Genomic DNA, 72,089 nt, shown 5'->3' on the forward strand with positions numbered 1-72,089 from the left:
CCTCAGACAAAAACTATAAAGAAGATTTCTGAGAAACTTCACTGCAATGTGGGAATTTATCTAGAGTGTTACACCTTTTCTTTTTATGGAGCAGTTTCCTAACACAGTTTTCGTGGAATCCACAAAGGTTTATTTGGGAGCGCATTGAGGCCTGTGATGAAAAAGGAAATATCCTCAGATAATAACTAGAAAGAAGCTTTCAGACAAACTACTTTGTGATGTGTGAATTCATCTCACAGAGTTACACTGTTCTTTTCTTTTAGCAGTCTACTAACACTGTTTTCTTGCAACCAGCAATGGGATATGTGGGAGTACATTGAAGTTTTTGGTGTCAATGGAAATATCTTCATATGAAAAATAGAAAGAAACTTTCTGAGAAACTGCTTTGTGATGTGTTAATTCATTTCACAGAGTTGCTTGATTCTTTTCATGGATCAGTTTGGGAACACTGATTTGGGGAAACCTACAAGGGATATTTTGTGTCGCATTGAAGCCCTTGGTGACTGAGGATATATCCTCAGATATAAATTACCAAGAATCTTTCTGAAAAGTTCTTTTTGATGTGAGAATTCATGTCACAGGTTTACACCATTCTTTTCATGGAGCTGTTTGCTAACACGGTTTTTGTGAAATCCACAAAGAGAAATTTGGGAGCACATTGTGGCCTAGAGTGAAAAAAGGAATATCCTCACATAAAAACCAAACAGAAGCTTTCTGAGAAACTGCTTTGTGATGTTTGGATTCATCTCACAGAGTTAAACTGTTCTTTTCATTGAGCAGAGAGCTAAGACTGTTTACTTTTAATTTCTAATGGGATATTGAGAAGTACAATGAAGATTATGGTGACAAAGGAAATATCCTCATATCAAAACTAGACTGAACTTTGCTGAGAAACCACTTTGTGTTGTGTTAATTCATTTCACAGAGATACATGATTCTTTTCATGGATCAGTTTGGTAGCACTGTTTTTGTGGGGTATGAGAAGAGATATTTGGGAGCACATGGAAGCTGATGGTGGAAAAGGAAATATTCTGAGATAAAAACTAGAAAGAAGCTTTATGTGAAATTTATTTTTGATGGGTGAGTTCATCACACAGAGTTACACCTTTATTTTCTTTGAGCAGTTTGGTAGCACTGTTTTTGAGGAATCTGCAAGGGGATACTCGGGATCTCCAAGGGCCTATGGTGAAAAAGGAAATAAGTTCAAATAAAAACTGGAGAGAACCTTTTAAAGAAACAATTTTGTGATATGTGTATTCATCTCACAGAGTTTAACCTTTTTGTTGATTGAGCAGTACGTCATCACTGTTTTTGTGGTACCTAAGAAGAGTTATTTGGGAGCACATTGAAGCCTATGGTGACAAAGGAAATATCCTCAGATAACAACTAGAAAGAAGCTTTCTGAGAAATTTATTTGTGACATGTGAATTCATTTCACAGAGTTACACCTTTCTTTTAATGGAGCAGTTTGCTAACACTGTTTTCATGGAATCTGCAAAGGGATACTTGGGAGTGAGTTGAGGCCAATCATAAAAAAGGAAATATCCTCAGAGAAAAATCAAAAAGAAGCTTACTGAGAAACTGCTTCGTGATGTGTATTCATCTCACAGATTTTCACTGCTATTTTCATTGAGCAGTTTGCTAACACTGTTTTCTTGGAATCTGTAATCTGATATTTTGGAGTGCATTGAAGCTTAGAGTGACAGAGGAAATATCCTCATATCAAAACTAGACAGAAAGTTTCTAAGAAACTGATTTGTGATGTGCTAATTCATCTCACAGAGTTACATGACTCTTTTCCTGGATCATGTGGTTAGCACGGTTTTGGGAAATCTGAGAAGGGATATTTTGGATCACATTGAAGAATAGGTTGACAAATGAAATAGTCTCAGATAAGAATTAGAAAGAAGCTTTCCAACAAAGTTCTTTGTGATGTGTGAATTCATCTCACAGAGTTGCACCTTTCGTTTCATGGAGCAATTTGTTAACATTGTTTTTGTGGAATCTTTAAAGGGATATTTGGGAGTGCATTGAGGTCTAGAGTGGAAAAAACAAATATACTCATATAAAAACTAGAAAGAACCTTTCTGAGAAACGGTTTTATGATGTGTGAATTCATCTCAAAGAGTTACACTGTTCTTTTCATTGAGGAGTTTGATAACACTGTTTTTGTGGAATCTACAATAGGATATTTGGGAGAGCATTGAATCCTACGGTGACAAAGGAGATATCTTCAGACAAAAAACAAAAAGAACTTTCTGAGAAACTGTTTCGTGATGTGTGAATTCATCTCACAGAGTTAAACTTCTTTTCATTGAGCAGTTTGCTAACACTGTTTTCTTGGAATCTCCAATGCAATATTTTGGAGTGCATTGAAGGTTATGGTGACAAAGGAAATATCCTCAGAGAAAAACCAGAAGGAAGCTTTCTGAGAAACTGCTTTGTGATGTGTGAATTCATCTGAGTTACATGATTAGCTTCATGGAGCAGTTCTGTAACAGTGTTTTTGGGGAATCTGAGAAGGGATATCTTGGATCTAATTGAAGCCTATGGTGACAAAGAAAATATCCTCAGATAAAAATTAGAAAGAAAGTTATTGAGAAAGTTCTTTATGATGGGTCAATTCAACTCACAGAGTTACACGATTCTGTTCATGGATCAGTTTGTCAGCAGTGTTTTTGGGGAATCTGAGAAGGGATATTTTGGGTCACATTGAAGCCCATGGTGACAAAGGAAATATTCTCATATAACAACCTCAAAGAAGCTTTCTGAGAAACTGCTTCATGATGCGTTAATTCATCTCACTGAGTTAAAACTTTCTTTTCATGCAGCAGTTTGCCAACACTGTTTTCATGGAATCTGTACAGGAATATTTGGGAGTGCAATGTTGCCTATAGTGAGAAAGGAAATATCTTCAGAGAAAAACTAGAAAGAAGCTTTCTGAGAACCTGCTTTGTGACGTGTGAATTTGTCTCACAGTGTACACCATTCTTTTCATTGCCCAGTTAGGTGATACTGTTATTGTGGAATCTGAAATAGGATATTTGGGAGTGCACTGAAGGCTATGGTGACAAAAGAAATATCCTCACAGAAAAAGCAAAAAGAAGCTTTCTGAGAAACTGTTTCATCATTTGTGAATTCATCTCACAGAGTTACATGATTCTTTTTATGGAGCTGTTCGGTGACACTGTTTTTGGGCAATCTGAGAAGGTATATTTTGAATCGCATTGAAGCCAGTGGTGACAAAGAAATATCCTCAGATAAATTTAAAAAAAATAAAAAGAAACTTTCTGAGAATCTGCTTTCTGATGTGTGAATTCATTTCACAGACATACACTGTTCTTTTCATTGAGGAGTTCGCTAACACTGTTTTCTTGGAATCTGCAATGCGATATTTCAGAGCGCATTGAAGCTTGTGATGACAGAGGAAATATCATCATATAAAAACCAGAAGGAAGCTTTCTGAGAAACTGCTTTGAGATGTGTTAATTCATCTCACCAGTTGCACAATTCTTTTCATGGATCAGTTTCGTAGCACTGTTTTTGGGGAATCTGAGAAGGGATATTTTGGATCGCATTGAAGTCTATGTTGACAAAGGAAATATCCTCACATGAATAAAAAAGAAGCTTTCTGAGAAATTGCTCTCTGATGTGTGAATTCATTTCACAGACATACACTGTTCTTTTCATTGAGAAGTTTGCTAACACTGTTTTCTTGGAATCTGCAATGCGATATTTCAGAGTGCATTGAAGCTTGTGGTGACAGAGAAAACACCATCATATAAAAATCAGAAGGAAGCTTTCTGAGAAACTGCTTTGAGATGTGTTAATTCATCTCACACAGTTGCACGATTCTTTTCATGGATCAGTTTGGTAGCACTGTTTTTGGGGAATCTGAGAAGGGATATTTTGGATTGCATTGAAGCCTATGTTGACAAAGGAAATATCCTCAGATAAATAAAAAAAGAAGCTTTCTGAGAAATTACTTTCTGATGTGTGAATTCATTTCACAGACTTACACTGTTCTTTTCATTGAGGAGTTCGCTAACACTGTTTTCTTGGAATCTGCAATGCGATATTTCAGAGTGCATTGAAGCTTGTGGTGACAAAGGAAATATCATCATATAAAAACCAGAAGGAAGTTTTCTGAGAAACTGTTTTGAGATGTGTTAATTTATCTCACACAGTTGCATGATTCTTTTCATGGATCAGTTTGGTAGCAGTGTTTTTGGGGAATCTGAGAAGGGATATTTTGGACCTAATTGAAGCCTATGGTGACAGTGGAAATATCTTCATACAAAAACTAGAAAGAAGGTTTCTGAGAAAGTTCTTTTTGATGTGTCAATTCATCTCACAGAGTTACACGTTTATTTTCATGGAGAAGTGTTCTAACAGTGTTCTCATGGAATCTGCAAAGGGATTTTTGGGAGTGCTTTGAGGACTATGGTGATAAAGGTAACATCCTGAGATAAAATCTAGAAAGAAGCTTGCTGAGAAACTGCTTTGTAATTTGTGAATTCACCTCACAGAGTTACACTGTTCTATTAATTGAGCTGTTTGCTAGCACTGTTTTCTTGGATTCTGCAATGGTACATTTCAGAGAGCATTGAAGCTTATGGTGACAAAGGAAATATTCTCATATAAAAACAAGAAAGAAGGTTTCTGAGAAATCGCTTTGTGATGTGTTAATTCATCTCACAGAGTTACATGATTCTTTTCATGGATCAGTTTGGTAGCAATGTTTTTGAGAAATCTGAGAAGGGATATTTAGGATTGCATTGATGCCTGTGGTGACAAAGGAAATATAATCATACAAAAACTGGAAAGAAGCTTTCTGAGAAAGCTCTTTGTGATGTGCGAATTTATCTGACAGTGTTACACCTTTCTTTTCATGGAACAGATTGCTAACGCTGTTTTTGTGTAATCTGCAAAGGGCTATTTGGGAAGGCATTGAGGCCTCTGATGAAAAAGGAAATATCCCCAGATAAAAACAACAAAGAAGCTTTCGGAGAAAGTTATTTGTGATGCGTGAATTCATTTCATGGAGTTACACCTTACTTTTCATGCAGCAGTATGCTAGCACTGTTTTCCTGGAATCTGCAAAAGGATATTTGGGAGGGCATTGAGGCTTATGTTGATAAAGGAAATATCCTCAGATAAAAACTAGAAAGAAGCTTTCTGAGAAACTGCTTTGTGATGTGAGAATTCAACTCACAGAATTACAGAGTTCTTTTCATTGTGCTGCTTGTTAACACTGCTTTCTTGGAATCTGCAATGGGATATTTCAGAGCACACAGAAGCTTGTGGTGACAAAGGAAATATTATCATATAAAAACTAGAAAGAAGCTTTCTGAGAAACAACTTTGTAATATGTTAATTCATTTCACAGTGTTACACGATTGTTTTAATGGATGAGTTTTGTAGCACTGCTATTGGGGAATCTGATAAGGGATATTTTGGATCACATTGAAGCCGTTGGTGACTAAGGACGTATTCTCAGAAAAAAACTAGAAAGAATCTATCTGAGAAAGCTCCTTGGGATGTGTGCATTCATTTCACAAGGTTACACCTTTATTTTTATGGGGAACTTTGCTAACACTGTTCTCTTGGAATCTGCAAAGGCTTATTTGGGAGTGCTTTGAGGCCTTTGGTGAAAAAGGAAATATACTCAGATACATACTAGAAGGAAGCTTCCTGAGAAACTGCTTAGTGATGTGTGAATTCATCTCACATTATTACACCATTCTTTTCAGTGAGCAGTTTGCTAACACTGTTTTTGTTGAATCTTCAAAGGGATATTTCGTAGTGCATTGAAGCTTAAGGTGACAAAGGAAACATCCTAATATAAAAACTAGAAAGAAGCTTTCTGAGGAACTGTTTTATGATATGCTAAATCATCTCACAGAGATAAACAATTCTTTTCAAGGATCAGTTTGTTAACAGTGTTTTCAGGAAATCTGTGAACGAATAATTTGGATCTCATTGAAGCCTATGGTGACAAAGGAATTATCCTCAGATAAAACTAGAAAGAAGCTTTCTGAGAAAACTCTTTGTGATGTGTGAATTCATCTCACAGAGTTACACTTTTCTTTTCATGAAACAGTTTGCTAACACTCTTTTTGTGGAATCTGCAAAGGGGTATTTGGGAGCACATTGAGGATTATAGTGAAAAATGTAATATCCTCAGATAAAATGAGAAAGAAGCTTTCTGAGAAACTGTTTTATGATGTGTTAATTCATCACGCAGAGATACATGATTCCTTTCATGGACTAGTTTGGTAGCATTGTTTTTGGGGAATCTGAGAACAAATATTTTGGATCACATTGAAGCCTATGGTGACAAAGGAAATACCCTCAGATAAAAACTAGAAAGAAGTTTTCTGAGAAAGTTCTTTGTGATGTATGAATTCATCTCTCAGAATTCCATCTTTCTTTTCATGGAGCAGTTTGATAACACTGTTTTCGTGGAATCTGCAGTAGGATATTTTAGAGTGCATTGAAGCTTCCAGTGAAAAATGATATATCCTCAGATAAAAACAAAAAGAAACTTTCTGAGAAACTGCTTTCTGATATGTGAATTCATCTCAAAAAGTGTTACACTGTTCTCTTCATTGAACAGTTTGCTAACACTGTTTTCTTGAAATCTGCAATGGAATATTTCAGAGCGCAATGAAGCTTATGGTGACAAAGGAAATATCCTCAGACAAAAACTAGAAAGAAGCTTTCTGAGAAACTGCTTTGCAATTTGGGAATTCATCTGATGGAGTTACACCTTTATTTTCTTGGAGCACTTTACTAACATTGATTTCGTGGAATCTGCATAGGGATATTTGTTAGCAACTTGAGGCCTATGGTGAAATACGAAATATCCTTAGATAAAAACTAGAAAGAAGCTTTCTGAGAAACTGCTTTGTGATATATGAATTCAACTCACAGTGTTACCCGATTCCTTTCATGGATCAGTTTGGTAGCACTCTTCTTGGGGAATCTGAGAATGGATACTTCGGATTACATTGAAATCTATGGTGACAAAGGAAATATAATCAGATAAAAACTAGAAAGAAACTTACTGAGAAACTGCTTTCTGATGTGTGAATTTGTCTCACAGAGTTACAATGCTCTTTTCATAGAGCAATTTGTTATCACTATTTTTGTGGAATCTGCAAAGGTATATTTGGGAGTGCTTTGAAGCTTATGGTGACAAAGGAAATACCCTCATGTATGAACTAGAAAGAAGTTTCCTGAGAAACTGCTTTGTGATGTGTGAATTCATCTCACAAGGTTGCACCTTTATTTTCATGAAGCAGTTTGCTAACACTGTTTTCATGGAATCTTTAAAGGGATATTTGGGAACACATTGAGGCTTAGAGTGGAAAAAAATACATACTCGGATGAAAACTAGAAGGAAGCTTTCTGAGAAACTACTTTGTGATGTGTTAATTCATCTCACAGAGTTACACTATTCTTTTCATGGAGCAGTTTGGTAACATTGTTTTTGGCGAATCTGAGAAGGGATACTTTGGATTGCATTGAAGACTATGGTGACAAGGAAAATATCCTCAGAAAAAAAGTAGAAAGAGGCTTTCTGAGAAAGGACATTGTGACGTGTGAATTCATCTCACAGCGATAGTCCTTTCTTTACATGGAGCAGTTTGCTAAAATTATTTCCATTGAATCTGCAATGGGATATTTGGGAATGCATTGAGGCCTATAGTGAAAAAGGAAATATCTTCAGATAAAAACTAGAGAGAAGTTTTCTGAGAAATTGATGTGATGTATGAATTCATCTCAGAGAATTACACAGTTCTTTTCATTGAGCAGTTTGATAACACTGTTGTCGTTTAATCTGCAATAGGATATTTGCTAGCACATTGAGGCCTATGGTGAAAAAGAAAATATCCTGAGAAAAAATGAGAAACAAGTTTTCTGAGAAATTCCTTTTTGATGTGTGAATTCATCTTACAGATTTACACTGTTATTTTCATTGAGCAGTTCGCTAACACTATTTTCCTGGAGACTTCAATGGGATATTTTGGAATGCATTGAAACTTATGGTGACAAAGGAATTATCCTCATATAAAAACAAGAAAGAAGCTTTCTGAGAAACCGCTTTCTGATGTGTTAATTGATCTCACAGAGTTACACAATTCTTATCATGTATCTGTTTGGTAGCACTGTTTTTGAGTAATCTGCAAGAGGATATTTGGTAGTGCATTGAAGCCTATGGTGACAAAGGAATATCCTCAGACGAAAACCAAAAAGAAACTTTCTGAGAAACTGCTTTTTGATGTATGATCTCGTTTCAGAGATTTAAACCTTTCAATTCATGGTGCAGTTTGTTAATACGTTTTCCTCGGAATCTACAAAGGGATATTTTGGCGTGCATTTAGGCCTGTAGTGAAAAAGAAAATATCCTCAAATAAAAACCGAAAAGAAGCTCTCTGAGAAACTACTTTTTGATGTGTGAATTCACCTCACAGAGCTACACTGTTCTTCTCATTGAGCAGTTTGCTAACACTGTTTTGTTGGAATCTGCACTGGGATATTTGGGAGCACATTGAAGCTTGTGATGACAAAGGAAATATCCTCCGACAAAAACTAGGAAGAAGCTTTCTGAGAAACTGCTTTGTGATGTGTGAATTCATCTCACAGAGTTACACGATTCTATTCATGGAGAAGTTTGGTAGTACTGCTTTTGGGGAATCTGAGAAGGGATATTTTGGATCTCATTGAAGCCTATGGTGACAAAGGAAAAACTCAGACAAAAACTAGACAGAAGCTTTCTGAGAAACTGCTTTGTGATGTGTGGTTTCATCTCGCAGATTTACACCTTTTTTTTTCATGGAGCAGTTTGCTAACACTGTTTTCATGGAATCTGCAAAGGGATATTTGGGAGTGCATGGAAGCTGATGGTGGAAAAGGAAATACCCTGAGATAAAAACTAGAAAGAAGCTTTCTGAGAAATTTCTTTCTAATGGGTGAATTCATCACACAGAGTTACACCTTTGTTTTCTTTGAGCAGCTTGGTAGCACTGTTTTTATGGAATCTGCAAAGTTATATTTGGGAGCTCCTAGAGGCTTAGGGTTAAAAAGTAAATACCTTCAGGTAAATTCTGGTGAGAGACTTTTCAAAAAATGGTTTTGTGATGTGCATATTCATCTCACAGAGTTTAAACTTTTTTTCTGATGGAGCAATTCAGCATCACTCTTTTTGTGGTACCTGAGAGGAGTTATTTGAGAGTGCATTGAAGCCTCTAATGACAAAGGAAATATCCTCAGATAACAACCAAGAAGCAGATTTATGTGAAACTGTTTTGTGATGTGTGAATTTATCTCACAGAGTTTTACCATTCTTTTCATTGAGAAGTTTGCTAACAATTTTTAAGTTTTATCTGCAATAGGATATTCGGAAACGTATTGAGGAATATGGTGAAAAAGGAAATATCCTCAGATAAAAATTAAAAAGATGTTTTCTGAGACACATCTTTGTGATTTGTATATTCATCTCTCAGAGTTACATGATTCTTTTCATGTAGAAGTTTGGTAACAGTGTTATTGGGAAATCTGTTAAGGGATAATTTGGATTGCATTGAAGCCTATGGTGGCAACGGAAGTATCCTGAGATAAAATCTTGAAAGAATCATTCTGAGAAACTTCTTTGTGATTTGTGAATTCACTTCACAGGGTTACACCGTTATTTTCATTGAGAACTTTGCTAACAATTTTTTCGTGAAATGTGTTATGGGATTTTCCAGAATGCGTTGAAAAATATGATGAAAAAGGAAATATCCTCAGATAAAAACTAGAAAGAAGCACTCTGAGAAACAGCTCTGTGATGTGTGAATCCACCTCACAGAGTTTCACCATTCTGTTAATGGAGCAAATTACTAACACTGTTTTCGTGGAATCTGCAAAGGGATATTTGGGAACGCAACGTGGTCCGTAGTGAAAAAAGAAATATCCTCAGCTAAAAGCTAGAATGAAGCTCTCTGAGAAACTGTTTTGTAATGTGTTAATTCATCTCACAGAGATACATGATACTCTTCATGGAGCAGTTTGGGAGCACTGTTTCTGGGGAATCTGAGAAGAAATATTTTGGATCGCATTGAAGTCTATGGTGACAAAGGTAGTATCCTCCTATAAAAACTAGAAAGAAGTTTTCTGAGAAACCGCTTTGAGATGTGTTAATTTTTCTCACAGTGTGACACTTTTCTTTTCATGGATCAGTCGGTTAGCACTGTTTATGGGGAATCCGAGAGAGGATATTTTGGATTGCAGAGAATCCTATGGTGACAAAGGAAATATCCTCAGATAAAAAAAAATAGATTAAAGATTTCTGAGAAACTTCTTTGTCATGTGTGAATTCATCTCACAGAGTTACAAATTTCTTTTCATGGAGGAGTTTGCTAACACTGTTATCATGGAATCTGCAAAGGGATATTTGGGAGCACATTGACGTCTATAGTGAAAAGAGAAATATCCTCAGATAAAATAGAAAGAAGTTTACTGAGAAACTTCTTCACGGTGTGTGAATTCTTCTCACAGAGTTACACATTTCTTTTAATGGAGCAGTTTGCTATCACTGCTTTTGTGGAATCTGTAAAGGGATATTTGGGATGCATTGGGTCCTATGGTGAAAAAGGAAATATATTCACATAAAAACTAGAAAGAAGCTTTCTCAGAAACTGCTTTGTGATGTGAGAATTCATCTCAGAGAGTTACAATATTGTTTTCATTGAGAAGTTTGCTAACACTGTTTTCTTGGAATCTGCAATTGGATATTTTGGAGTGCATTGAAGCTTAAGGTGACAAAGGGAATATCCTCAGATAAAAACTAGAAAGAAGTTTTCTGAGAAAGTCCTTTGTGATGTGTGAATTCATCTCACAGAGTTACGCCTTCCTTTTCACAGAGCAGTTTACTAACACTGTTGTTGTGGAATCTGCATGGGATCTTTCAGAGTCCATTGAAGCTTATTGTTTCAAAGGAAACATCCTCATATAAAAACTAGAAAGAAGCTTTCTGAGAAACTGCTTTGTGGTGTGTTAATTCACCTCACAGAGGTACAGGGTTCTTTTCATGGATCAGTTTGTTAGCACTGTTTTGGGGGATTATGAGAAGGAATATTTAGGATCACCTTGAAGCCAAAGGTGAAAAGGAAATATCCTCATATAAAAGTAGAAAGAAGCTTTCTGAGAAAGTCCTTTGTGATGTGTGAACTCATCTCACAGTGTTACAACGTTATTTTCATTGAGCAGTTTGATAACATTGTTTTCAAGGAATTTGCAACAGGATATTTGGGAGTGCATTGAAGCCTATGGTGACAAAGGAAATACCGTCAGAGAAAACCTAGAAAGAAGCTTTCTGTGAAACTTCTTCATGACGTGTGAATTCATTACAAGAAGTTACAACTTTTCTTTAATGGAGCAGTTTCCTAACACTGTTTTCGTACTATCTGCACATGGATATTTTTGCACATATTGGGGCCTATGGTTTAAAAGGAAATATCCTTAGATGAAAACCAGAAAGACACATTCTGAGAAACTGCTTTGTGACGTGGGAATTCATCTCACAGAGATACACCATTCCTTTCTTTGAACAGTTTGTTAACACTGTTTTCGTGGAATCTGCAAAGGGTTATTTTGGAGAACATTGAAGTTTAAGATGGCAAAGGAAATACCCTCATATGAAAACTAGAAGGAATTTCTCTGAGTAAATGCTTTCTGATGTGTTAATTCATCTCACAGAGTTACAAGATTCTTTTAATGGATCAGTTTGTTAGCACTGTGTTCGTGGAATCTGCAAGGGGATATTGGGAAGCACATGGAGGCCTATAGAGAAAAAGGGAATATACTCAGATGAAAACTTGAAAGAAGCTTTCTGAGAAGGTTCTTTGTGATGTGTGAATTCGTCACACAGTGTTGCAGCTTTCTTTTCATGGAGCAGTTTACTAACACTGTTTTCCTGTAATCTGCAAAGAGATTTTGGCTTTGTGATGTGTGAATTCTTCTCACAGAGTTACACTGTTGTTTTCATTGAGCAGTTTGCTAACATTGTTTCCTCAGAATCAGCTAAGGGATATTTCAGAGCGCAATGAAGCTTATGGTGGCAAACAAAATATCCTCATAGGAAAAGTAGAAAGAAGTTTTCTGGAAAACTGCTGTGTGATTTGTGAATTCTTCTCACAGAGTTACACTGTTCTTTTCATTGAGCAGTTTCGTAGCACTGTTTTTGTGGTATCTGAGAAGGGACATTTTAGATTGCATTGAAGCCTATGGTGACAAGAGAAATATCCTCAGATAAAAACTAGAGAGAAGCTTTCTGATAAAATTATTTGTGATGTGTGAATTCTTCTCACTGAAGTACAGCATTCTTATTATGGAGCAGTTCGCTAATACTGTTTTTGTGAAATCTGGAAAAGGATATTTTGGAGCACATTGAGCCCTACAGTTAAAAAGGAAACATCCTCAGATAAAAACTAGAAACAAACCTTCTGAGAAACTACTTTGAGATGTGTGGATTCATCTCAGAGTGTTACACTGTTCTCTTCATAGAGCAGTTTGCTAACACTGTTTTCGATGAATCTGCAAAGGGATATATGGGAGTGCACTGAGGCCTATGGTGAGAAAGGCAATATCCTCAGATAAAAACTAGAAAGAAGTTTTCTGAGAAACTTCCTTGTGATGGGTGAATTAAACTCACAGAATTACACTGATCATCTCATTGAGCAGTTTGCTAGCACTGTTTTCTTGGAATCTGCAATGGTGTATTTCAGAGCACTTTGAAGTTTATTTTTAAAAATTAAATATCCTCAGACAAAAACTAGAAAAAAGTTTCTGAGACACTCCTTTGTTATTTGTGAATTCACCTCACAGAGTTACACAATGTTTTCAGTGGATCAGTTTGATAGCAGTGTTTTGGGTTATTTGAGTAGGGATATTTTCAATCATATTGATGCCTATGGTGACAAAGGAAATATCATCAGAAAGAAAAACAGAAAGAAGCTTTCTGAGAAATGTCTTTTAATGTGTGAATACATCTCACAGAGTTACAACATTCTTTTTGTGGAAAAGTTTGCTAACACTGTTTTTGAGGACTCTGCAAAGGGATAGTTGGGAGTGCATTGAGGCTTATGGGAAAAAGCAAATATCCTCAGATAAAAGGTAGAAAGAAGCTTTGGGAGAAACTGCTTTGTGATGGGTGAATTCATCTCACAGAGCTACACCATTCTTTTCTTTGAGCCGTTTGATTACACGGTTTTCGTGGAGTCTGCTATAGGATATTTGGCAGTGCATTGAACCTATTTTGACAAAGAACATATCCCCATAGAAAAACTAAAAATAAACTTTCTGAGAAACTGCTTTGTGATGTGGGAATTCAACTCACAGAGTTACCCTGTTCTTTTCATTGAGCGGTGTGCTCACAGAGTACACAATTCTTTTCATGGAGTAGTTTTGTAGTACTGTTTTTGGGGAATCTCAGAAGGGATACTTTGCATTGAATTGAAGCCTATGGTGACTAAAGAAATGTCCTCAGATAAAAAGTAGAAAGAAGCTTTCTGAGAAAGTTCTTTGTGACGTGTGAATTCATCTCACAGTGAAACACCATTGTTTTCATAGACAAGAATGCTAACACAGTTTTTGTGGAAACTGCAAAGGGATATTTGTGAGTGCATTGAGACCTATAGTGAAAAAGGAAATATCCTCATAGAAAAACAGAAAGAAACTTTCTGAGAAAGTGCTTAGTGATGTGTGAATTCATCTCAGAGAGTTACACCTTTCTTTTCATGGAGCAGTTTGCTAACACTGTTTTCATGGAATCTACAAAGGTACATTTGGGAGTGCTTTGAGGCCTATGGTGAAAAAGACAATATCCTCAGATAATTACTATCAGGAAGCTTTCTGAGAAACTGCTTTGGATGTGTGAATTCATCTCACGGAGTTACACTGTTCTTTTCATATAGAGGCCACCAACACTTTTCTAGGAATCTGCAATGCGGTATTTTAGATCACATGGAAACTTATGGTGACAAAGGAAATATCTTCATATAAAAACTAGTAAGAAGCTTTCTGAGAAACCACTTTGTGATGTGTTAACTAATTTAGCTGACTTACACAACTCCTTTCATGGCTCTGTTTTGTAGCACTCTTTTGTGTAAACTGAGAAGTGATATTTTGGATCACATTGAAGAATATGTTGACTATGGAAATATCCTCAGATAAAAACTAGAAAGAAGCTTTCTGAGAAAGTTCTTCATGATATGTGAATTCATTTCACAGAGTTACACCTTTTCCTTCATGGTGCAGTTTGCTAACAGTGTTTTTGTGGCATTTCCAAAGGGATATTTGGGAGCGCAGTGAGGCCTATAGTGAAAAAGGAAATATCCTCAGATAAAAACTAGAAGGAAGCATTCAGAGAAACTGCTTTGTGATGTGTGAATTCATGTCACAGAGCTAACTGTTCTTTCCATTGAGACGTTTGGTTACACTGCTTTTGTGGAATCTGCAATAGGATATTTGGGAGCACATTGAAGCCTATGGTAATAACGAAATATCCTCATAGAAACACCAAAAAAAGAGGCTTTCTGAGAAACTGATTTGTGATGTGTGAATTCAACTCAAAGAGTTGCACTGTCCTTTTCACTGAGCAGTTTGCTCACACTGTTTTCTTGGAATCTACAATGGGATATTTTGGAGTGCATTGAAGCTTTCTGTGAAAAAGGAAATATCCTCAGACAAAAAGTAGAAAAAAACTTTCTGAGAAACCACTTTGTGATTTGTGAATACATCTCACAGAGATACACAATTATTTTCATGGTTCAGTTTGATAGTACTGCTTTTGGGTAATCTGAGAAAGAATATTTTGGATCGCCTGAAGCCTCTACTGACAAAGGAAATATCCTCAGATAAAAACTAGAAAGAAGCTTTCTAAGAAAGTTATTTCTGATGTGTGAATTCACATCACAGATGTACACCTTTCTTTTCATGGAGCAGTTTCCTAACAGTATTTTCATGGAATCTGCAAAGGGATATTTGGAAGCTCATTGAGGCCTATGGTGTAAAAGGAAATATCCTCAGATAAAAAGTAGAAAGAAGCTTTCTTAGAAACTGCCTTGTGATGTGTGAATTCATCACACATAATTACACTGTTCTTTTCATTGAGCAGTTTGCTAACACTGTTTCTGGAAATCTGCAATGGGATATTTCTGAGCGCATTGAAGCATATGGTGACAAATATTCTCAGATAAAAACTAGAAGGAAGCTTTCTAAGAAAGTTTTTTGTGATGTGTGAATTCATATCACAGATTTACACCTTACTTTTCATGGAGCAGTGTCCTAACAGTGTTTTCATGGAATCTGCAACAGAATATTTGGGAGCACATTGAGGCCTATGGTGTAAAAGGAAATATCCTCAGATAAAAACTAGAAAGAAACTTTCTGAGAAACTGCTTTGTGATGGGTGAATTTATCTCACAGAGCTACACGATTCTTTTCATTTAGCTGTTTGATAACACTGCTTTTGTGGAGTCTGCAATAGGATATTTGGGAGCACATTGAAGCCTATTGTGACAAAGTAAATATCCTCATAAAAAAAAAAACAAAAAAAAAGCTTTCTGAAAAATTGCTTTGTGATGTGTGAATTTGTCTCACAGACATACAACTTTTTTTTCATGGAACAGTTTGATAACACTGTTTTCTTGAAATCTGCCAAGGGATATTTGGGAGTGACTTGAGGCCTATGGTGAAAAAGGAAATATCTTCAGATAAAAGTTAGAAAGAAGTTTTCAGAGAAACTGCTTTGTGTTGTGTAAATTCATCTAATAGTGTTACACTGTTATTTTCATTGAGCAGTTTGCTAACACTGTTTTCTTAGAATCTGCAAAGGGACATTTCAGAGCACATTGAAGTTTATGGTGACAAACAAAATATCATCATAGCAAAACGAGAAAGAAGCTCTCTGAGAAACTGATTTGTGATTTGTGAGTTCATCTCACAGAGTTACTTCTTTCTTTTCATGGAACAGTTTGCTAACACTGTTTCGGTGGAGTCTGCAAAAATATATTTGGGAGCACATTGAGGCCTATAGTTAAAAAACGAAATATCCTCAGTTAAAATCAAGTAAGAGCTTTCTGAGAAACTGCTTTGTGATGTGTGAATTCATCTGACGGGGTACAGAGTTCTTTTCATGTAGCAGCATGTTAACACTGTTTTCCTAAAATCTGCAATGGGATATTGAGGAGCGCTTTGAGGACTATGGTGAAAAACTGAATATCCTCAGAAAATAACTAGAAAGAAACTTTCTGAGAAACTCCATTGTGTTTTGTGAATTCATCCCACAGTGATACACGATTCTTTTCATGGAGCAGTTTGTTGGCACTGTTTTTGGGGAATCTGAGAATTGATATTTTGGATTGCTTTGAAGCCTATGGTGACAAAGGGAATATCATCAGATAAAAACTGGAAAGAAGCTTTCAGAGAAAGTGCTTTGTGATGTGTGAATTCATCTCACAGAGTTACACATTTCTTTTCATGGAACAGTTTGCTAACACTGTTTTTGAGGAATATGCAATGGGATATACGGAAGGGCAATGAAGCCTATGGTTTCAAAGGAAATATCCTCAGAAAAAAACAAAAAAGAAGCTTTCTGAGGAAGTGATTCGTGATGTTTGAATTCATCTCACCAAATTACAATGTTATTTTCATTGATCAGTTTGATAACACTCTTTTCTTGGAATCTGCAATGGGATATTTTGGAGTACAATGAGGCAAATGGAGAAAAAGGAAATATCCTCAGACAAAAAGTAGAATGAAGCTTTCTGAGGAACCGCTTTGAGATGTGCTAATTCATATCATTGAGTTACATCATCCTTTTCATGGATCAGTTTGGTAGCACTGTTTTTGAGGAGTCTGGGAATGGATATTTTGGATCACATTGAACCCTACAGTGGCAAAGGAAATATCTTCAGATAAAAACAGAAAGAAGCTTTCTGAGAAACTGATTTGTGATGTGTGAATTCACCTCACAGAGTTACAACTTTCTTTTCATGGGGCAGTTTTTCTAACACTGTTTTTGTGAAATCTGCAATGGGATATTTGGGAGCGCATTGAGTACTCTCATGAAAAACTAAATATCCTCAGATAAAAACTAGAAAGAAGGTTTCTGAGAAACTGCTTTGTGATGTGTGAATTCATCTCACAGAGTTAGGCTGTTCTTTTCATGGAGTGGTTCGATAATATGGTTGTTGAGGAATCTTCAATAGTGTATGTTGGAGCGCATTGAAGCCTATGGTAACAAAGCAAATATCCTCAGATAAAAACTATAAAGAAACTTTCTGAGAAACTGCCTTGTGATGTGTGAATTCATCTCACAGATTACACCATTCTTTTCATTGAGCAGAATGATAACACTGTTTTCTTTAAATCTGCAAAGGGATATTTTGGAGCGCATTGAAGTTTATAGTGACAAAGTATCCTCAGACAGAAACCAGAAAGAAACTTACTGAGAAACTGATTTGTGATTTGTTAATTCATCTCACAGAGTTAGATGATTCTTTTCATGGAGCAGTTTTGGTAGCACAGTTTTTGGGGAATTCAAGAAGGGATATTTTGGATCACGTTGAAGTCTATGATGACAAAGGATATATCAACAGATAAAAATAAGAAAGAAGCTTTCTGAGACACTTCTTTGTGATGTGTCAATTTATCTCCCTGAGTTACACTTTTCTTTTCATAGAGAAGTTTGCTAACACAGTTTTTGTGGAATCAGCAAAGGGATATTTGGAAGTGCATTGATGCCTATGGTGAACAAGGAAAATCTTCAGATAAAAACTAGAAAGAAGCTTTCTGAGAAAGTGCTTTGTGATGTGTGAATTCATCTCTGAGCCTTATACTGTTCTTTTCATTGAGCAGTTGGCCAACACTGTTTTCCTGGATTCTACAATGGGATACTTCAAACTGCATTGAAGCTTATGGTGACAAAGGAAATATCCTTGTAAAAAAAAACTTGAAACAAACTTTATGAGAAACAACTTTATGATGTGTTAATTCATCTCTCAGAGTTACACGATTCTTTTCATGGAGCAGTTGGGTAGCACTGATTTTTTGGAAACTGAGAAGGGATATTTTGGATTGCATTGAAACCTACAGTGACAAAGGAAATATCCTCAGATAGAAACTAGAAAGCATCTTTCTGAGGAACTCTTCGTGATGTGTGAATACATCTCACACAGTTACACTTTTCTTTTCACAGAGTAGTTACCTAACACTCTTTTCCTGGAATCTGCAAAGGGATGTTTGGGAGTGCCTTGAGGCCTATAGGGAAAAAGTTACATCATTCTTTTCATGGATCAGTGTGGTAGAACTGTTTTAGGGGAATCTGAGAAGGCATATGTTGGATCACATTGAAGCCTATCATGACAAAGGAAATAGCCTCAGATAAAAACCAGAAAGAAGCTTTCTGAGAAAGTTCTTTCTGATGTGCGATTTCACTTCTCAGTGTTACAGCTTTCTTTCCATAGAAGAGTTTGATAACACTGCTTTTGAGGAATCTGCAAAGGGATATTTGAGAGTGAATTAAGACCAATACTGAAAAAGGAAGTATCCTCAGATAAAAACTAGAAAGAGTATTTCTGAGAAACTACACCATGATGTGTGAATTCATCATACACAGTTACACCATTTGTTTAATTGAGCTTTTTGATAACACTTCGTGGAATCTGCATTAGGGTGTTTTTGAGAGTTTTGAAGCCTATGGTGACAAAGGAAATATCCTCAGATAAAAACCAAAAAGCTTTCTGTGGAACTGCTTGGTGGTGTGTGAATTCATCTTACAGAGTTACACCGTTCTTTTCATTGAGAAGTTTGCTAACACCTTTTTCGTGGAATCTACAGTGGGATATTCTGGAGCACATTGAGGAATGTGGTGAAAAGGAAATATCTTCAGTTAAAAACCAGAAAGAATCTATCTGAGTAACAGCTTTGGATGTGTGAATTCATCTCACAGAGTTACACCACTCTTTTCATAGAGCAGTGGGTAGCACTCTTTTTGGGGAATCTGAGAAGGGATAATTTGAATAGCATTGAAGCCTATATTGAAAAAGGAAATATCCTCAGCTAAAAACTAGAAGGAAACTTTCTGAGAAACTGCTTTGTGATGTGTGAATTCATCTCACAGATTTGCGTGACTGTTTTCTTGGAGCAGTTTGCTAACACTGTTTTCATGGAACTTACAATAGGATATTTGGGAGTGCGTTGAAGTCTAAAATGACAAAAGAAATGTCCTCAGACAAAAAACAAAAAGAAGCATTCTGAGAAACAGCTATGGGATATGTGAATTCACCTCATAGATATACACCTTTCTTTTCATGGAGCACTTTTCTAACACTAATTTCATGTTTTCTACAAACGTATATTTGGGAGAGAATTGAGCCCTATGGTGAAAAAGGAAATATCCTCAGACAAAAATAGAAAGAAGCTTTCTGAGAAACTGCTTTGTTATTTATGAATTCGTCTCACAGAGTTACTTGATTCTTTTCATGGAGCAGTTTTGTAGCACTGTTTTTGAGGATTATGAGAAATGGTGACAAAGGAAATGTCCTGAGATACAAACTAGAAAGAAACTTTCTGAGAAACTGCTTTGTGATGTGTGAATTCATCTCACAGAGTTACACCTTTATTTTCTTGCAGCAGTTTGCTAACACTGTTTTCGTGGAATCTGCAAAGGGATATTTGGGAGCGCAGTGAGGCCTATGATTTAAAAGGAAATATCCTCAGATAAAAACTAGAAAGAAACTTTCTGAGAAAATGCTTTTTGATGTGTGAATTCACCTCACAGAATTACACTGTTCTTTTCATTGAGCAGTTTTCTTACACTGTTTTCTTGGAATCTGCAATGGAATATTTCAGAGGGCATTGAAGTTTATGGTGACAAAAGGAAATATCCTCAGACAAAAACTAGAAAGAAGCTTTCTGAGAAACTACTGTGTGATTTGTGAATTCATCTCACAGAGTTACAGGATTCATTTAACAGATCAGTTTAGTATCACGGTTTTTGGGGACTCTGAAGAGTTGTATTAGACATCGCATTGAAGCCTATTTTGAAAATTAAATACCCTCGAATTAAAACAAGAAAGAAGCTTTCTGAGAAAGTTCTTTGTGACGTGTGAACTCATTTCACAGAGTTACACCCCTCTTTTCATTGAACGGTTTGATAACACTCTTTCTGTGGAATCTGCAGTGATGTATTTGGGAGTGCATTGAAGCCTATGGTGACAAAGGAAATATCCTCAGATAAAAACCAAAAAGCAGATTTCTGAGAAACTGTTTTGCGTTGTGTGAATTCATCTCTCGAGTTACACTGTTGCTTTCATTGAGCAGTTTTCTAACACTGTTTTCGTGGAATCTGCAATGGGATATTTCCGAGTGCATTGAAGCTTATGTTGACAAAGGAAATATCCTTAGGCAAAAACTAGAAAGTAGCTTTCTGAGAAACTGCTTTGTGATGTATGTATTCATCTCCCAGAGTAACACCTTTCTTTTCATGCATCAGTTTCCTAACACTATTTTCTTGGAATCTACAGAGGGATATTTGGGAGAGAGTTGAGGCTTATGGTGAAAAGGGAAATATCCTCTGAAAAAAGCTAGAAATAAGCTTTCTTAAAATCTACTCTGTGATGTGTGAATTCATCTCACTGAGTTACACCACTGTTTCATGGAGCAGTTTTGTGGCACTGTTTTGGAGGAATCTGAGAAGGGATAATTTAAACTGCCTTGAAGCCTATGGTGACAAAGGAAATATCCTCAGATAACAACTAGAAAGAAGCTTTCTGAGAAAGTTTTTTGTGATGGATGAATTCCACTCTCAGAGTTACACCTTTATGTTCCTGGAGCAGTTCGCTAACACTGTTTTCGTGGTCTCTGCAAAGTGATATTTGGGAGCACATTGAGGCCTACAGTGAAAAAGGAAATATCCTCCGATAAAACCAATAGAAAGATTTATGTGAAATTGCTTTGTGATGGGTGAATTCATCTCACAGAGTTACACCTTTCTTTCCTTATAGCAGTTTGTTAACACTGTTTGCGTGGAATCTGCAATAGGATATTTGGGAGGGCATTGAAGCCTATGGTGACAAACGATTTATCCTCAGAAAAATAACCAAAAAGTAGCTTTCTGTGAAACTGCTTTGTGATATGTGAATTCATCTCACAGAGTTACACCTTTCTTTTCATGGAGCAGTTTGGTAACACTGTTTATGGGGAATCTGAAGAAGAATATTTTGGATTTCATTGAAGCATATGCTGACAAATTAAATATCCAGAGGAAAAAAACTAGAAGGAAGTTTTCTCACAAACTTCTTTGTGATGTGTCTATTCATGTCACAGAGTAGTAACTTTTTTTCATGTAGCAGTTTGCAAACACTGTTTTTGTGGAATATAGAAAGGGATATTTGGGAGTGAGTTGAGGCCTATGGTGGAAAAGGAAATATCCTCATATAAAAGGTAGTCATAAACTCTCTGAGAACCTGCTTTATGATGTGTGAATTCATTTCACAGGGTTACACTGTTCTTTTCATTGAGCAGTTGACTAACAGTGTTTCCTTGGAATATGCAAGGGGATAGTTCGGAGCTCATCAAAGCTTATTTTTACAAAGAAAATACCGTTATGTAAAACTAGACAAAAGTTTCCCAAGAAATGACTTTTTGACGTGTTACTTCATCTCACAGAGTCACATGATTCTTTTCATAAATCAGTTTTGTAGAACTGCTTTTGGGGAATCTGTGAAGGGATATTCACAAATGCAATGAGCAATATGGTGCAAAAGGAAATATCCTCGTAGAAAAATAAGAAAGAAGCTTTCTGTGAAACTGCTTTGTGATGTGTAAATTCATCTCACATAATTACATCATTCTTTTCATTGAGAAGTTAGCTAACACCTTTTCCTTGGAATATGCAATGAGATATTCTGGAGAGCACTGAGGAATATAGAGAAAAAGGAAACATCCTCAGATAAAAAGTAGAAAGAAACTTTCTGAGAAATTACTTTGTGATGTGTGGATTCATCTCACAGAGTTGCGAGATGGATACACACACCACAAAGCAGTATCTCAGAAAGCTTCTTTCTAGTTTTCCTCTGAGGATATTTCCTTTGTCACTGTAAGCTTCATGGCACTGAGAAATATCCCATTGTAGATTTCAAGAAAACAGTGTTAGCAAGCTGGTCAATGAAAAGAAACATGTAACTCTGTGACTTGCATTCACACATCACAATGCAGTTTCTCAGAACACTTCTTTCCATTTTTTATCTCAGAATGTTTCTTTTTCACCATAGACCTCAACGTGCTCCCAAATACCACTATGCGGATTCCACGAAAACAGTGTTAGCAAACTGCTTCATGAAGACAAAAGTGTAGCTCTGTGAGCTGAATTCACCTACAACAAAGCAATTTCTCAGAGGGCTTCTCTGCAGTTTTTATCTGAGGATATTTCATTTTCCACCCTGGAATTCAACGATATCCAAAATATCACCTCTGAGATTCCACAAAATCAGTGCCAGCAAACTCCTCCATGAAAGAGTGGTGTCACAGTGAAATGAATTCACACATCTCAAACCAGTTTCTCAGAAAGCTTCATTCTGGTTTTTATCTGAGGATATATCCTTTGTCCATAGAGTCTTCATAGCGATCCAAATTATCACTTCTCAGATTCCACAGAAAGAGTGCTAGCAAACGGCTGCTCAAAACACAGGTGTAACTCTAAGAGATGCAATCTCACGTCACAAAGCAGTTTCTCAGGAGCTTCTTTCTGGTTTTAATCTGAGGAGATTTCCTTTGTCACCGTAAGTTTCATTGTGCTAAGAAATATCCCATCGCAGATTTCAAGAACAGAGTGTTAGCAAACTGATCAATTAAAAGAAAGGTGTAACTCTCTGAGTTGCAGTCACACATCACAATGCAGTTTCTCAGAACGCTTCTTTCTCGTTTTCATTTGAAGATACTTCCTTTGTCAGTGTAGGCTTCAATGTGATCCCAAATATCCCTTTCAGATTCCCCAAAAACAATGGTAAGAGACTGCTCCAAGAAATGAAAGTGTAACTCGGTGAGATGAATTCAGATATCAGAAAGCAGTTTCTGAGAAATCGTTTTTCTAGTTTTTATCTGAGGATATTTTCTTTTTCACCATAACCCTTAGTGCGCTCCCAAATATCACTTTGCAGATTCCAGGAAAACGTGTTAGCAAACTGCTTCATTGAGAGAAAGGTGTAATTCTGTGAGATGAATTCACACATCACAAAGAAGTTTCTCGGAGAGCTTCTTTCTAGGTTTATCTGAGGATATTTCTTTTTTCACTGTAGGCCTCAATGCCTTCTCAAATATCATTTTACATTTTACATGAAAACTGTGTTAGCAAACTGCCTCATTGAGAGAAAGATGTAACTCTGTGAGATGAATTCACACGTCAAAAAGAAGTTTCTCAGAAAGCTTCTTTCTAGTTTTTATCTGAGGATATTTCCTTTTTCACCATAGGACTCAAAGCGCTCCCAAATATCACTTTGCAGATTCCACGAAAACAGTGTTAGCAAACTGCTTCATGAAGGGAAATGTGTAACTCTGTGCATTGAATTCACACATCACAAAGAAATTTCTCAGAAAGCTTCTTTGTTGCTTTTATTGGAGGATATTTCCTTTGTCATCGTAGGCTTCAATGCGATCCAAAGTATCCCTTCTGAGATTCCCCAAAAGCAGTGGTAACAGACTGCTCCTTGAGGTGACATTTTAACTCTCTGAGACGAAGTCACACGTCATAAAGCAGTTTCTCAGAAAGCTCCTTTTTACTTTTTATCTGAGGATGTGTCCGTTTTCACCATAGGCCTCGATGCATTCCCAAATATCACTTTACGTATTCCAGGAAAACTGTGTGAGTAACCTGTTCCATGAAGAGGACACTTTATCTCTGTGAGATGAATTCACACTTCCCAAAGTAGTTTCTCAGAAAGCTTCTTTCTATTTTTTTATCTGAGGTATTTCCTTTTTCACCATAGGACTCAATATGCTCCCAAATACATCTTGGCCAATTCCACGAAAACGGTGTTAGCAAACTCCCTCATGGAGACAAAGGTTTAATTCTGCAATATGTTTTCACACATTAGAAAACAGTTTCTCAGAAAGCTTCTTTCTAGTTTTTATCTGAGAATATTTCCTTTGTCAACATAGGTTTCAATGAGATCCAAAATATCGCTTCACAAATTGCCCAGAAACAGTGGTAACAGACTGCTCCATGAAACGAAAGTGTAATAATGTGGGAAGAATTCGCACATCAAAAAACAGTTTCTCAGTAAACTTCTTTCTGGTTTTCATCTGAGGATATTTCCTTTTACACCATAGGTCTCAAACTGCTCCCAAATATCACTTCGCAGATTCCACGAAAACAGTGTTAGCAAACTGCTTCATGAAGAGAAATGTGGAACTCTGTGAGGTGAGTTCACACCTCACTAAAATCTCTCAGAAAGTTTCTTTCTCATTTTTATTTGAGGATATTTCCTTTTACAATGTAGGCTTCAATACGATCCAAACTATCCTTTTGAAATTCCCCCAAAACAATGGTAAGAGACTGCTCCATGAAATGAAAGTGTAACTCTGTGAGATGAATTCAGATATCAGAAAGCAGTTTCTCAGAAAGCGTCTTTCTAGTTTTTATCTGAGGATATTTCCTTTGTCAACATAGGTTTCAATGCGATCCAAAACATCACCTCACAAATTCCCAAAAACAGTGGTAACAGACTGTTACATGAAGTGAAATTTTAACTCTGTGAGATGAATTCACACATCACAAAGAAGTTTCTCAGAAAGCTTCTTTCTCGTTTTTACTGAGGATATTTCCTTTTTCACTATAGGCCCCAATGCATTCCCAAATATCACTTTATGGATTCCATGAAAACTCTGTTAGCAAACTCCCTCATTGAGAGAAAAGTGTACCTCTGTGAGATGAATTCACACGTCACAAAGAAGTTTCTCATACAGATTATTTCTAGATTTTTTCTGGCGATATTTCCTTTGTCAACATAGGTTTCAATGCGATCCAAAATATCGCTTCACAAATTCCTCAGAAACAGTGGTAACAGATTGCTTCATGAAACGAAAGCATAACTCTGTGAGAAGAATTCACACATCAAAAAGCAGTTTCTAAGAAAGCTTCTTTCTGGTTTTTATCTGAGGATATTTCCTTTTTCACCATAGGCTTCAAAGCACTCCTAAATATCACTTTGCATATTCCACGAAAACATATTAGCAAACTGCTTCATTGAGAGAAAAGTGTAACTCTGTGAGATGAATTCACACATTACCAAGAAGTTTCTCAGAAAACTGCTTTCTAGTTTTTATCTGAGGAGATTTCCTTTGTCAACATAGGTTTCAATACGATCCAAAATATCGCCTCAAAAATTCCTCAAAAACAGTGTTAACAGACTGCTCCATGAAGTGAAATTTTAACTCTTTGAGATGAATTCACACATTACAAAGCATTTTCTCAGAAAGCTTCTTTCTTGTTTTTATCTGAAGAGGTTTCCTTTTTCACCATAGCCTCAATGTGCTCCCAAATATTACTTTGCAGATTCCATGAAAACAATGTTAGTTAACTGCTTCATAAAGAGAAACGTGTAACTCTATGAGATGAATTCACAGGTCACAAAGAAGTTTCTCAGAGAGCTTGTGTGAGGATATTTCGTTTTTCAACATGGGATTCAATGATATCCAAATTATCACTTCTGAGATTTCACAGAAATAGTGCTAGCAAACTCCTCCACAAAAGAGATGTGTAACACTGTGAGATGAATTCACACATCATAAAGTAGTTTGTCAGAAAGTTTCTTTCTGGTTTTTATTTGAGGATATTTATTTTGTCAATAGAGTCTTCATAGCGATCCAAAATATCACTTTTCAGATCCCACAAAAAGAATGCTAACAAACGCCTCCATGAAATACAGGTGTAACTCTGTGAAATGAATTCACTCATCACAAAGCAGTTTCTCAGAAAACTTCATTCTGGTTTTTATCTGAGGATATTTCCCTTGGCCGTAGAGTCTTCAAAGTAATCCAAAATATCAGTTCTGAGATTCCACAAAAACAGGGCTATCAAACAGCACCACGAAAGACAGGTGTATCTCTGTGAGTTGAATTCACATATCACAAAGCAGTTTCTCAGAAAACTTCTTTCCTTTTGCTTCTGAGTTCATTTGTGGTCTCAAAGCGCCCCCATGTGTCTTATGGTAGATTCTGCGAAAATACGGTTAGCAAGCTTCTCAATGAAAACAATGCTGTAACTCTGTGAGCTAAATTCACCTACAACAAAGCAGTTTCTCAGAAGGCTTCTCTCTGCAGTTTTTATCTGAGGATATTTCTTTTTCTACCCTGGGATTCAACGATATCCAAGATATCACTTCTGAGATTCCACAAAATCAGTGCTAGCAAGTCCCTCCATGAAAGGGTGGTGTCACTATGAAATGGACTCACACATCACAAACCAGTTTCTCAGAAAGCTTCATTCTGGTTTTTATCTGAAGATATATCCTTTGTCCATAGAGTCTTCATAGCAATCCAAATTATCACTTCTCTGATTCCAGAAAAACAGTGCTAGCAAACGGCTCCTCGAAACACAGATGTAACTCTAAGAGATGCATTGTCACAACACAAAGCAGTTTCTCAGAAAGCTTCTTTCTGGGTTTTATCTGAGTATATTTCCTTTTTCACCATAGGCCTCAACGCGCTCCCAAATATCACATAGCCGATTCCACAAAAACAATGTTATCAAAGTGCTTCATGAAGAGAAATGTGTAACTCTGTGAGGTTAATTCACACATCACATGGAAGTTTCTCAGAAAGCTTCTTTCTCGTTTTTGTTTGAGGATATTTCCTTTGTCAGTGTAAGCTTCAATACAATCGAAAATATCCCTTCTAAGATTCCCTAATAACAGTGGTAGCAGACTGCCCCATGAAGAGAAATTTTACCTCTGTGAGATGAATTCACACATCATAAAGCACTTTCTCAAAAAGCGTCTTTCTAGTTTTTATCTGAGGATATTTTCTTTTTCACCATAGCCCTCAATGTACTCCCAAATATCACTTTGCAGATGCCATTAGAAAACATGTTAGCAAACTGCTTCATTGAGAGAAAGGGGATATTCTGTGGGATGAATTCACACATCACAGAGAAGTTTCTCAGAAAGCTTCTTTCTACTTTTTATCTGAGGAGATTTCTCTTGTCAACATAGGTTTCAATGCGATCCAAAGTATCGTGTCACAAATTCCCCAAAAATAGTGGTAACAGGCTGCTTCATGAAGTGAAATTTTAACTCTGTGAGATGAATTCACACGTCACAAAGAGGTTTCTCAGAAAGCTTCTTTCTAGTTTTTATCTGAGGATATTTCCTTTTTCACTTGAGCCCTCAATGCACTCCCAAATATCACTTTTCAGATTCCAAAAAACATGTTAGCAAACTGCTGCATTGAGGGAAAGGGGTAACTCTGTGGGGTGAATTCACACATCACAAAGAAATATCTCAGAAAACTTCTTTCTAGTTTTTATCTGAGAATATTTCCTTTGTCAAGATAGGTTTCAATGTGATCCAAAATATCGCTTCACAAATTACTCAGAAACACTGGTAACAGACTGATCCATGAAGTGAAATTTTAACTCTCTGAGATGAATTCACACATCACAAAGAAGTTTCTCAGAAAGCTTCTTTCTAGTTTTTATCTGAGGACATTTCCTTTGCCAACAAATGTTTCAATGCGATCCAAATATCGCATCACAAATTCCACACAAGCAGTGGTAACAGACTGCTCCATGAGGTGAAATTTTAACTCTGTGAGATGAATTCACACATCACAAAGAAGTTTCTCAGCAAGTGTCTTTCTAGTTTTTATCAGAGGAAAATTCCTTTTTCAGCATAGGGCTCAATGCATTCCCAAATATCACTTTGCAGATTACATGAAAACAGTGTTAGCAAACTGCCTCATGGAGAGAAAGGTGTAACTCTGTGGGGTGAATTCACACATCACAAAGAAGTTTCTCAGACAGCTTCTTTCTAGTTTTTATCTGAGGATATTTCCTTTGTCAACATAGGTAACTATGTGATCCAAAATATGGCTTCAGAAATTCCCTAAAAACAGTGGTAACAGACTGCTCCATGAAACAAAAGTGTAATTCTGTGAGAAGAATTCACACATCTAAAAGCAGTTTCACAGAAAGCTTCTTTCTTGTTTTTATCTGAAGATATTTCCTTTTTCACCAAAGGCCTCAAAGCATTCCCAAATATCATTTTACGGATTCCACGAAAACTGTGTTAGCAAACTGCTTCATAAAGAGAAAGGATTATCTCGGTGAGACGAATTCACACATCACAAAGCAATCTCTCAGAAAGCTTCTTTTTAGTTTTTATCTGAGGATATTTTCTTTTTCACCATAGGCCTCAATGCATTGCCAAATATCACTTTCCAGATTCCATGAATACTGTGTTAGCAAATTACTTCATTGAGAGAAACTTGTAACTCTGTGAGATGAATTCACCTATCACAAAGAAGTTTCTCAGAAAGCTTCTTTCTAGTTTTTATCTGAGCAAAATTCCTTTTTCAGCATTGACCTTAATGAATTCCCAAATATCACTTTGGAGATTCCACGAAAACAGTGTTGGCAAACTGTTTCATTGAAAGAAAGGTGTAACTCTGTGAGATGAATTCACACATTACAAAGAAGTTTCTCAGAAAGCTTCTTTCTAGTTTTTATCTGAGGATATTTACTTTGTCAACATATGTCTCAATGCAATCCAAAATATGGCTTTAGAAATTCCCCAGAAACAGGGGTAACAGATTGCTCCATGAAACGAAAGTGTAACTTTGTGAGAAGAAGTCGCACATCAAAAAGCAGTTTCTGAGAAAGCTTCTTTCTCGTTTTTACTTGAGGATATTTCCTTTTTCAACATACGCCTCAAAGCATTCCCAAATATCATTTTGCAGATTGCACAAAACAGTGTTAGCAAACTTCTTCGTGAAGAGAAAGGTGAAAACTGTGAGACGAATTCACACATCACAAAGAAGTTTCTCAGAAAGCTTCTTTCTCGTTTTTATTTGAGGATATTTTCTTTGTCAGTGTAGGCTTCAATGCGATTCAAAGTATCCTTTTTCAGATTCCCCAAAAACCGTGATAAGAGACTGCTACATGAAACGAAAGTGTAACTCTATCAGATGAATTCTGATATCAGAAAGCAGTGTCTCAAAAAGCTTCTTTCTAGTTTTTATCTGAAGATATTTCCTGCGTCACCATAGGCCTGAATGTGCTCCCAAATGTCCCTTCGTGGATCTGTCCATGACGGAGTTCCAAAGTGTGTAATGTAAAGAAAGTTTTAACTATGTGAGATGAATAAACATATATATGACAAAGCAGTTTCACAGAAATCTTCTTCCTAGTTTTGTCTGAGGATATTTCCTTTTTCACCATAGCCGTCCTTATGGTGAATGTCCCTTGGCAGCCATTTCTCAAAAAGGAATTCCCCAATCCTCTATGAGAAGAAAGGTATAATTCTGTGAGTGGAATGCACACGTCACAAATCAGCTCCTTAGAAAGTTTCTATCCAGTTTCATTCTGAAGATATTTCGGTTTTAATCATAAACCTCAAACCGCTCCCAAATATCCCTTCACAGACTAAACGGCTCAATCCAAAGAATGATTTAACTCTATGAGATGAATGCACACATCACAAATCAGTTGCTCAGAAAACTTCTCTCCACTTTTCAACGGAAAGCTTTTCCTTGCTCACTGCAGGCCTCTGGGTGCCACTTACTATCCCTTCGCAGTTTCCTCAAAGACAGAGTTTCCAAACTGGGCAACATGGAGTAATTTTTAACTCTGTGAAATGAATGCACATATCAGAGTGCAGTTTCTTAGAAAACATCTTTCTGGGTTTCATTGGAGGATATTTCACTTTTCGCCATAGTCTTCAATGCACTCTGAAATACCACTTTTTTGGTTTTACAGGAACAGTGTTCAAACACTGCCTTATGAGAAAAGAGACATAACTCGCTGAGTGAAAGGCACACACAACAAAGCAGTTTCTCAGAAAGCTTCTCTACAGTTTTTATCTGAAGATATTTTCTTTTTCATCACAAGCAAGAATGTGATCCTGAATATCACTTTGCGGATCCATCCATGACAGAGTTTTCATGCTGGGTAATGTAAAGAAAGCATTATCTATGTAAGATGAATTAACATAGCAAAAAGGAGATTCACAGAAACTTCTTTCCAGTTTTTATCTGAAGATATTTCCTTTTTCAGCACAGTCCTGAATGTGCTACCGAATGACCCTTCACAGATCCGTCCATGACAAAGTTTCCAAGCTATGTAATATAAACAAAGCTTTATCGATGTGAGATGAATGAACAGAGCAAAAAGTAGATTCACAGAAAGCTACTTTGCAGTTTTTTTCTTAAGATGTTTCCTTTTTCACCATTGTCCTGAATGTGCTCCTCAATGTCCCTTCGTGGATCCATCCATGACAGAGTTTCCAAGTTGTGTAATGTAAAGAAAGCTTTATCTATGTGAGATGATTACACATATCACAGATCAGTTTCACAGAAAGCTTATTTCCAGTTTTTGTCTGAGGCTATTCCCTTTTCACCATAGGCGTCAATATGCTCCTGAATATCTCTTGGTACCTTTTTCACCAAAAGGGTTTCCCGATGCTGTATGAGAAGGGAATGATAACACTCTGATTGGAATGCACATATCACAAAGCAGTTCCTCGGAAAGCTTCTCTCCAGTTTCGGTCTGAACATATTTCCTTTTTCACAATAAGCCTCAAAGTGCTCCCAAATATCCCTACGCACGCTAAACATAAACAGTATAGAAAACTGCTCAATGACAAGAGAAGCTTAACTGAGTGAGAGAAATTCACACGACACATAGCAGTTTCACAGGAAGCGTCCTTCTTGTTTTTATCTGGGGATATTTCTTTCTCCATATTCTAAAGGGCATTCCCAAATGTCCTTCCTCAGATTCCACAGAAACAGTGATTTCAAACTGCTCAATCCAAAGAATGGTTTAACTCTATGAGATGAATACACACATTGCAAAGCAGCTGCTCAGAAAGCTTCTCTCCAGTTTTCATCGGAAGACATTTCCTTACTCACCATAGACCTCTGGGCGCCACTTAATATGCCTTCACAGATTCCTCAAAGACAGAGTTTCCAAACTGGGCAATGTACAGTAATGTACAGCTTACTGTACATTTTACTCGGTAAAATGAATGCACATATCAGAGAGCATTTTCTTGGAGCGTTTCTTTCAGGGTTTTATTTGAGGATGTTTCACTTTTTGCCGTAGTCTTCAATGTGTTCCGCAATATCACTTTTTCGGTTTTACAGGACCAGTGTTCAAACACTGCCATATGAGAAAAGAGGTGTATCTCCCTGAGTGGAATGCACACATCACAAAGCAGTTTCTCAGAAAGCTTCTCTCTGGTTTTTATCTGAGGATATTTCCTTTATCGTCATAGTCCTGAATGTGCTCCCAAATGTCCCTTCGCAGATTCATCCATGACAGAGTTTGCTTATCTGAAGATATTTCCTTTTTCGCCATAGGCCTGAATGTGCTCCCGAATGTCCCTTCATCAATCCGTCCATGACAGTGTTTCCAAGCTGCGTAATGTAAAGTAAGCTTTATCTATGTCAGATGAATTCTCATATCACAGAGAAGTTTCACAGAAAGCTTCTTTCCAGTTTTTGTTTGAAGCTCTTTCCTTTTTCAGCATAGATGTCAATATGCTCCCGAATATCCCTTGGTACCTTTTTCTCCAAAAGGATTTCCCTGATGCTCTATGAGAAGAGAGCTATAAACCTGTGAGTGGAATGCACACGTCACAAACAGTTCCTCAGAAAGCTTCTCTCCAGTTTCTATCTGAACATAATTTCTTTTTCACCGTAAGCCTAAAAGTGCACCTGAATATCCCTTCACACGCTAAGCACAAACAGTGTTAGAAAACTGCTCAATGGAAAGAGAAGCATAAATGAGTGAGAGGAATTCACACGACACATAGCAGTTTCACAGAATGCGTCCTTCTTGTTTTTATCTGAGAATACTTCTTTCTCGATATTCTAAAGATTGTTCCCAAATATGCCTCCTCAGATTCCACAGAAACAGTGATTTCAAACTGCACAATTGAAAGAATGATTTAACTCTATGAGATGAATATACACATCACAAAGCAGTTGCTCTGAAAGCTTCTCTCCAGTTTTCATCAGAAGACATTTCTGTGCTCACCACAAGCCCCTGGGTGCCACTTAATATCATTTCACAAATTCCTCAGAGTTTCGAAATTGTGCAATGAAGAGTAAGGTTTAACTCTGAGAAATGAATGGACACAAAAGAGCAGTTTTTTGGAACGCTTCTTTCTGGGTTTTATTTGTGGATATTTCGCTTTTTAACCCAGTCTTTAATGCACTCCGAAATATCACGTTTTCTGTTTTACAGGAAGAGTTTTCAAACATTGTCTTATGAGAAAAGGGGTATAACTCCCTGAATGGAATGCACACATTATAAACAGATTCTCAGAAAGCTTCTCTAAAGTTTTTATCTGAAGATATTTCCTTTATCTCCATAAGCCTGAATGTGCTCCCGAACATCCCTTCACGAATCAGTCCATGGCGGAGTTCCCAAAATGTGAAATATAAAGAAAGTTTTACCTATGTGAGATGAATAAACAAAGCAAGAAGCAGATTCACAGAAAGCTTCTTTACAGTTTTTATCTGAAAATATTTCCTTTTTCACTATAGTCCTCAAGAATCTCCCAAATATCCCTTTGCGGATCCCTGCATGACAGAGTTTCCAAGCTACAGAATGTAAAGAAAGCTTTATCTATGTGTGATGAATACACATATCACAGAAGAGTTTCACAGAAATGGTTTCCTTGATGCTGTATGAGAAGAGAGGTATAACACTGTGAGTGGAATGCACACGTCACAAAACAGTTCCTCGGAAAGCTTCTCTCCAGTTTCGGTCTGAACAGATTTCCTTTTTCACCATAAACTTCAAAGCACTTCTGAATATCCCCTCGCATGCTAAACATAAACAGGGCTAGAAAACTGCTCAATGAAAAGAGAGGCTTAGCTGAGCGAGAGAAATTAAGATGACACAGAGCAGTTTCACAGAAAGTTTCCTTTGGTTTTTTATCTGTGGGTAGTCCTTTTTCAGCATATTCTAAAGAGCATTCCCAAATGTCCTTTCTCAGGTTCCACAGAAACAGTGATTTCAAACTGCTCAGTCCAAAGAATGATTTAACTCTCTGAGGTGACTACACACATCACAAAGTAGTTGCTCAGAAAACTTCTCTCCAGTTTTCAATGGAAGACATTTCCTTGCTCACAACACTTCTCCGGGTGCCACTTAATATCCCTTCGCAGATTCGTAAATGCAGAGTTTCCAAACTGGGCAATGTAGAGTAAACTTTAACTCTCTGAAATGAATGCACATATCAGAAAGCAGTTTGTTGGAATGCTTCTCTCTGGGTTTTATTTGAGGATATTTCACTTTTCGCCATAGTCTTCAATGCATTCCAAAATTACACCCTTTCAGTTTTACAGGAACTATGTCAAACACTGCCTTATGAGAAAAGAGGTATCACTCCCTGAGTGGAATGTCACATCACAAAGTAGTTTCTCAGAAAGCTCCTCTACAGTTTTTATCTGAAGATATTTCCGTTTTCACCATAGGCCCGAATGTGCTCCCGAATGTCCCTTCATGAATCTGTCCATGACGGAGTTTCAAAACTGCATAACAGAAAGAAAGTTTTATCTATGTGAGATGAATAAACATATCTATCACAAAGCAGTTTCACAGAAAGCTTCTTTCCATTTTTTGTCTGAGGATATTTCGTTTGTCACCATAGCCGTCCATATACTCCCGAACATCCCCAGGTAGCTTTTTCTCCAAAAGGGATTCCCCTATCCTCTATGAGAAGAAAAGTATAACTCTGTGAGTCGAATGCAGACGTCAGAAAAAAGCTCCTCAGAAGTCGTCTCTCCAGTTTCTATCTGAAGATATTTCTGTGTTCACCGTAAGCCTCAAAGCGCTCCTGAGTATCCCTTTGCAGACTAAACTAAAACAGTGTTAGAATACTGCTCAATGAAAATGGAAGCTTAACAGTGCGAGTGAAATTCACATGACACAGAGCAGTTTCACAGAAAGCTTCCTTCTGGTTTTTATTGGAGGGTATTGCTTTTTCAGCATATTTTTTCTTTTTTAATTTATTTTTTTTTATTATTATACTTTGAGTTCTAGGATACATGTGCATAAAGTACAGGTTTGTTACATATGTATACTTGTGCCATGTTGGTGTGCTGCAACCATCAACTCGTCAGCACCCATCAACTCGTCATTTACATCAGGTATAACTCCCAATGCAAAATCCCTCCCCCCTCCCCCCGACATGATAGGACCCGGTGTGTGATGTTGCCCTTCCCGAGTCCAAGTGATCTCATTGTTCAGTTCCCACCTATGAGTGAGAACATGCGGTGTTTGGTTTTCTGTTCTTGTGATAGTTTGCTAAGAATGATGGTTTCCAGCTGCATCCATGTCCCTACAAAGGACACAAACTCAACCTTTTTTATGGCTGCATAGTATTCCATGGTGTATATGTGCCACATTTTCTTAATCCAGTCTGTCACTGATGGACATTTGGGTTGATTCCAAGTCTTTGCTATTGTGAATAGTGCCGCAATAAACATACGTGTGCATGTGTCTTTATAGCAGCATGATTTAGAATCCTTTGGGTATATACCCAGTAACGGGATGGCTGGGTCATATGGTACTTCTAGTTCTAGATCCTTGAGGAATCGCCATACTGTTTTCCATAATGGTTGAACTAGTTTACAATCCCACCAACAGTGTAAAAGTGTTCCTATTTCTCCACATCCTCTCCAGCACCTGTTGTTTCCTGACTTTTGAATGATCGCCATTCTAACTGGTGTGAGATGGTATTTCATTGTGGTTTTGATTTGCATTTCTCTGATGGCCAGTGATGATGAGCATTTTTTCATGTGTCTGTTGGCTGTATGAATGTCTTCTTTTGAGAAATGCCTGTTCATATCCTTTGTCCACTTTTTGATGGGGTTCTTTGTTTTTTTCTTGTAAATTTGTTTGAGATCTTTGTAGGTTCTGGATATTAGCCTTTTGTCAGATGAGTAGATTGCAAAAATGTTCTCCCATTCTATAGGTTGCCTGTTCACTCTGATGGTAGTTTCTTTTGCTGTGCAGAAGCTCTTTAGTTTAATGAGATCCCATTTGTCAATTTTGGCTTTTGTTGCTGTTGCTTTGGTGTTTTAGACATGAAGTCCTTGCCCATGCCTATGTCCTGAATGGTACTACCTAGGTTTTCCTCTAGGATTTTTATGGTATTAGGTCTAACATTTAAGTCTCTAATCCATCTTGAATTAATTTTCGTATAAGGAGTAAGGAAAGGATCCAGTTTCAGCTTTCTACTAATGACTAGCCAATTTTCCCAGCACCATTTATTAAATAGGGAATCCTTTCCCCATTTCTTGTTTCTCTCAGGTTTGTCAAAGATCAGATGGCTGTAGATGTGTGGTATTATTTCTGAGGACTCTGTTCTGTTCCATTGTTCTTTATCTCTGTTTTGGTACCAGTATCATGCTGTTTTGGTTACTGTAGCCTTGTAGTATAGTTTGAAGTCAGGTAGCGTGATGCCTCCAGCTTTGTTCTTTTGACTTAGGATTGTCTTGGAGATGCGGGCTCTTTCTTGGTTCCATATGAACTTTAAAGCAGTTTTTTCCAATTCTGTGAAGAAACTCGTTGGTAGCTTGATGGGGATGGTATTGAATCTATAAATTACCTTGGGCAGTATGGCCATTTTCACAATATTGATTCTTCCTATCCATGAGCATGGTATGTTCTTCCATTTGGTTGTGTCCTCTTTTATTTCACTGAGCAGTGGTTTGTAGTTCTCCTTGAAGAGGTCCTTTACATCCCTTGTAAGTTGGATTCCTAGGTATTTTATTCTCTTTGAAGCAATTGTGAATGGAAGTTCATTCATGATTTGGCTCTCTGTTTGTCTGTTACTGGTGTATACGAATGCTTGTGATTTTTGCACATTAATTTTGTATCCTGAGACTTTGCTGAAGTTGCTTATCAGCTTAAGGAGATTTTGGGCTGAGACAATGGGGTTTTCTAAATATACAATCATGTCATCTGCAAACAGGGACAATTTGACTTCTTCTTTTCCTAACTGAATCCCCTTGATTTCTTTCTCTTGCCTGATTGCCCTAGCCAGAACTTCCAACACTATGTTGAATAGCAGTGGTGAGAGAGGGCATCCCTGTCTTGTGCCCGTTTTCAAAGGGAATTTTTCCAGTTTTTGCCCATTCAGTATGATATTGGCTGTGGATTTGTCATAAATAGCTCTTATTATTTTGAGGTATGTTCCATCAATACCGAATTTACTGAGCGTTTTTAGCATGAAGGGCTGTTGAATTTTGTCAAAGGCCTTCTCTGCATCTATTGAGATAATCATGTGGTTCTTGTCTTTGGTTCTGTTTATATGCTGGATTATGTTTATTGATTTGCGAATGTTGAACCAGCCTTGAATCCCAGGGATGAAGCCAACTTGATCATGGTGGATAAGCTTTTTGATGTGTTGCTGAATCCGGTTTGCCAGTATTTTATTGAGGATTTTTGCATCGATGTTCATCAGGGATATTGGTCTAAAATTCTCTTTTTTGTGTGTGTCTCTGCCAGTCTTTCGTATCAGGATGATGTTGGCCTCATAAAATGAGTTAGGGAGGATTCCATCTTTTTCTATTGTTTGGAATAGTTTCAGAAGGAATGGTACCAGTTCCTCCTTGTACCTCTGGTAGAATTCGGCTGTGAATCCATCTGGTCCTGGACTTTTTTGGTTTGGTAGGCTGTTAATTATTGCCTCAATTTCAGAGTCTGCTATTGGTCTATTCAGGGATTCAACTTCTTCCTGGTTTAGTCTGGAAGAGTATAAGTGTCCAGGAAATTATCCATTTCTTCTAGATTTTCCAGTTTATTTGCATAGAGGTGTTTATAGTATTCTCTGATGGTAGTTTGCATTTCTGTGGGGTCGGTGGTGATATCCCCTTTATAATTTTTTATTGCATCAATTTGATTCCTCTCTCTTTTCTTCTTTATTAGTCCTGCTAGCACTCTGTCAATTTTGTTGATCTTTTCAAGAAACCAACTCCTGGATTCATTGATTTTTTGGAGGGTTTTTTGTGTTTCTATCTCCTTCAGTTCTGCTCTGATCTTAGTTGTTTCTTGCCTTCTGCTAGCTTTCGAATGTGTTTGTTCTTGTTTCTCTAGTTCTTTTAACTGTGATGTTATAGTGTCAATTTTAGATCTTTCCTGCTTTCTCTTGTGGGCATTTAGTGCTATAAATTTTCCTCTACACACTGCTTTAAATGTGTCCCAGAGATTCTGGTATGTCGTATCTTTGTTCTCATTCGTTTCAAAGAACATCTTTATTTCCGCCTTCATTTCGTTATGTACCCAGTAGTCATTCAGGAGCAGGTTGTTCAGTTTCCATGTAGCTAAGCGGTTTTGATTCAGTTTCTTTGTCCTGAGTTCTAATTTGATTGCATTGCAGTCTGAGAGACAGTTTGTTATAATTTCTGTTCTTGTACATTTGCTGAGGAGTGCTTTACTTCCAATTATGTGGTCAATTTTGGAGTAAGTGCGACGTGGTGCTGAGAAGAATGTATATTCTGTTGATTTGGGGTGGAGAGTTCTATAGATGTCTATTAGGTCTGCTTGCTGCAGAGATGAGTTCAATTCCTGGATATCCTTGTTAACTTTCTGTCTCGTTGATCTGTCTAATATTGACAGTGGAGTGTTGAAGTCTCCCATTATTATTATATGGGAGTCTAAGTCTCTTTGTAAGTCTCTAAGGACTTGCTTTATGAATCTGGGTGCTCCTGTATAGGGTGCTTATATATTTAGGATAGTTATCTCTTCCTGTTGAATTTATCCATTTACCATTATGTAATGGCCTTCTTTGTCTCTTTTGATCTTTGATGGTTTAAAGTCCGTTTTATCAGAGACTAGTATTGCAACCCCTGCTTTTTTTTGTTCTCCATTTGCTTGGTAAATCTTCCTCCATCCCTTTATTTTGAGCCTATGTATGTCTCTGCATGTGAGATGGGTCTCCTGAATACAGCAGACTGATGGGTCTTGACTCTTGATCCAGTTTGCCAGTCTGTGTCTTTTAATTGGAGCATTTAGTCCATTTACATTTAAGGTTAATATTGTTTTGTGTGAACTTGATCCTGCCATTATGATATTAACTGGTTATTTTGCTCGTTAGTTGATGCAGTTTCTTCCTAGCCTTGATGGTCTTTACATTTTGGCATGTTTTTGCAATGGCTGGTACCGGTTGTTCCTTTCCATGTTTAGTGCTTCCTTCAGGGTCTCTTGTAAGGCAGGCCTAGTGGTGACAAAATCTCTAAGCATTTGCTTATCTGTAAAGGATTTTATTTCTCCTTCACTTATGAAACTTAGTTTGGCTGGATATAAAATTCTGGGTTTAAAATTCTTTTCTTTAAGAATGTTGAATATTGGCCCCCACTCTCTTCTGGCTTGTAGAGTTTCTGCCGAGAGATCTGCTGTTAGTCTGATGGGCTTCCCTTTGTGGGTAACCCGACCTTTCTCTCTGGCTGCCCTTAAGATTTTTTTCTTCATTTCAACTTTGGTGAATCTGGCAATTATGTGTCTTGGAGTTGCTCTTCTCGAGGAGTATCTTTGTGGTGTTCTCTGTATTTCCGTGATTTGAATGTTGGCCTGCCCTGCTAGGTTGGGGAAGTTCTCCTGGATGATATCCTGAAGAGTGTTTTCCAGCTTGGTTCCATTTTCCCCCTCACTTTCAGGCACCCCAATCAGACGTGGATTTGGTCTTTTTACATAATCCCATACCTCTTGCAGGCTTTGTTCATTTCTTTTTCTTCTTTTGGTTTCTCTTCTCGCTTCATTTCATTCATTTGATCCTCAATCGCTGATACTCTTTCTTCCAGTTGATCGAGTTGGTTACTGAAGCTTGTGCATTTGTCACGTATTTCTCGTGTCATGGTTTTCATCTCTTTCATTTCGTTTATGACCTTCTCTGCATTAATTACTCTAGCCATCAATTCTTCCACTTTTTTTTCAAGATTATTCATTTCCTTGAGCTCGGTACGTAATTCCTCCTTTAGCTCTGAGAAGTTTGATGGACTGAAGCCTTCTTCTCTCATCTCATCAAAGTCATTCTCCGTCAAGCTTTGATCTGTTGCTGGTGATGAGCTACGCTCCTTTGCCTGGGGAGATATGCTCTTATTTTTTGAATTTCCAGCTTTTCTGCCCTGCTTTTCCCCCATCTTTGTGGTTTTATCTGCCTCTGGTCTTTGATGATGGTGACATACTGATGGGGTTTTGGTGTAGGTGTCCTTCCTGTTTGAGAGTTTTCCTTCTAACAGTCAGGACCCTCAGCTGTAGGTCTGTTGGAGATTGCTTGAGGTCCACTTCAGACCCTGTTTGCCTGGGTATCAGCAGCAGAGTCTGCAGAAGATAGAATATTGCTGAAAAGCGAGTGTACCTGTCTGATTCTTGCTTTGGAAGCTTCCTCTCAGGGGTGTACTCAACTCTGTGAGGTGTGGGGTGTCAGACTGCCCCTAGTGGGAGATGTCTCCCAGTTAGGCTACTCAGGTGTCAGGGTCCCACTTGAGCATGCAGTCTGTCCCTTCTCAGATCTCAACCTCCGTGTTGGGAGATCCACTGCTCTCTCCAAAGCTGTCAGACAGAGTCATTTGCATCTGCAGAGGTTTCTTCTGCGTTTGTTATTGTTTACTGTGCCTTGTCCCCAGAGTTGGAGTCTACAGAGACAGGCAGGTCCCTTGAGCTGCTGTGAGCTCCACCCAGTTCGAGCTTCCCAGCAGCTTTGTTTACCTACTTAAGCCTCAGCAATGGCGGACTCTCCTCCCCCAGCCTCGCTGCTGCCTTGCCAGTAGATCACAGACTGCTGTGCTAGCAATGAGGGACGCTCCGTGGGCGTGGGACCCTCCCGGCCAGATGTGGGATATAATCTCCTGGTGTACCTGTTTCCTTAAAGCGCAGTATTGGGGTGGGAGTTACCCGATTTTCCAGGTGTTGTATGTCTCAGTTCCCCTGGCTAGGAAAAGGGATTCCCTTCCCCCTTGCACTTCCCAGGTGAGGCGATGCCTCGCCCTGCTTCAGCTCTCACTGGTCGGGCTGCAGCAGCTGACCAGCACCGACTGTCCGGCACTCCCTAGTGAGATGAACCCAGTACCTCAGTTGAAATTGCAGAAATCACCGGTCTTCTGTGTTGCTCGTGCTGGGAGTTGGAGACTGGAGCTGTTTCTATTCGGCCATCTTGCTCCGTCCTCCTTTCAGCATATTCTTAAGAGCGTTTCCAATTATTCTTTCTCAATTTCCACAGAAAGAGTGGTTTCAAACTGCTCAATTCAAAGAATGATTTAACTCTATGAGAGGAATACACACTTCACAAAGCAGTTGCTCAGAACGCTTCTCTATGGTTTTCAACGGAAGACATTTACTTGCTCACTACAGGCCTCTGGTTGCCACTTAATATCCCTTTGCAGAATCCTGAAAGACAGAGTTTAAAAACTAGGAAACATAGAGGAAGCTTTAACTCTCTGAAATTAATGCACATGTCAGAGAGCAGTTTCTTGGAACACTGCTTTCTGGGTTTTATTTCAGAATATTTCACTTTTTGCCATAGTCTTCCATGTGATCCGAAATATTACTTTTTAGTTTTTACAGGAACAGTGTTCAAACACTGCCTTATGAGAAAAGAAGTATAACTCCCTGAGTGGAAGGCACACATCACAAAGCAGGTTCTCAGAAAGCTTCTATCCAGTTTTTATCTGAAGATATCTCCTTTTCACCATAGGCCTGAATGTACTCCCGAATGTCCCTTCACAGATCAGTCCATGACGGAGTTTCCAAAGTGTGTAATATAAGGAACGTTTTATCTGTGTGAGATGATTAAACATATCTATATCAAAGCAGTTTCACTGAAATCTTCTTTCCAGTTTTTGTCTGAGGATATTTCCTTTTTCACCATAGCCGTCCCTATACTCCCGAATGTCCCTTGGTGGCTTTTTCTCCCAAAGGGATTTCCCAATCCTCTATGACAAGAAAGGTATAATTCTGTTAGCAGAATGCACACGTCACAAAGCAGCTCCCTGGAAATCTTCTCTCCAGTTTCTATCTGAAGATATTTCCTGTTTCACCGTAAGCCTCAAAGTGCTCCCGAATATGCCTTTGCAGGCTAAACAAAAACAGTGTTAGAATACTGCTCAATGAAAATAGAAGCTTAACTCTGAGCGGAATTCATACAACACAGAGCAGTTTCACCAAGAGCTTCATTCTGGTTTCTATCTGAGTTTATTTCCTTTTCAGGATATTCTAAAGAGCATTCCCAAATGTCCTTCCTCAGATTCCACAGAAACAGTGATTTCAAACTGCTCAATCCAAAAAATGGTTTACCTCTATGAGATGAATACACATGTCACGAAGCAGTTGCTCAGAAAGTTTCTCTCCAATTTTCAGTGGAAGACATTTCCTTGCTCACCACAAGCCTCTGGCGCCACTTAGTATCCCTTCCCAGATTCCTCAAAGACAGAGTTTCCAAACTGGGCAATATATAGTAAACTTTAACTCTCTGAAATGAATGCGCATATCAGAGAGCAGTTTCCTTTAACGATTCTTTCTAGGTTTTATTTGAGGATATTTTACTTTTCACCATAGTCTTCAATGCGCTCTGAAATATCTCTTTTTAGGCTTTACAGGAACAGTGTTCAAACACTGCCTTATGAGAAAAGAGGTATAATTACCTGAGTGAAATGCACACATCACCAAGCAGTTTCTCAGAAATCTTCTTTCCAGTTTTTATCTGACGATATTTCCTTTTTCACCATAGACCCAAAGGTGATTCTGAATATCCCTTCGCGGATCCATGCATGATGGAGTTTCCAAGCTGTGTAACATAAGAAAGTGTTATCTATATGAGATGATCAAGCATAGCAAAAAGCAGATTCACAGAGAGCTTCTTTTCAGTTTTAATCTGAAGAAATTTCCTTTTTCACCATAGTCCTGAATGTGCTCCCGAATGTCCCCTCGTGGATCTGTCCATGACAGAGTCTCCAAGCTGTGTAGTGTAAAGAAAGATTGATCTATGTAAGATGAATACATATATCACAGAGCAGTTTCATAGAAAGCTTCTTTCCAGTTTTTGTCTTAGGCTATTTCCCTTTTCACTGTGGACATCAACATGCTCCCGAATATCACCTGGCACCTTTTTCTACAAAAGAATTTCCCCGATGCTGTATGAGAAGAGAGCTATAACACTGTGAGTGGAATGCACACGTCACAAAGCAGTTCCTCGCAATGCTTCTCTCCAGTTTCGGTCTGAACATATTTCCTTTTTCAACATAAGACTCAAAGCATTCCTGAATATCACGTCACACACTAAACATAAACAGGGTTAGAAAACTGCTCAATTAAAAGAGAGGCTTAACTGATTGAGAGGAATTAAGATGACACAGAGCAGTTTCCCAGAAACCTTCCTTCTGGATTTTACTTGAGGATATTTCCTTCTCCATATTCTAAGGAGCCTTTCCAAATGTCCTTCCTCAGATTCCACAAAAACAGTGATTTCAAACTGTTCAATTCATAGAATAGTTTAACTCTATAAGACGAATGCACACATCACAAAGCAGTTGCTCAGAAACTTCTCCAGTTTTTATTGGAAGTCATTTCCTTCTTCGCCACAAGCCTCCAGTCGCCACTTAATATTCCTTCACAGATTCCCAAAGAGAGAGGTTCCAAACTGGGCAGCGTACAGTAAGCTTTAACTCTGTTACATGAATGCACATATCAGAGAGCAGTTTCTTGGCATGCTTCTTTCTGGGTTTTATTTGAGGATATTTCACTTTTTGCCATAGTCTTCAATGCACTCTGAAATACCACTTTTTCTGTTTTACAGAACACTGTTCAAACACTGCCTTATGAGAAAAGAGGTAAACCTCCCTGAGTGGAATGCACACCTCACAGAGAAGTTTCTCAGAAAGCTTCTCTCCAGTTTCTATCTGAAGATATTTCCTTTTTCACTACAGGCCTGAATGTGCTCCTGAATGTCCCTTCCCAGATCCATCCATGATGGAATTTCCAAGCTGTTTAATGTAAGCAAAGCTTTACCAATGTGAGATGAATAAACATAGCAAAAAGCAGATTCACAGAAAGCTTCTATTCAATTTTTATCCGAAGATATTTCCATTTTCAACATAGGCCTGAATGTACACCCGAATGTCCCTTTGCAGATCCGTCCATGACAGAGTTTCCAAGCTGCGTAATGTAAAGAAAGCTTTATCAACGTGAGAGGAATCAACATAGCAAAAAGCATATTTAGAGAAAGCTTCTCTCCAGTTTTTATATGAAGTTATTTCCTTTTTCACCATTGGCCTGAATGTGCTCCAGAATGTCCCTTCACAGATCCATCCATGACGGAGTTATCAAACTGGGTAATATAAAGAAACATTTATCTATGTGAGATTAATAAACATAGCAAAAAGCAGATTCACAGGAAGATTCTTTCCAGTGTTTATCTGAAGATATTTCCTTTTTCAACATAGTCCTGAATGTGCTCCCAAATATCCCTTCACGGATTCATCCATGACAGAGATTCCAAGCTGCGTAATGTAGAGCGAGCTTTATCTATGTGAGATGAATACACATATCACAGAACGGTATCACAGAGAGGGTTTCCCTGATGCTGTATGAGAAGCAAAGTATAACACTGTGAGTGGAATGCACACTTCATTATGCAGTTCTGCGGAATGCTTCTATCCAGTTTCTATCTGAACGTATTTTCTTTTTCACCATAAGCCTCAAAGTGCTCCCGAATATCCCTTCATATGCTAAACATGAACAAGGTTAGAAAACTGCTCAATGAAAAGTCAAGCTTAACTGAGCGAGAAGAATTCACATGACACATAGAAGTTTCACAGAAAGCTTCCTTCTAGTTTTTATCTGACGATATTTCTTTCTCCATATTCTAAAGATCTTTCCCAATGTCCCTCCTCAGATTCCACAGAAGCAATAATTTCAAACTGCTCAAACCAAAGAATGATTTAACTCTATGAGATGAATACACCCATCACAAAGCAGTTGCTCAGAAAGCTTCTCTCCAGTTTTCATTGGAAGATATTTCCTTGCTCACCACAGGCCTCCGGGTGCCACTTAATATCCCTTCACAGATTCCTGAAAGACAGAATTTCCAAAGTGGGCAATGTAGTGTAAGCTTTACCTCTGTGAAATGAATGAACATATCCGAGAGCAGTTTTTTGGAATGCTTCTTTCTGGATTTTATTTGAGGATATGTCACTTTTTGCAAGAGTCTTCAATGCGCTCCGAAATACCACATTTTCTTTTTACAGGAACAGTGTTCAAATACTGCCTTATGAGAAAAGAGGTATAACTCCCTGAGTGGAATGCACACATCACAGAAAGCTTCTCTCCAGTTTTTTCTGAAGAAATTTCCTTTTTCACCATAGACCTGAATGCGCTTTTGAATATCCCATCACGGATCTGTCCATGACGGAATTTCTAAACTGCATAATATAAAGAAAGTTTTATCTATGTGAGATGAATAAACATAGAAAAAGCAGATTCACAGAAAATTTCTTTCCAGTTTTTATCTGAAGATATTTCCTTTTTCAACATAGTCCTGAATGTGCTCCCGAATATCCCTTCATGGATTCATCCATGACAGAGTTTCCAAGCTGCATAATGTACATAAAGCTTTATCTATGTGAGATGAATACACATATCACAGAACAGTATCACGGAAAGGGTTTCCTCAATGCTTGTGAGAAGAGAGGTATAACACTGTGAGTGGAATGCACACGTCACAAAGCAGTTCTGTGGAAAGCTTTTCTCCAGTTTCTATCTGAACATAATTTCTTTTTCACTGTGAGCCTCAACGTGCTCCCATATATCCCTTCATATGCTAAACAAGAACAATGTTAGAAAACTGCTCAATGAAAAGAGAAGCTTAACTGAGTGAGAGGAATTCACATGACACACAGCAGTTTCACAGAAAGTTTCCCTCTGGTTTTTATCTGAGGATATTTCTTTCTCCATATTCTAAGGAGCGTTCCCAAATGTCCTTCCTCAGATTCCATAGAAACAGTGATTTCAAACTCTTCAATCCAAAGAATGATTTAACTCTATGAGAATAATACACACATCACAAAGCAGCTGCTCAGATAGCTTCTCTCCAGTTTTCAATGGAAGACATTTCCTTGCTCAAAACAGGCCTCTGGGAACCACTTAATACCACTTTGTAGATTCTTCAAAGACAGAGGTTCCAAACTGGGCAATATAGAGAAAACTTTAAGTCTGTATAACGAATGCACATATCAGAGAGCAGTTTGTTGGAACACTTCTTTCTGGGTTTTATTTGAGGATATTTCACTTTTTGCCATAGTCTTCAATGCACTCCATAATATCACGTTTTCTGGTTTACAGGAACAGTCTTCAAACACTGCCTTATTAGAAAGAGGTACAACTCCCTGAGTGGAATGGACACGTCACAAAGTAGTTTCTCAGAAAGCTTCTTTCCAGTTTTAATCTGAAGATATTTCCTTTTTCACCATAGTCCTGAATGTGCTCCCGAATGTCCCTCTGCAGATCCGTCCATGACAGAGTTTCCATGCTGCGGAATGTAAAGAAAGCTTTATCAATGTGAGTTGAATCAACATAGCAAAAAGAAGATTTACAAAAAGCTTCTATCCAATTTTTATCTGAAGATATTTCCTTTCTCACCATACTCCTGAATGTGCTCCCGAATGTCCCTTCGTGATCCGTCCATGACAAGTTTCCAAGCTGCATAACATAAAGAAAGCTTTATCAATGTGAGATGAATCAACATAGCAAAAAGCAGATTTACAGAAAGCTTTTTTCCATTTTTTATCTGAAGATATTTCCTTTTTCACCATACTCCTGAGTGTGCTTCTGAATGCCCTTTCACAGATCCATCCATGACAGAGTTTCCAAGCTGCGTAACGTAAAGGAAGCTTTGTCTATGTCAGATGAATACACATATCAAAGAGCAGTTTCACAGAAAATTTCTTTCCAGTTTTAGTCTGAGTCTATTTCCCTTTTCACCATATTCATTAATATGCCCCTGAATATACCTTGGTACTTTTTCCTCCAAAAGGGTTTTCCCGAATCTGTATGAGAAGAGAGGTATAACACTGTGAGTGGAATACACACATCACAAAGCAGTTCCTCGGAAAGCTTCCCTCCAGTTTCTATCTGAACATATTTTCTTTTTCAATGTAAGTCTCAGGCGCTCCCAAATATCTCTTTGCACACTACAGATAAACAGTGATTTCAAATAGCTCAATGAAAAGAGAAGCTTAACTGAGCCAGGGGAATTCACATGACACATAGCAGTTTCACAGAAAACTCCTTTCTGGTTTTCATCTGAGGATATTTTTCTCTATATTCTAAAGCGCATTCCCAAATGTCTTTCATCAGATACCTTAGAAACAGTGATTTCAAACTACTCAATCCAAAGAATGATTTATCTCTATGAGATGAATACACATGTCACAAAGCAGTTGTTCAGAAAGTTTCTCTCCACTTTTCAATGGAAGACATTTCCTTGCTCACCAGAGGCCTCCGGGCGAAAATAATATCCCTTCGCAGATTCCTCAAGGGAGAGTTTCCAAAATGGGCAACATAGAGTAAGCTTTATTTCTGTGAAATAAATGCACGTATAAGAGAGCATTTTCTTGGAACACTTCTTTCTGGGTTTTAATTGAGGATAGGTCACTTTTCGCCATAGTCTTTAAAGTGCTCCGAAATATCACTTTTTCGGTTTTTCAGGAACAGTGTTCAAACACTGCCTTATGATAAAAGAGGTATAACTCCCTGAGTGGAACGCACACATCACAAAGCAGTTTCTCAGAGTTTCTCCTCCGTTTTCATCTGAAGATATTTCCTTTTTCACCATTGGCCTGCATGTGCTCCCGAATGTCCCTTTGTGGATCTGTCCATGACAGAGTTTCCTAACTGCGTAATAGAAAGAAAGTTTTATCTATGTGAGATGAATAAACATATCTATCACAAAGCAGTTTCACAGAAGGCTTATATCCAGGTTTTGTCTGACGATATTTCCTTTTTAACCATAGCCATCCGTATACTCCCAAATGTCCCATGGTAGCTATTTCTCCAAGAGGGATTCCCCAATCCTCTATGAGAAAGAAAGTATAACTCTTTGAGTGGAGTGCACAAGTCACAAAGCAACTCCTCAGAAAGCTTCTCTCCAGTTTCTATCTGAAGATATTTCCGTTTTCACAATAAGCCTCAGAGTACTCCCAAATATCCATCACAGACTAAAGAAAAACAGTGTCAGAATACTGCTCAATGAGAAGAGAAGCTGAAATGTGTGAGTGGAATTAACCTGACACAGAGCAGTCTCAGAGAAAACTTCCTTCTGTTTTTGATCTGAGGGTATTTCTTTTTCAGCATATTCTAAAGAGCGTTCCCATATGTCCTTTCTCAGGTTCCACAGAAACAGTGATTTCAAACTCTTCAATCCAAAGAATGATTTAACTCTATGAGAATAATACAAACATCACAAAGCAGCTACTCAGAAAGCTTCTCTCCAGTTTTCAAAGGAAGACATTTCCTTGCTCACCATAGGCCTCTGGGAGCCACTTAATATCCCTTTGCAGATTCCTCAAAACCAGAGTTTCCAAACTGGGCAATGTAGAGGCTGCTTTAACTCTGTGAAATGAATGCACATATCAGAGAGTAGTTTCTTGAAACGCTTCTTTCTGGGTTTTGTTTGAGGATATTTCAGTTTTCGTCAGAGTCTTCCATGTGTTCCGTAATATCTCATTTTCGGTTTTTAAGTAACACTGTTCAAACACTGTCTTATGAGAAAAGAAGTATAACTCCCTGAGTGGAAAGCACACGTCACAAAGCAGTTTCTCAGAAAGCTTCTCTTCAGCTTTCATCTGAAGATATTTCCATTTTCAACATAGGCCTGAATGTACTCCCGAATGTCCCTTCACATATCCATCCATGACAGAGTTTCCAAGCTGCGTAATATGAAGAAAACTTTCTCAATGTGAGATGAATAAACATAGCAAAAAAATAGATTCACAGAAAGCTTCTTTCCAGTTTTCATCTAATATATTTACTTTTTAACCATACTCCTAAATTTGCTCCCGAATGTCCCTTCGTGGATCCGTCCATGACAGAGTTTCCAAGCTGCGTAACATAAAGAAAGCTTTATCTATGTGAGATGAATTGACATACAACAGAGCAGTTTCATAGAAAGCTTCTTTCCAGTTTTAGTGTGAGGCTATTTCCTTTTTTACCATATTCGTCAATATGCCCCCAAATATCCCTTGGTACCTATTCCTCCAAAAGAGTCTTCCTGAATCTATATGAGGGAGAAGTATAACACTGTGACTGGAAAGCACACATCACAAAGCAATTCCTCGGAAAGCTTCTCTCCAGTTTCTATCTGAACATATTTCCTTTTTCACCATAAGGCTCAAAGCGCTCCCGAAGATCCCTTCACACGTTAAACATAAACAGTGGTAGAAAACAGCTAAATGAAAAGAGATGCTTAACTTAGCGAGAGGAATTCACACGATGCATAGCAGTTTCACAGAAAGCTTCCTTCTGGTTTTTATATGAGGATATTTCTTTCTCCACATTCTAAAGAGCGTTCCCAAATGTGCTTCCTCAGACCCCACAGACACAGTGATTTCAAACTACTCAATCCAAACAATGGTTTAACTCTATGAGATGAATACACACATCACAAAGCAGTTGCTCAGAAAGCTTCTCTCCAGTTTTCATCGGAAGACATTTCCTAGCTCACCAGAGGCCTCCGGGCACCACTTAATGTCCCTTCGCAGATTCCTCAATGACAGAGTTTCCAATCTGGACAAAGTAGAGTAAAAATCAACTCTGTTAAATTAATGCACATATCGGAGCACTGTTTCCTGGAATGCTTCTTTCTGTGTTTTATTTGAGGATGTTTCACTTTTCCCCATAGTCTTCAATGTGCTCTGAAATATCACGTTTTCGGTTTTACATGAACAGTGTTCAAACACTGCTTTATGAGAAAAGAGGTATAACTCCCTGAGTGGAATGCACACATCACAAAGCAAATTCTCAGAAAGCTACTCTCCAGTTTTTATCTCAAGTTATTTATTTTTTCCCTATAGGCCTGAATATGCTCCCGAATGTCCCTTCTCGGATCCGTCCATGACGGAGTTTCCAAAGTGAGTAATATAAGGAAAGTTTATTCTATGTAAGATGAATAAACATAGAAAAAAGCAGATTAACAGAAAGCTTCTTTCCAGTTTTTGTCACAGGATACTTACTTTTTCAGCACAGTGCTGAATGTGCTCCGGAATGTCCTTTCGTGGTCCATGTATGACAGAGTTACCAAGCTACATAATGCAAGGAAAGCTTTACCTATGTGAGGTGAATACACATATCACAGAGCAGATTCACCAAAAGCTTCCTTACAGTTTATGTCTGAGGCTATTCCCCTTTTCACCATAGGCATCAGTATGCTCCCGGATATCCCTTGGTACCGTTTTCTCCAAAAGGGTTTCCCCGATGCTGTATGAGAAGAGAGGTATAACACCATGAGTGGAATGCACACTTTACAAAGCTGTTCCTCGGAAAACTTCTCTCCAGTTTCTATCTGATCATATTTCCTTTTTCACCTTAAGCCTCAAAGCACTCCTGAATTTCCCTTTGCAAGCTAAACATAAACAGTGTTAGAAAACTGCTCAAGAAAGAGAGAAGCTTAACTGAGCAAGAGGAATTCATGTGACACATAGTAGTTTCACAGAAAGCTTCCTTCTGGTATTATCTGAAGGTACTTTCTTCTCCTTATTATAAAGATCGTTCCCACATGTCCTTCCTCAGATTCCACAAAAACAGTGATTTCAAACTGCTCAATACAAAGAATGGTTTAATTCTGTGACATGAATACTCAAAGACAGAGTTTCCAGACAGGGCAATTTAGAGTAAGTTTTAACTCTGCGAAATGAATGCACACATCAGAGAGCAGATTCTTGGAATGCTTCTTTCTGGGTTTTATCTGAGGGTATTTCATTTTTCTCCATAGTCTTCAGTGCACTCCGAAATATCACTTTTTTGGTTTTACAAGAACAGTTTTCAAACACTTCCTTATTAGAAAGAAGGTATAACTCCCTGAGTGAAATGCCAACATCACAAAGCAGTTTCTCAGAAAGTTTCTCTCCGGTTTATATCTGAAGATATTTCCTTTTTCACCATAGGCCTGAATTTACTCCCAAATGTTAATTCATGGATCCGTCCATGATGGAGTTCCAAACTGTGTAATATAAAGAAAACTTTATCTGTGTGAGATGAATAAACATATCTATCACAAAGCATTTACAGAAGAAGCTTCTTTTCAGTTTTTGCCTGAGGATATTTCCATTCTCAATGTAGCCCTCCATATGGTAAATGTCCCTTGGCAGCTTTTTGTCCAAAACGGATTTCCCAATCCTCTATGAGAAAAAAGGTATAACTCTGTGAGTGGAATGCACACGTCACAAAGCAGCTCCTCAGAACGCTTCTCTCTGGTTTCGATCTGAAGATATTTCCGTTTTCAACATAAGCCTCAAAGCGCTCCAGAATATCCCTTCACAAAATAAACATAAACAGTGTTAGAAAACTGCTCAATGAAAAGAGAAGTTTAATGGGGGAGAAGAATTCACTCGACACATAACAGTTTCACAGAAAGCTTCCTTCTGGGTTTTATCTGAGGATATTTCTTTCTCCATATTTTAAAGAGCATTCCTAAATGTCCTTCCTCAGATTCCACCCAAACAGTGATTTCAAACTGCTCAATCCAAAGAATGGTTTAACTCTATGAGATGAATACACACATCACAAAGCAGTTGCTCACAAAGCTTCTCTCCAGTTTTCCAGGTTCCACAGAAACAGTGATTTCAGCCTATTCTATCCAAAGAATGATTTAACCCTATGAGATGAATACACACATCACAAAGCAGTTGCTCACAAAGACTCAAGTTTTCAACAGAAGACATTTCCTTACTCAATACAGGCTTCTGGGCACCACTTACTACCACTTCGCAGATTCTGGAAAGACAGAGTTTACCAAACTGAGCAATGTAGTGTAAGCTTTAACTCTTTGAAATGAATGTACATATCAGAGAGCAGTTTCTTGGAACACTCCTTTCTGGGTTTTATTTGAGGATATTTCACTTTTCGCCCTAGTCTTAAATGCGCTCCGAAATATCAGTTTTTCGGTTTTACAAGAACAGTGTTCAACACTGCCTTATGATAAAAGAGGTACAACTCCCTGAATGGAATGCACACATCATGAAGCAGTTTATCAGAAAGCTTCTCTCTAGTTTTTTTCTGAAGATATTTTCTTTTTCACCATTGGCCTGAATGTGATCCCGAATATCCCTTCGTAGATCTGTCCATGAAAAAGTTCCCAAACTACATAAGGTAAAGAAATCTTTATCTATGTGAGATGAATAAACATAGCAAAAATCAGATTCACAGAAATTTCTTTAAAGATTTATCTGAAGATATTTCCTTTTTCTCCACAGTCCTGAATGTGCTCCCGAATGTCCCTTCACGGTTCCGTCCATGACAGAGTTTCCGAGCTGCATAATGTAAAGAAAGCTTTATCTATTTTAGACGAGTACACATAGCACAGAGCAGTTTCACAGAAAGCTTCTTTCCAGTTTTTGTCTGAGGCTATTTCCATTTTCACCATAGGCATCACTATGCCCCTGAATATCCCTTGGTACTTTTTCTCCAAAAGGTTTCCCTAATACTGTATGACAAGAGAGGTATAAAACTGAGTGGAATGCAAACGTCATGAAGCAGTTCCTTGGAAAGTTTCTCTCCAGTTTCTATCTGAACATATTTCCTTTTTCACCATAAGCCTCAAATCGCTCTGGAATATCCCTTCAGACGCTAAACACCAACAGTGTTAGAAAACTGCTCAATGAAAAGAGAAGCTTAACTGAGCGAGAGAAAGTCACATGACACATAAGAGTTTCACAGAAAACTTCCTTCTGATTTTTATCTGAGGATATTTCTTTCTCCATATTCTAAAGAGCATTCCCAAATGTCCTTCCTCACATTCCACCCAAACAGTGATTTCAAACTGCTCAATCCAAAGAATGGTTTGACTCTATGAGTTGAATACACACATCACAAAGCAGTTGCTCACAAAGCTTCTCTGTGGTTTTCATCAGAAGACACGTTGCTCACCACAGGCCTCCCAGTGCCACTTAATACCCCTTCGCAGATTCCTCAAAGACAGAGTTTCCAAACTGGGGAACATAGAGTAACCTTTAACTCTGTGAAACGAGTGAACATATCAGAGAGCTGTTTCTTGGGATGTTTCTGTCTAAGTTTTATTTGCAGATATTTCACTTTCTGCCATAGTCTTCAAGGTGCTATAAAGTATCACCTTTTCGGTGTTACAGGAACAGAGTTCAAACTCTACCTTATGAGAAAAGAGGTATAACTCCCTGAATGGAATGCACAGATCACAAAGCAGTTTCTCAGAAAGCTCCTCTCCAGCTTTTATCTAAAGATATTTCCTTTTCCACCATAGGCCTGAATGTGCTCCCGAAAGTCCCTCTGCACATATGTCCTTGATGGAGTTTACAAACTGCATAACATAAAGAGAGTTTTATCTATGTGAGATGAATAAACATATCTATCACAAAGCAGTTTCACAGAAATCTTTCCAGTTTTTGTCTGAGGACCTTTCGTTTTTCACCATAGTCCTGAATGTGCTCTCGAATATCCCTTCATGGGTCCATCTATGACAGAGTTTCCAAGCTGCATAATGTAAAGAAATCTTTATCTATGTGAGATGAATGCACATATCACAGAGCAGTTTCAAGGAAAGCGTCTATCCGGTTTTTGTATCAGGCTATTTCCCTTTTCACCATAGGTGTCAATATGCTCCCGAGTATCACTTGGTACCTTTTTCTCCAGAAGAGTTTCCCCGATGCTGTATGAGAAGAGAGGTATAACACTTTGAGTGGAAAGCATGCATCACAAAGCAGTTCCAAAGAAAACTTCTCTTCCATTTTCTATCTGAACATATTTCCTTTTTCACTGTAAGCCTCAAATCACTCCCAAAAATCCCTTCCCACGCTAAACATAAACAGGATTAGAAAACTGCTCAATGAAAAGAGAGGCTTAACTGAGCGAGAGGAATTAAGGTGACACAGAGCAGTGTCACAGAAAGCTTTTTCCAGATTTTATCTGAGGATATTTCTTTCTCCATATTCTATTGAACGTTCCCAAATGTCCTTCCTCAGATTCCACAGAAACAGGATTTTCAAACAGCTCAATACAAAGAATGGTTTAACTCTATGAGATGATACAAACATCGCAAAAGAGTTGCTCAGAAAGTTTCTCTCCAATTTTCAAGGGAAGACATTTCCTTGCTCACCACAGGCTGCAGGTAGCTACTTATTATCCCTTCGCAGAATCCTCAAAGACAGACTTTCCAAACTGGGGAAAGTACAGTAAGATTTAACTTTGTGAAATGAATGCATACATCAAAGAGCAGTTTCTTGGAACGCTTCTTTCTGGGTTTTATTTGATGATACTTCACTTTTCACCATAGTCTTCAATGGGCTCTGAAATATCACTGTCTGGGTTTTACAGGAACAGTGTTCAAACACTGCCTTAGTAGAAAAGAAGTAAAACTCCCTGAAAGGAATAATCACATCACAAAGCAGTTTCTCAGAAAGCTTCTATCCAGTTTTTATCTGGAGATATCTCCTCTTTCACCATAGGCCTGAATGGTCTCCCGAATATCCCTTCGTGGATCCGTCCATGACAGAGTTTCCAAACTGCATAATATAAGGAAAGTTTTATCTAAGTGAGATGAATAAACTTATTTATCACAAAGCAGTTTCACAGAAATCTTCTTTCCAGTTTTTGTCTGAGGATATTTCCTTTTTCACCATAGCCGTATATACTCCCGAATGTCCTTTGGTAGCTTTTACTCCAAAAGGGATTCCCCAATCCTCTATGAGAAAAAAGGTATAATTTTCTGAGTGGAATGCACATGTCACAAAGCAGCTCCTCGGAAAGCTTCTCTCCAGTTTCTACCTGAAGATATTTCCTTTTACACTGTAAGCCTCAAAGCACTCCCGAATATCCCTTCACAGGCTAAACAAAAACAGTGTTAGAATACTGTTCAATGAAAAGAGAAGTTTAACTGTGTGAACGGAATACATGCAACACAGAGAAGACTCACAGAAAACTTCCTCTGGTTTCTATCTGAGGTTATTTCTTTTTCAGGATATTTTAAAGAGGGTTCATAAATGTCCTTTCTCAGATTCCACAGAAACAGTGATTTCAACCTGCTCAATCCAAAGAATGATTTAAGTCTTTGAGATGAATACAAATATCACAAAGGAGTTGCTCTGAAATCTTCTCTGCAATTTTCAACAAAAGACATTTCCATGCTCTCCACAGGCCCCAAGTGCCACTTAATATCACTTCACAGAATCCTCAAAGACAGACTTTCCAAACTTTGAAATGTAGAGTAAGGTTTAACACTGTGAAATGAATGGACATGTCAGAGAGTAGTTTCTTGGAATGCTTCTTTCTGAGTTTTATTTGATGACATTTCACTTTTCACCGTAGCCTTCAATGAGCTCTGAATACCACTTTTTTAGTTTTACAGGAACAGTGTTCAAACAGTGCTTTGTGACAAGAAAGGTATAACTCCCTGAGTGGAATGCACACATCACCAAATAGTTTCTCAGAAAGCATCTCTCCAGTTTTTATCTGACGATATTTCCTTTTTCACCAGAGGCCCAAATGTGATCCCGAATATCCCTTCGCGGATGCATCCATAACGGAGTTTCCAAGCTGCATAATGTAAAAAAAAGCTTTATCTATGTGAGGTGAATAAACATAGCAAAAAGCAGATTAACAGAAAGCTTCTTTCCAGTTTTTATCTGAAGATATTTTCTTTTTCATCGTAGTCCTGAGTATGCTCACAAATGTCCCTTCATGGATATGTCCATGACAGAGTTTCCAAGCTGTGTAATGTAAAGAAAGCTTTATCTATGTGAGATGAATACACATATCACAGAGCAGTTTCATAGAAAGCTTCTTTCCAGTTTTTGTCTGAGGTTATTTCTCTTTTCACCATAGTCATCAACATGCTCCCGAATACCAGTTGGTACCTTTATCTCCAAAAGGGTTTCCCTGATGCTGTATGAGAAGAGAGGTATAACACTGTAAGGCGAATGCACACGTCATAAAGCAGTTCCTCAGAAAGCCTCTCTCTAGTTTCGGTTTGAACATATTTCGTTTTTCACGGTAAGCCTCAAAGCGCTCATGAATATCCCATCACAGGCTAAACATAAAAAGGGTTAGAAAACTGCTCAATGAAAAGAGAGGCTTAACTGAGCAAGAGGAGTTATGATGATACAGAGCAGTTTCACAGAAAAGTTCCTTCTGGATATTACCTGAGGATATTTCTTTCTCCATATTCTAAGGAACGTTCCCAAATATCCTTCCTCAGATTCCACAAAAACAGTGATTTCAAAGTGCTCAATCCAAAGAATGGTTTATCTATATGAGATGAATACACACATCACAAAGTAGTTGCTGAGAAAGCTTCTCTCCAGTTTTCATTGGAAGATGTTTCCTTGGTCACCACACGCTTCCGAGTGTCACAAAATATCCCTTCACAGATTTTTAAAGACAAAGTTTCCAAACTGGGCAACGTAGAGTAAACTTTAACACTGTGAAATGAATGCACGTATCAGAGGACAGCTTCTTGGAATGCTTCTCTCTGGGTTTTATTTCAGGATATTTCACTTTTCGCTATAGTCTTCAATGCACTCCGAAATATCACTTTTTCGGCTTTACAGGAACAGTGTTCAAACACTGCCTTACGAGAAAAGAGGTATAACTTACTGAGTGGAATGCACACATCACAAAGAAGTTTCTCAGAAAGCTTCTTTCCAGTTTTTATCTGATGATATTTCCTTTTTCACAATAGACTTGAATGTGATTCCGAATATCCCTTCAAGGATCTGTCCATGACGGAGTTTCCAAGCTGTGCAATGTAAAGAAAACTTTATGTGAGGTGATTAAACATTGCAAAAGGCGGATTCACACAAAGTTTCTTCCCAGTGTTTATCTGAAGATACTTCCTTTTACACCACAGGCCTGAATATGCTCCAAAATGTGCCTTTGCATATCCATACATGACAGCATTTCCTAGCTGCGTAATATAAGCAAAGTTTTATCTATGTGAGATGAATAAACATATCTATCACAAAGCATTTTCACAGAAAGCTTGTTTCCAGTTTTTGTCTGAGGATATTTCCTTTTTCACCATTACTGTCCATATACTCCCGAATGTCCCTTTGGTAGCTTTTTCTCCAAAAATAATTGCCCAATCCTCTATTAGGAGAAAGGTATAATTCTGTGAGTGGAATGCACACGTCACAAGCAGCTCCTCGGAAAACTTCTCTCCAGTTTCTATATGAAGATATTTCCGTTTTCACCATAAGCCTCATAGCGCTCCCAAATACCAATTTGCAGACTAAATACAGTGTTAGAATACTGCTAATTGAGAAGACAAGCTGAACTGTGTGAGTGGAATTCACATGACACAGAGCAGTCTCACAGGAAGCTTCCTTCTGTTTTTTATCTGAGGATATTTCTTTTTCAGCATATTCCAAAGAGTGTTCCCAAATATCCTTTCTCAGATTCCACAGAAACAGTGATTTCAAACTCTTTAATCTAAATAATGATATAACCCTATGAGAAAAATAGACACATCACAAAGCAGCTGCTCAAAAATCTTCTCTTCAGTTTTCAAGGGAAGACATTTCCTTGCTCACCACAGGCCTACGGGAGCCACATAATATCCCATTGCAGATTCCTCAAAGACAGAGTCCAAACTGGGCAATGTAGAATAAGCTTTAACTCTGTGAAATGAATGCACATATCAGAGAGCAGTTTCTTGGAATGCTTCTTTCTGGGTTTTATTTGAGGATATTTCACTTCTCACCAAAGTCTGCAATGCACTCCGTATTATCACTTTTTCGGTTTTACAGGAACAGTGTTCAAACACTGCCTTATGAGAAAAGAGGTATAACTCCCTGCGTGGAATGCACACGTCACAAAGCAGTTTCTCAGAAAGCTTCTCTCCAGTTTTTATCTGAATATATTTCCATTTTCAGCATAGGCCTGAATGTACTCCCGAATGTCCCTTCACAGATCCGTCCATGACAGAGTTTCTAAGCTGAGTACTGCAAAGAAAGCTTTATCAATGTGAGATGAATAAACATAGCAAAAAGAAAATCACAGAAAGCTTCTTTCCTTTCACCATACTCCTGAATGTGCTCCTGAATGTCCCTTCGTGGATCCATCCATGACAGAGTTTCCGACCTGCATAATGTAAAGAAAGCTTTATCTACATGAGAAAAATACACATATCACAGAACAGTTTCACAGAAAGCTTCTTTCCAGTGTTAGTCTGAGGCTATTTTTCTTTTCACCATATTCGTCAATATACCCCTGAATATCTCTTGGTACCTTTTCCTCCAAAAGGGTTTCCCCGATGCTGTATGAGAAGAGAGGTATAACACTGTGAGTGGAATGCTCTTGTCATGAAGCAGTTCCTCTTAAAGCTTCTCTCCAGTTTCTATCTGAACATATTTCCTTTTTCACCATAAGTCTCAAAACATTTCCGATTATCCCTTCGAACCCTAAACATAAACAGTGTTAGAGAACTGCTCAATGAAAAGAGAACCTTAACTGAGTGAGAGGAATTCACACAGCACATAGCAGTTTCACAAAACTTCCTTCTTATTTTTATCTGAGGATATTTCTTTCTCCATATTTTAAGGTGCATTCCCAAATGTCCTATGGCAGATACCATAGAAACAGTGATCTCAAACTGTTCAATCCAAAGAATGGTTTAACTCTATGTGATGATGAATACACACGTCACAAAGCAGTTGCTCAGAAAGCTTCTCTCCAGTTTTCAACGGAAGAAATTTCCTTGTTCACCACAGGTCTCCAGATGCCAATTTATATCCTTTCACAGATTCCTCGAGAGAGTTTCCAAGCTGGGCAAAAAACAGTAAGCTTTATATATGTGAAATAAATGCACATATTAGAGAGCATTTTCTTAGAATGCTTCTTTCTGGGTTTTATTTTAGGATAGTTCACTTTTGGCCATATTCTTTAAAGCGCTCTGAAATATCACTTTTTCCGTTTTACAGGAACAGTGTTCAAACACTGTCTTATGAGAAAAGAGGTATAACTACCTGAGTGAAATGCACACATTACAAAGCAGTGTCTCAGAGATTCTCTCCTGTTTTTATCAAAAGATATTTACTTTTTCACCATAGGCCTGAATGTGCTCCCGAATGTCCCTTTGCAGATCCGTCCATGACGGAGTTTCCTAACTGCATAATATAAAAAGGTTTTATCTATGTGAGATCAATAAGCATATCTATCACAAAGCAGTTTCACAGAAAGATTCTTTCTGGTTTTTGTCTGAGCATATTTCCTTTTTAACCACAGTGATACATATACTCCCAAATGTCCCATGGTAGCTTTTTCTCCAAAAGAGATTCCTCAATGATCTATGAGAAGAAAGGTATAACTCTGTGAGTGGAATGCACACATCACAAAGAACCTCCTCGGAAAGCTTCTCTGCAGTTTGTATTTGAAAATATTTCCGTTTTCACCATAAACCTCAAAGTGCTCCCGAGTATCCCTTCACAGACTAAAGAAAAACAGTGTTAGAATACTACTCAATGAGAAGAGAAGGTTAACTGTGTGAGTGGAATTCACATGACACAGAGCAGTTTCACAGAAAGCTTTCTTCTTGTTTTTATTGGAGGCTATGTCTTTTTCAGCATATTCTTAAGAGTGTTCCAAAATGTCCTTTCTCAGGTTCCAGAGAAAGAGTGATTTCAACCTGCTCAATCCAAGAATGATTTAACTCTATGAGATGAATACACACATCACAAAGCAGTTGCTCAGAAAGCTTTTCTCCAGTTTTCAATGGAAGACATCCTTGTTCGTCAGAGGCCTCTGATCATCACTTAATATCCCTTTGCAGAATCCTCAAAGACAGACTTTCCAAACCGAGAAATGTAGAGTAAGCTTTATCTCTCTGAAATGAATGCACATGTCAGAGAGCAGTTTCTTAGAACGCTTCTCTCTGGGTTTTATTTGAGGATATTTCACTTTTTGACATAGTCTTCAATGTGCTCTGAAATATCACTTTTTTGCTTTTACAGGGACAATGTTTAAACACTGCCTTATGAGCAAAGAGGTAAAATTCCCTGAGTGGAATGCACACATCATGAAGTAGTTTCTCAGAAACCTTCTCTTCAGTTTTTATCTGAAGATATTTCTTATTTTACTACAGACCTGAAAGTGCTTCCGAATATCCCTTCGTGAATCCGTCCATGATGGCATTTCAAAACTGCATAATAGAAAGATAGTTTTATCTATGTGAGATGAATAAATATACCTATCACAAAGCAGTTTCACAAAAAGCTTCTTTCCAGTTTTTGTCTGAGGCTATTTCCTTTTTCACCATAGCTGTCCATATACTCCTGAATGTCCCCTGGTAGCGTTTTCTCCAAAGGGGATTCTCCAATCCTCTATGAGAAGAAAAGTATAATTCTGTGAGTGTAATGCACACGTCACATAGCAGCTCCACGGTAATCTTCTCTCCGGTATCTAGCCGAAGATATTTCCATTTTTTTCATAAGCCTCACAGCGCTCCCGAGTATCCATTAGCTGACTAAACTAAATAAGTGTTAGAATACTGCTCAGTGAAAACAGAAGTTTAACTGTGTGAGTGGAATTCACAGGACACAGAATAGTTTCACAGAAAGCTTCTTCCTGATTGTTATCAGAGGGCATTTCTTTTTCAGCATATTTTTAAGAGCGTTCTCAAATGTCCTCTCTCTGGCTCCACAGAAAGAGTGATTTCAAACTGTTCAATCCAAAGAATGATTTAACTCTATGAGATGAATACACACATCACAAAGCAGTTGCTCAGAAAGCTTCTCTCCAGTTTTCAACGGAAGACATTTCCTTGCTCGCCACAGGCCTCCGGTGGCCCCTTAATATCCCTTCGCAGAATCCTCAAAGACAGACTTCCCAAACTGGGAAATGTAGAGTAAGCTTTAACTCTCTGAAATGAATGCACATGTCAGAGAGCAATTTCTTGGAACGCTTCTTTCTGGGTTTTATTTCAGGATATTTCACCTTTCGCCATAGTCTCCCATGTGCTTCGAAATATTACTTTTTTGGTTTTACAGGAACAGTGTTTAAACACTGCCTTATGAGAAAAGAGGTATAACTCCCTGAGTGGAATGCACACATCACAAAACAGTTTCTCAGAAAGCCTCTTTCCGGTTTTTTTCTGAAGATATTTCCTTTTTCACCATAGGCCTGAATGTGCTGTGGAATGTCCCTTCTCAGATCCGAACATGACGGAGTTTTCAAACTGCATAATATAAAGAAAGTTTTATCTATGTGAGAAGAATAAACATCTCCATCACAAAGCAGTTTCACAGAAATCTTGTTTCCGGTTTTTGTCTGAGGATATTTCCTTTTTCACCATTGCTGTTCATATAATCCCAAATGTCCCCTGGTAGCTTTTCCTCCAAAAGGAATTCCCCAATCCTCTATGAGAAGAAAAGTATAACTCTGTGAGTGGAATGCACGTGACACATAGCAGTTTAATAGAAAACTTCCTTTTGGTTTTTATTTGAGAATATTTCTTTCTCCATATTTTAAACAGCATTTCAGGATATTGTAAAGAGAGTACCCCAATATTTTTCCTGAGATTCCACAGAGTATTTTCAAACTTCTCACTCCAAAGAATGATTTAACTCTATGAGATGAAAACACACTTCCCAAAGCAGTTGTTCAGTAAGCTTTTCTCCAGTTTTGAACGGAAGGCGTTTCCTTGTTCACCTCAGGGCTCCGGGCGCCACTTAATATCCCTTCGCAGATTCCTCAAAGACACAATTTGCAAACTGGGCAACATAGAGTAAGCTTTAATTCTGTCAAGTGAATGCACATATCAGAGAGCAGTTTCTTGGAACCGTTCTTTCCGGGTTTTATTTGAGGATAGTTCACTTTTCACCATAGTCTTAAATGTGCTCTGAAATATTACTTTTTCAGTTTTACAGGAACAGTGTTCAAACACTGCCTTATGAAAACAGAGGTATAACTCCCTGAGTGGAATGCACATATCAAAAAACAATTTCTCAGAAAGCTTCTATCCAGTTTTTATCTGAAGATATCTCCTATTTCCCCGTAGGTTGGAATATGCTCCCTAATGTCCCTTCGTGGATCCGTCCATGACGGAGTTTCCAAACTGCGTAATATAAGGAAAGTTTTATCTATGTCAGATGAATAAACATATCTATCACAAAGCAGCTTCACAGAAAGCTTCTTTCCAATTTTTTTCTGAGAATATTTCCTTTTTAGCTGTCTCTATACTCCCGAATGTCCCGTGGTAGCTTTTTCTCCAAAATGGATTCCCCAATCCTCCATGAGAAGAAAGGTATAATTCTGTGAATGGAATGCACACATCACAAAGCAGCTCCTCGGAAAGCTTCTCTCCAGTTTCTATCTGAAGATATTTCCTTTTTCACCATAAGCCTCAAATCACTCCTGAATATCCCTTTGCAGACTAAACAAAAACAGTGTTAGAATACTGCTCAATGAAAAGAAGCTTATCTGTGTGAGCAGAATTCTCACGACACAGAGCAGTTTCACAGAAAGCTTCCTTCTGGTTTCAATCTGAGGTCATTTCTTTTTCAGGGTATACTAAATAGCGTTCACAAATGTCCTTTCTCAGATTCCACAGACAAAGTGACTTCAAACTGTTCAATCCAAGGAAAGATTTAACTCTATGAGATGAATACAAAATCACGAGAGAGTTTCTCAGAAAGATTCTCTCCATTATTCGATGGAAGAAATTTCCTTGCTCGCAACAGGCCTCTGGTTGCCACTTAATATCCCTTTGCACAATCCTCGAAGACAGACTTTCCAAACTGGGAAATGTAGAGTAAGCTTTAACTCTGTGAAATGCATGGACATGTCAGAGATCAGTTTCCTGGAATGGTTCTTTCTGGGTTTTATTTGAGGATATGTCACTTTTCACCATAATCTTCAATGTGCTCTGAATATCACTTTTTAGTTTTACAGGAACAGTGTTCAAACAGTGCTTTATGAGAAGAAAGGTATAACTCCCTGAGTGGAATGCACACATCACCAAGCAGTTTCTCAGAAAGCTTCTCTCCAGTTTTTTTCTGATGATATTTCCTTTTTCACCACAGGCCCGAAAATGATCCCAAATATCCCTTCACAGATCCGTCCATGGCAGAGTTTCCAAACTGTGTAATGTAAAGTAAGCTTTATCTATGTGAGATGAATAAACATAGCAAAAATCAGATTCACAGACAACTTCTTTCCAGTTTCTATCTGAAGATATTTCCTTTTTCAACATAGTCCTGAATGTGCTCCCGAATATCCCTTTGTGGATTCATCCATGACATTGTTTCCAAGCTGTGTAATGTAGAGAAACCTTTATCTATGTGAGATGAATACACGTGTCTCAGAACAGTATCACAGAAAGGGTTTCCCTGATGCTGTAAGAGAATATTGGTATAACACTGTGAGTGAAATGCACACGTTACAAAGCAGTTCCCCGGAAAGCTTCTATTCAGCTTCTCTCTGAACATGTTTTCTTTTTCACCAAAAGCCTCAAAGTACTCCCGTATATCCTTTCATACGCTAAACATGAACAATGTTAGAAAACTGCTCAATGAAAAGAGATGTTTAACTGAGTGAGAGGAATTCACACAACACCCAGCAGTTTCACAGAAAGCTTCCTTCTGGTTTTTATCTGAGGATATTTCTTTCTCCATATTGTAAGGAGCATTCCCAAATGTCGTTGCTCAGAATCCATAGAAACAGTGATTTCAAACTCTTCAATCCAAAGAATGATTTAACTCTATGAGAATAATACACACATCACAAAACAGCTGCTCAGAAAGCTTCTCTGCAGTTTACAACGGAAGACATTTCCTTGCTCAAAATAGGCCTCCAGGAGTCACTTAATATCCCTTCGCAGATTCCTCAAAGACAGAGTTTCCAAACTGGGCAATGTAGAGCAAACTTTAAGTCTGTGTAATGAATGCACATATCAGAGAGCAGTTTCCTTGAACACTTCTTTTTGGATTTTATTTGAGGATATTTCACTTTTCATTAAAGTTTTCAATGCCCTCCATAATATCACTTTTTTGGTCTTACAGGAACAGTGTTCAAACACTGCCTTATGAGAAAAGAAGAATAACTCCTGGAGTGGAAGGCACACATCACAAAGCAGTATCTCAGAAATCTTTTCTCCAGGTTTTATCTGAAGAAATTTCCATTTTCACCATTGGCATGAATGTGCTCCTGAATGTCCCTTTGCCAAACCTTCGATGACTGAGTTTAAAAACTGTGTAATAGAAAGAAAGTCTTATCTATGTGAGTTGAATAAACATATCTATGACAAAGCAGTTTCACAGAAAGTTTCTTACCAGTTTTTGTCTGAGAATATTTTCTTTTTCACCATAGCCGTGCATATACTCCCAAATATCCCTTGGTAGCTTTTTCTTCAAAAGGGATTCCCCAATCCTCTATGAGAAGAAAGGGATAACTCTGTGAGTGGAATGCACATGTAACAAAGCAGTTCCTTGGAAAGCTTCCCTCCAGTTTCTATCTGAAGATATTTTCGATTTCACCATAAGCCTCAAAGTGCTCCCAAATATCCCTTTGCAGACTAAACCAAAACAGTGTTAGAATCCTGCTCAATGAAAAGAGAAGCTGAATATTGCGAGTGAAATTCACATGACACAGGGTAGATTCACAGAAAGCTTCCTTTTTTTTTTTTTTATCAGGGGGTACTTCTTTTTTAGGATATTCTAAAGAACGTTCCCAAATGTCCTTTCTCAGGTTCCAGAGAAACAGTGATAACAAATTGCTCAACCAAAAGAATGATTTAACTACATGAGAAGAATACACACATCACAAAGCAGGTGCTCAGAAAGCTTCTCTCCAGTTTTCATTGGAAGACATTTCTTTGCTCACCACAGGCCTCTGGGCGCCACTTAATATCCCTTTGCAGATTCCTCAAAGACAGAGTTTCGAAACTGGGAAATGTTAGAGTAAGCTTTAACTCTGTGAGTTGATTGCACATATCAGAGAGCCATTTCTTGGAACGTTTCTTTCTGGGTTTTATTTGAGGATATTTCACTTTCCACCATAGTCTTCAATGCACTCTGAAATATCAGTCTTTTGGTTTTACAGGAACAGTGTTCAAACACCGTCTTACGAGAAAAGAAGTAAAACTCCCTGAGTGGAATGCACACATCACAAAGTCATTTCTCAGAAAGTTTCTCTCCAGTTTTTATCTGAAGATATATTTTTTTCCACCTTAGGCCTGAATGTGATCACGAATATCACTTCGTGGATCCATCCATGACGGAATTTCCAAGCTGCGTAATGTAAAGAAAGCTTTATCTATGTGAGACGTATAAACATAACAAAAAACAGTTTTACAGAAAGATTCTTTCCAGTATTTATCTGAAGATATTTCCTTTTTCACCAGAGTCCTGGGTACCTTTTTTCCAAAAGGGATTCCCCAATCTTCTATGAGAAGATAGGTAAAGCTCTGTGAGTGGAATGTACATGTCACAAAATAACTCCTCGGAAAGTTTCTCTCCAGTTTCTATCTGAAGATATTTCCATTTTCACCATAAGCCTCAAAGTGACCCTGAAATTCTCTTCACAGACTAAACAAAAACAGTGTTAGAATACTGTTCAATGAAGTGAGAAGCTGAACTGAGTGGAATTCACATGACACAGAGTAGTTTCACAGAAAATTTCCTTCTGATTTTTATCTGAGGGTATTTTTTTTTCAGCATATTCTAAGGAGCATTCCTAAATGTCCTTTTAAGGTTCCACAGAAACAGTGATTACAAACTGCTCAATCCAAAGAATGATTTAACTCTATGAGATGAATACACACATCCCAAAGCAGTGGCTCAGAATGCTTCTCTCCAGTTTTCAATGGAAGACATTTCCTTGCTCAACACAGGCCCTGGGGCACCACTTAATATCCCTTGGCAGATTCCTCAAATACAGTTTCCAAGCTGGGCAATGTACAGTAAGTTTTAACTCCGTGAGATGAATGCACATATCAGAGAATAGTTTCTTGGAAAGCTTCTTTCTGGATTTTATTTGAGGATATATCACTTTTTGCCATAGTCTTCAATGCACTCTGAAATACCACTTTCTCAGTTAGAAATAGAAAAAGGTTCAATAGAAAAAGAGGGAATCCTCCCTTACTCATTTTATGAGGACAACATCACCCTGATAGCAAACCTGGCAGAGACAAAACAAAAACAACAAAAAAGAGAATTTTAGACCAATATCACTGATATTTCCTTTTTCACCATAAGCCTCAAAGCGCTCTCAAATATCCCTTCGCAGAATAAACAAAAAAAGTATTAGAATACTGCTCAGTGAAAAGAAAAGCTAAACTGTGTGAGTGGAATACATGCGACCCAGGGCAGTTTCACAGAAAGTTTCCTTCTGGTTTCTATCTGAGGTTATTTCTTTTTCAGGATATTCTAAAAACTGTTCCCAAACGTCCTTTCTCAGATTTCACAGAAACAGTAATTTCAAACTGCTCAATCCAAGGATTGATTTAACTCTATGAGATGAATACAAACATCACAAAAGAGTTGCTCAGAAGGCTTCTCTCCAATTTTCAAGGGAAGACATTTCCTTGCTCACCACACGGCTTGGGTTGCCACTAAATATCCCTTCTCAGAATCCTCAAAGACAAACTATCCAAACTGGGAAATGTAATGTAAGCTTTAACTCAGTGAAATGAATGGACATGTTAGGGAACTGTTTTTTGGAATGCTTCTTTCCATGTTTTATCTGATGACATTTCACTTTTCACCGTAGTCTTCAATGTGCTCTGAATATCACTTTTTTAGTTTTACAGGAACAGTGTTCAAACAGTGCCTTATGAGAAGAAAGGTACAATTCCTTGAGTGGAATGCACACATCACCAACCGGTTTCTCAGAAAGTTTCTCTCAAGTTTTTATCTGATGATATTTCCTTTTTCACCATAGGCCCAAATGTGATCCCAAATATTCCTTCACGGATCCATCCATGACGGAGTTTCCAAGTTGCGTAATGTAAAGAAAGCTTTGTCTAGGTGAGATGAATAAAAAGAGCAAAAAGCAGATTCAGAGAAAGCTTCTTTCCAGTTTTTACCTGAAGATATTTCCTTTTTCACCATAGTCCTGAATGTGCTCCTGAATGTCCCTTTGCGGATCCTTCCATGACAGAGTTTTCAAGTTTCATAATGTAAAGAAAGCTTTAACTATGTGAGGTGAATACACATATCACAGAGCAGTTTCATAGAAAGCTTTTTTCCAGTTTTTGTCTGAGGCTATTTCCCTTTTCACCGTAGGCATTAACATGCTCCCGAATATCACTTGGTACTTTCTTCTCAAAAAGGGTTTCCCTGATGCTGTATGAGAAGAGAGGTGTAACACTGTGAGTGGAATCCACATGGCACAAAGCAGTTGCTCGGAAAGCTTCTCTCCAGCTTCAGTCTGAATATATTTCCTTTTTCACCGTTAGCCTCAAAGCGCCCTGAATATCCCTTCACATGCTAAACATAAACAGGGTTAGAAAACTGCTCAATGAAAAGGAAGGCTTAACTGACAGGGAAGAATTAACATGACACAGAGCAGTTTCACAGAAAACTTCCTTCTGGATTTTACCTGAAGATATTTCTTTCTCCATATTCTAAGGAGCATTCCCAAATGTCCTTGTTCAGATTCCACAAAAACAGTGATTTCAAACTACTCAATCCAAAGAATGGTTTAACTCTATGAGATGAATAAACTCATCACAGAGCAGTTGCTCAGAAAACTTACCTCCAGTTTTCATAGGAAGTGGTTTCCTTGCTCAATACAAGCCTCTGGGCGCCACTTGGTATCCCTTGACAGAGTCCTCAAAGACAGTTTCCAAACTGGGTAATGTAGAGTAAGCTTTACAACTGTGAAATGAATACACATATGAGAGAGCAGTTTCTTAGAACCTTCTTTCTTGGTTTTATTTGAGGATATTCGACTTTTCACCATAGTCTTCAATGCGCTCTGAAATATCACTTTTTCGGTTTCACAGGAAAAGTGTCCAAACACTGCCTTATGAGAAAAGAGGTATAACTCCCTGAGTGGAATGTGCACATCACAAAGCAGTTTCTCAGAAAGCTTCTCTCCACTTTTTATCTGAAGATATTTCCTATTTCTCCATAGGCCTGAATGTGCTTACGAAGGTCCCTTCGCAGATCCGTCGATGATGGAGTTTCCAAACTGTGTAATGTAAAGAAAGCTTTATCTATGTGAGATGAATAAGCATATCTATCACAAAGCAGTTTCACAGAAAGTTTCTTTCCAGTTTTTGTCTGAGCATATTTTCTTTTTCAGCATAGCCGTCCATATACTCCCCCATGTCCCTTGGTAGTATTTTCTCCAAAAGGGATTCCCCAATCCTCTATGAGAAGATAGGTATAAGTCTGTGAGTGGAATGCACACGTCACAAAGCAGCTCCTCAGAAAGCTTCTCTGCAGTTTCTATCTGAAACTATTTCCGTTTTCAACATAAACCTCAAAGTGCTCCCAAATATGCCTTCGTAGACTAAACAAAAACAGTGTTAGAATACTGCTCAATGAAAATAGAAGCTGAATTGTTCTAGTCTAATTCATATGACACAGAGCAGTTTCACAGAAAGCTTCCTTCTGGTTTTTATCCAAGGGTATTTCTTTTTCAGCATATTCTAAAAACCGTTCCCAAATGTGGTTTCTCAGATTCCACAGAAACAGTGATTTCAAACTGCTGAATCCAAGGAATGATTAAATTCTATCAGATGAATTCACACATTAGCTGTATAATGTAAATAAAGTTTTATTTATGTGACATGAATAAACATAGCAAGATGTAGATTCACAAAAAACTTCTTTCAAGTTTTCATCTGAAGATATTTCCTTTTTCACCATAGTCCTGAATGTGCTCCTGAATGTCCCTTCTTGGAACCATCCATGACGTAATTTCCAAGTTGGGTAATGTAAAGAAAGCTTTATCTATGTGAGATCAATGTACATATCACAGAGCAGTTTATAGAAAGCTTCTTTCCAGTTTTTGTCTAAGGCTATTTCCCTTTTCACCATTGGCGTCAATGTGCAAACGAACATAGCTTGATACATTTTTTTTCTCCAAAAGGGTTTTCCTGATGATGTAAGAGAAGAGAGGTATAACACTGTGCATGGAATGCACACATCACAAAGGTGTTCTTTTAAAAACTACCCTTCTGTTTCTATCTGAACATATTTCCTTTTTCAACGTAAGCCTCAAAGTACTCCCGAATATCCCTTCATACACTAAACATAAACAGTGTTAGAAAACTGCTCAATGAATATTATAGCTTAAATGAGCGAGAGAAATTCACACGACACATAGTAGTTTCACAGAAAATTTCCTTCTGGTTTTTATCTGAGAATATTTCTTTCTCTATATTTTAAACAGCGTTTCAGGATATTCTAAAGAGCGTTCCCAAATGTCCTTTCCCAGATTCCACAGAAACAGTGATTTCAAACTACTCAATCCAAAGAATGATTTAACTCTATGAGATGAATACAAACATCACAAAAGAGTTGCTCACAGGCCTGAAAGTGCTCCAGAATGTCCCTTCACGGATCCATCCATGACAGAGTTTCCAAACTGCGAGATATAAGGAAAGTTTTATCTATGTGAGATGAATAAACATATCTATCACAAAGCAGTTTCACAGAAAGTTTGTTCCCGTATTTGCCTGAGGATATTTCCTTTTTCACCATAGCTGACTATATATTCCTGAATGTCCCTTGGTAGCTTTTCCTCCAAAAGGGATTCCTCAATCTTCTATGAGAAAAAAGGTATAATTCTGTGAGTGGAATACACATGTCACAAAATAGCTCCTTGGAGAGCTTCTGTCTAGTTTCAACCTGAAGGTATTTCCTTTTCCACCGTAAACCTCAAAGCACTCCCGAATATCCTTTCACAGACTAAACAAAAACAGTGTTAGAATACTGCTCAATGAAAAGAGAAGCTTAACTGTGTGAGCAGAAATCACGAGACACAGTGCAGTTTCACAGAAAGCTTCCTTCTAGTTTCTATCTGAGGTTATTTTTTTTTCAGGGTATTCTAAAGACCATTCCCAAATGTCCTTTCTCAGATTCCACAGAAACAGTGATTTCAAAATGCTCAATCCAAAGAATGATTAAACTCTATGACACGAATACAAGCATCACAAGATAGTTGCTCAGAAAGCTTCTCTCAATTTTCAATGGAAGACTTTTCCTTGCACACCACAGGCCCCCAGTTGCCGCTTAATATCCCTTCCCAGAATCCTCAAAGACAGATTTCCAGAATGGGAAATGTAGAGTACACTTTAACTCTGTGAAATGAATTGACATGTCAGAGAGCAATTTCTTGGAATGCTTCTTTCTGGGATTTTTTGATGACATTTCACTTTTTGCCATAGTCTTCAATGTGTTCCAAATATCACTTTTTTAGTTGTACAGGAACAGTGTTCAAACAGTGCCTTATTAGGAAAAAGGTATAAATCCTTGAGTGGAATGCACATACCACCAGGAAGTTTCTCAGAAAGCTTCTCTTCAGTTTTTAACTGACAATATTTCCTTTTTCACTATAGGCCCAAATGTGATCCCAAATATCCCTTCGTGGATCCATCATTACTGAGTTTCCAAGCTGTGTAATGTAAAGAAAGCTTTATCTATGTGACATGAATACACATATCACAGAGCAGTTTCATAGAAAGCTTCTTTCCAGTTATCGTCTGAGGCTATTTCCCTTTTCACCATGGGAAGCAACATGCTCCCGAATGTCACCTGGCACCTTTTTCTCCAAAAGGGTTTCCCCGATGCAGTTTGAGAAGAGAGATATAACACTGTGAGTGGGATGCACATGTCACAAAGCTGTTCCTCGGATAGCTTCTCTCCAGTTTCGGTCTGAACATATTTCCTTTTTCACTGTAAGCCTCAAAGCACTCCCGCATATCCTTCACACACTAAACACGCTTCCTTCTGGATTTTACCTGAGGATACTTCATTCTCCATATTCTAAGGAGGGCTCCCAAATTTCCTTCCTCAGATTCCACAAAAAGAGTGATTTCAAATTGCTCAATCCAAAGAATGGTTTAGCTATATGAAACGAATACACACATCACAGAGCAGTTGCTCAGAAAGCTTCTCTCCATGTTTCATCTTAAGACGTTTCCTTGCTCACCAGCAGCCTCCAGGTGCCACTTCATATCTCATCATAGATTATTGAAAGGCAGAGTTTCAAAAACGGGCAATGTAGTGAGAGCTTTAACTCAGTGAAATGAATGCAGATATCAGAGAGCAGTTTCTTGGAACGCTACTACCTGGGTTTTATTTGAGGATATTTCACTTTTGGCCATAGTCTTCAATGCACTCTGAAATATCACTTTTTCGATTTTACAGCAACAGTGTTCAAACACTGCCTTATGAGAAAAGAGGTACAACTCCCTGAGTGGATTGCACACATCACAAAGCAGTTTCTCAGAAAGTTTTTCTCCAGTTTATCTGAAGATATTTCCTTTTTCACCATAGGCCTGAGTGTGCTCCTGAATGTCCCTTCACGAATCCATCATGACGGCATTTCAAAACCGTGTAATAGAAAGAAAGTTTTATCTATGTGAGATGAATAAACATATCTATCACAGAGCAGTTTCACAGAAAGTTTCTTTCCAGTTTTTGTCTGAGGATATTTCCTTTTTCACCATAGCTGTCCAAATACTCCCAAATGTCCCTTGGTAGTTTTTTTTCCAAAAAGGATAACCCAATCCTCTATGAGAAAAAACGTATAACTCTGTGAGTGGAATGCACACATCACAAAGCAGTTCCTCAGAAAGCTTCTCTCCTGTTTCTATCTGAAGATACTTCCGTTTTCACCATAAGCCTCAAAGCACTCCCTGTATTCCTTAGCTGACTAATCTAAAACAGTGTTGGAATACTGTTCAATGAAAACAGAAGCTTAGCTGTGTGAGTGGAATTCACACGACACAGAGCAGTTTCACAGAAAGCTTCCGTCTGGTTTCTATTGGAGGGTATTTCCTTTTCAGCATATTCTTAAGGGCGTTCCCAGATGTCCTCTCTCAGGTTCCACAGAAAGAGTGATTTCAAACTCCTCAATCCAAAAAATGATTTAACTCTATGAGATGAATACACACATCACAAAGCAGTTGCTCAGAAAGCTTCTCCCCAGTTTTCAATGGAAGACATTTCCTTGCTCGCCACAGGCCTCCGGTCGCCACTTAATATCTATTCGCAGAATCCTCAAAGACAGACTTTCCAAACTAGAAAATGTAGAGTAAACTTTAACTCTCTGAAATGAATGTACATGTCAGATACAAGTTTCTTGGAATGCTTCTTTCCCGGTTTTATTTGACGACATTTCACTTTTCAACATAGTCTTCCACGTGCCCCGAAATTACTTTTTCGGTTTTACAGGAACAGTGTTCAAACACTGCCTTATGAGAAAAGATGTATAACTCCCTGAGTAGAATGCACACATCACAAAACAGTGTCTCAGAAAGCCTCTGTCCAGTTTTTATCTGAAGATATCTCCTTTTCCACCATACGTGTGAATGTGCTCCCAAATGTCCCCTCACGAATCTGTCCATGACAAGGTTTCTAAACTGCATAATCAAAGAAAAGTTTTATCTATGTGAGATGAAAAAACA

Source organism: Chlorocebus sabaeus, chromosome 14 (assembly GCF_047675955.1).
Source record: "Chlorocebus sabaeus isolate Y175 chromosome 14, mChlSab1.0.hap1, whole genome shotgun sequence".
Classification (NCBI taxonomy): domain Eukaryota; kingdom Metazoa; phylum Chordata; class Mammalia; order Primates; family Cercopithecidae; genus Chlorocebus; species Chlorocebus sabaeus.